The following is a 72,089-nucleotide window of genomic DNA, read 5'->3' as shown; positions in this document are numbered from 1 at the left end:
TTTTAAATATTAAATTACTGACTTCTAATAAAATTAGTTTTAATTAGTTAATTAATAGAAAAGAAAGTTTTCTCTTATTGTAATTTCCATCTTTAATTAACAGCATTGTTATTTAAAATTGATCAAATAAGATAACATCAGTTAGATTAATAACTAAGTTAACGGTGATAACAAAATTTGAACACCTTAAAAATATATCCATCAAAAATATATTTCATTACTTTCCAAAATAATTGCATAATACTTCATCAGACAGATATCTCCAAATTGACCACAAATATCGAAGAAAATTTAATCTACCAGTTTACAGCAATCATATATAACAGAGACATTTTCTTTAACTTGCATTTTTTTCCTTTCTTTTTTTTTCCAAGATGTTTAATCAAACTAATCAGATTAATTAATGTCTTAAAAGAAAGTAAAGAAGCGAGGAGGGGGAGAGGTGGCCGCCGCCGCCGGATGAGAGCTCACTGTTTCCTCTTCCTTAGCCAATTCCGCTTCCGGCATCGCCTCCTGGTTGAGGTCAATTAACAAGCCCATCGCCGTCGAGCACTCAGTCAGCGAGGACGATGGCCCAGCCATCGGCCTGTTCTCGGCTGCGGCTTGCCGTCTAATCCTCTCGTAGTGAGCCCTCATGTGCCCGCCTAGCGCTGGCCCCGTCGCGAACGACTTGGAGCAAAAAGAGCAAGCGTGAGGCTTGTTTTCGGCGGGGAACTTATGATGGCTGGCTTTGTGGCCCCCCAAGGCCTGGTAGGAAGAGAACACCTTACCGCACTGGGAACATACATAACTCGCCTGGTTGCGCTGTGTCGGAGCCGGAGATACAGACGGAGACGGCTGTCGGATAGGCGGCTGCGGCGGAAGTGGCTTGTCCTGCTGCGACAGCGACGGCAGTGAAATTGGAGACAGCTCTTGCCGCTGTTTTGGTGGAGACGGGTATGGCGACGGAAGTGACTGGCTCCGTTTCTCCACCTCCGGCGGCGGAAGCGACTGGCTCAGTTGCTCCACCTCCGGCGTAGAAAGCGGGGACCTTTCGTCCTCTGCCGGAGTCATCTCGTCGTCGTGAACGGGCGGAGAAGAGATTAGAAGAGTCGGTGTGTGTGGATTAAGGAGATTTTCGTTGTGTTATATTTATAGCAAACGAATTAATCAACTGGATGTTGTTTTTGTTAACGAATCAATCAAATCAAATAATTCATTATATTTTCCTTAACAGCGCTCGACTCGAATTACTCCGTGTATATCTATCTTCTTTTTTTCGTCACGTATATTCAAATTTATTTTAAGAAATAATTTTATAAATGCACGAAATTTTGATTGAGGCGAAATTAAGAAGGTGCGCTAGTTATAGTTTGCATTATTTTAATCTTATCCAAATTACTAGTATGGTAACGGTAAGCTTTATATTACTAATAATGATCTAATTAAAATAATTGGGACGAAGTTAATATAAAATATATAGCAATTTTAATAAATTAAATTAAAAAATATTAAGTTGATTTACTTTAATACGTTATAATAAAGATTTATAGATACACTTGTCACGTGCTTCCATAATATATGATGATTTAAAATAGAATTATATATATATATATATATATATATATAAGTGGATTACTTTTTACCATCACCATCGTATGTTATATATATTTTAATATACTAAATTAACTTTAAAATTAAAAATATATATATTTTTACTACGCGGATGAAAAAGCAAACAGCTAGAGGCTCCAAGAACATGACATTGATCGTGGGGCCAATCTTCTGGCTCATTGGTTCCGTCCACAACATAAGTCAACTGATTTACGAGACGACAAATGTCCATGTTCAGATCCTGAATAAGTGCGTTCAGCTTCCTTTGCTTCTTCCTCTGCTAGTGGGAAGCTTGCTCTTCTTGGTCGCCGGAGTTCTCATGTAACTCCCCGGCTCGGGCGGCCTCCATCTGGATCGAATTAGGAACGTCATCAGAATTGTCTATCAGGTTGATGACTAACTCCACAGACTACCGGAGGTCCTTTCAATGTACTTTGTCCTCACTCGCATGCACTCTGGAAAACTTTCTAGGAGATCACTCATCCTCAGATTTCTCCAAATTCAGCATGCTTAACTTTGAAATTCTTAAGTTTGGACTTCCGAAAAGAAAGGTACATCTTGGTGATATGGATAGTAACCTCTAACCTTTTAAGTCATACTTAACCAGAATCTCAAAACTGGGATATTACAATCACCCCCACTTAAAGACACAACGTCCTCGTTGTGTAACCACGAATCACACCACAAAAAAAATCCCAGAATCACCCTCGCTAAGTGGTGCCCTGGGTGCTCCTGCCACAGGCGCACTCACGGTCGCAAGATCGCTCTGATACCATCTGTAACTCTCCGGCCCGAGCGGGTCCCACCCAGACCGAACTGGAACGCCACCAGAATTGCCCATCAGGTTGATGAGTAGCTCCACAGACCACCGAAGGTCCTTTCAACGTGCTTTATTTTCACTCGCACACACCCTGAAACCTCCCAGGAGATCACCCATCCTTAGATTTCTCCAAGTCAAGCACGCTTAACATTGGAATTCTTAAGTTTGAGCTTCCAAAAAGAAAAGTGCACCATGATGACATAGATAGTACCCTCTAACCTTTTAAATCATACTTAATCAGAATCTCAAAACTGCAGTATTACATCTCAACGATCATGGCGTGTTTTATTCAATCCATTTAATGGTAATAAGTTGTTTATCAGCGGTCACAAACCTACTTTTGCTTATCCTGTTTCCTTGGGCTTGGCATGCTTGGATTTGGCTGTGCTTATCCGGTAGTGTTCCGTTCTTCGCTAGGGGATTGATGAACGCTGTTAGAGTGATCGCGATGCAAAGAATGGAGAGAGTGACCATTGATAAGCTTTGAGGATCTGCATGATCTGTTGGAGAAGAAAAGACAGGGTCAGCTACCATTATTGATACATGAAAGCACCCAGAAGAAAAACCTGCATTCCCTAAGGAACGACGCACCACCAAGCCAAGCATTTGAGACGTTTATCAGTAGCATATGTCATGCATAGAGTACTTCAAAATATCCACCATTCATAAGTTACATAAATGTTGCACCAAAATGAAAACGGCCAGATGATAACTACATTAGATTTAAAAGTGTCTCATACACGTCCCTCTTCTTCGGGGATAGACTTGCTGACAAATTCAGCCATTGCTTTCAGAGCTCCTTGTTCAGCTTCATCTTAACCCACCCCAGTTGACTGTTGTTGCTTCTTTCCAATTCTGAACGAATGATCACCTCCATCAATTACATACAGCACACTGGGACACTTCATTTTCTTTCGAGTGTTTTCCAGCTTATCCAGTGGGCATAAACCATCCTTGCTTCCCTGTATTGATGTCCATTTTTGGGGCAGTAGATAACATAGCAGAACAAACGAATAAGGCCCGAGCTAGCATCTTCTGAATAAAAAACAATACACTGTCCATGAATCAGACCTGCACGAACATAGTTGGAGTTTCTAGCTGCAACAAAGTCTCATCACAGATTGCTCCATTGATTCCCTAAAACACATGATAATAAGCTGAATACATCATAATGCCCAACTTGTTCGACTACATGTTCCATTCAACTGGAGAGTTAGTTGGGATGTGTAAGAGAAGCACAATCAAACTGATGGATGTATGCAACCTTTTGAGTTACAAAAGATCATTTCTGGTTGAAATGAATGCAGGATTAAGTAGTGAAGACTTCATCAATTATTACATCATCAAAGTAAAGAGTGGATGACGGGGTTTAGTGCAATCAAAATTGAGTTTATAACTCTAAACAATTTTGAGAGATCAAAAGACTACCAAGTAGAGGAGCATATTCATCATGGATCTTACTTTTCAAATGCTTATTCAATTACTTTGTTGTTTTTGTAATACAAGGCATTCAACTTGAGACCTAAGAACTAAGAAGCCAAACTCAAACAGTAGCCAGTTGAAGCCTTCAAAGGAACCAAGAGAGGGAGAAAATCAATCGATCAAGATCTTCTCAGTCACACAATAACTCTTATTGCTTTTTCATCAAGAATAGACTCACATAGCTTTCAGAACTTATTTAATCGATGCTATAAGGAAAATATAGGCACCTTTAGAGGATAGCCCAAGCAAACAATTGCTGCGACAGGGATATCTTCTTTTGTAGTCACCATGCAGCTCACTCTATCAGAACGACAAGTGTATAGTAAAGATTAACATGAACAAAAAAAAAAAAAAAAAAGAACACAGAATTAGCTGATTGTCCCGATAAAGGTTCGTTACCTTGATCCCATGGACTTTCCTACCAAAACAAGAGGATGCCCAGGATGTTTGCTAACTGCATCTTTTACAACATCCAAGTGATGATCGACTAACTTTTCTGCTTTGGGAGGAGCCTTGCGTTTTCCACCAGATATATCTGCAAACCAAGTAAGCCATGTGCAGGATCACCTTTTTCCATATTGAGGAGCATATCTTCCTCATCAAGTTCAAAGAAAAACATAGAGATTTCTTTTACAAACAATTTGCTAATAGCCAGAGTAAGTATTGTTTGTCCAATGAGCAAAGGAGTTTATATCTTTAGAGCTGATTGCCTGATTCCAACACAGTCAATTCCATAAAGAAACATTTAATGAATCATTCCAGGGTGGGAAAACTCACAGGGATAGTCAAAAGTGACAACAATGGCATTCAATTCTTCCTCAATCTTTTTCTTCCATCTGAAAGGAGAACCAGTAGGATCTTAAGTCAGTAAAGGAACTCCTAAAGGTGTAAGCATCACTCGATCTCAACAAGATCACTTGAAAACGACTCAGAATAATGCTTAAGTCTGTTATAACCGAAGGAAAGCGGAATTTTTTTTCCCCCTTTGATTAAGAATTTCATATGACGATTCGGACAGAAACAAAGAGAAGAAAATAGATATATTCACCGATAAAAACTGCAGCATCAGTAACCCTTCTGATTTTCGTCAACCAAGAAGCAGACTCGATTTGGTGCAAATAGGAAGAGGAATCGGCGTGTCACCTGAGCATCCACTCGGAAGTGGACGGGGCTCCGGCGCCATGTGCGAAGACCACCAGAGGCGTGTTCCCCTTCGTTGCGGAGGTCTCGCTGATTGCCTTATCGTGCTGGTCCTGCCGACGGCGCTTCGACGGTGGAGGTGCGGCGGTAGCCATCGAGGGGCGTTCCTCGGCCAAACCCTTCGAGGCCTAAATGAAAGTAGTTATAAAATAAAGAAAAACAACAAAACAAATTCCTCAAAAAGCGTTTCTTTATTTTTGAGCGCGGATCGGTCCTGTGTCACCCGCCGGATACTGCATTACTCTAAAAAAACAAACTTTGGAAGAATTTTTCATTTGTCAAAATCAGGTTGAACAAGAGAGTGCGAATGGATTCTTAAGATAATTCTTCAAAATATTCGGAGGGTATATTTGTTTCGGGGAGTATTTTTAATAATCTTGATTAGTCATCAAAGTTTATCAACGAAAATCTTATTAGATTTAAGTAATCGATAATTTTCGAGTAATATTTCATGTCTGACACGTTAGCAAAAGGGACATACAATTCAGAATCGGAAAACTGAAATTTTTCTTAATTCAGTGGTTAACGAAATTTTTTTACTCAAAATATACTCGAATAAGAAAAAAATGTGATAAAAAAATATAAAGAAAAAATAAAAAACTTTTAAAAAAATAAAAAAATTTAAAAATTTTTAAAAAAAATAGAAAAGACATTTTAAAAAATAAAAAAAATAGGAAAAAACCTAAAAAATGTAAAAAAATTTAAAAAAAAATATAAATATATATAAATATATATATATATATATAAATATATATATATATATAAATATAGAAAAAATATAAAAAAAATTAAAAAACATAAAAATAGAAGAAATAAAAAAAATAAAAAATAAAAAACTTTTAAAAAAATGAAAAATGAAAAGAAATAAAAAAATAAAAAACATAAAAATAAAGGAAAATATGAAAAAAAAAATAAAAAAATGTAGAGTTTAAAATAATAATAATAATAATATTTGGTTAGTTTTGTAACCAAGGGTAATATAATAAAATGTTAAACTAGGTTATTCATTAAAATCTTCAAACAAACAAGTTTTTGTTGTATTACCTAGGTTGAACCAAACAACATTTGGTTATGTTTTATTCCCTATAACTTTAGTTATGTGATTACTTGGTTGATGTGGATATGGTTTAGGGTAAGGGAGGAATTAGGGGAAAAGGGAGGGGCAATTTGGGAAAGTCATGAGGTAGGGTTTTAAGGGGGGTGTTTTCTTCTCTGCCGCTGCCAACAGGAAGGAAGAGGAGGTCTTTCTTCCTCCCTCCCAGGATCCTCGCCGGTGCCAACGCCAACTGCGCTCCTCCCTCTCCTTACCGCGCCGCCACCACTGCTCCCTTTTTCGCCGCCACCCTCTAGCTACGGCCGCCGGCAACGACCTCCGTCTTCTTCTTCCTCCTTCTCTCGACGCCGGCGAAACAACCTTTCTCTCCTTCTCTTTCTCGCGACGCCACCACTGGATGGACTCAGCGCTGCCCTCCTCACACAGCGCAACCTCCTCCCCTTTCTCTTCTCCACGTTGCTGTGAGCACTGTTTCTCACTCGATGACGCCGTCGACCATGAGCGGCCCTGACCGTCGCACGCCCCCGCTCTCCCCCCTTCCCCGCTTCACTCCAGGCACTCACCGTGGCTCTGGCGACAACCCCAGTGTAGTTTCACAGCCCTCGACACCGATTTAGCCTCTATCACCGATACAACTGTCTCCACTTCCATTGTGTTTCGGCCTTTGTGCCGAATTAGCATGCATTCTGTCTTTTGACCTTTGCACTGAGCTGGTTTGTGTGTCATGTTTTGATCTTTGTGTCGCTATTATTATTCGGTCTATGTGCCAGTGTCATATCTCAGCTTGCGTGCCAAAATCATATCTTGGTCTGCGTGTCGACGTCTTATCCCGACCTGCGTGTGGTGTCTTATCTCGACTTGCGTGCTGATGTCATAGTCCGGCCTGCGTGTCGAGGTCACATATAGTTTCGTGCCATTGCGTTCGTCTCCTCACTGTCAGATCCATCCTGCTCATAGTCATCTGTTCTTCCGAGTCACAACAACTCGAGCAGTGTCCCATCTGAGGGCGTCCCCCTGGGCCAGGGTATGTTATCATAGTCACTCTTTATTCGTTTCATTATTTTACTGTTAGCCTATTACTTATATATTCGTTGGATCCGCCTCGAGCATCAGGGTACCAGGGACTAAAGTTGCACTGGTTGCATGTAGCGTTGACCAGAGGACTTTTGATGACTCGGTCAACATAGAAGTCAATTCAGCATACCCCCCTTCGGGACATCGCGACTCGATCAACATTCTATCCACCTCACCCGGCGGTCCATCTGACTCAGATTCCGGACAGGATCATTGGTAATCACATAACCAAGGTTATACATGTTAACTTGAACCAAACACATCTATAAGGTTTGTAGTACAACACATAATTGGGATTATTATAGCACAAAGGTAGGGTGTAAATGAGTCAAGCCGCTCGTGAGCTATTCGAAACTCGTTTTGATAAAAGCTAGTTTGAGCTCATTTAATGAGGCTCGTTAAGATAAATAAACCAAGCTCAAGCTTCACAATATTCGGCTCGTTAGCTCGTGAACATGTTCGTTAAACTCATAAATCAACTTTTAAATAAAAATAATAATAGTTTTGATATTGAATTTATAGATTTTACACTCTACTTATGAAAAACATAGACAAATATATTAAATTTATTTATTAGAATAAAATTATAAATTTTAACAAGAATATTATAATTTTTTTAATATATAATTTAGTTTTTAATGAATATTTAAATTTATAATTTATATTTATTAAGCTCGTTTAGGCTCGATAAAAGTTCGAATAAGCTCGTGAGCCATGAATATATTCATTAAATAAAGCTCGAGCTCGGCTCGATTATAAACGAGCCAAACATCAAAGAGTTCGGCTCGGCTCGATTACACCCCTACACAAAGACGAATACGCTCGCCCCCAGCGCCCCCGCCAACCCGTCCCAGGGCCAACACAAAGGAGGTAAATCACGGCAGCTACTAGCCTTTAGAATAGTGACTAGCACATAATGGAAGTATTACCTCGTCTTTGCCGAGATTCAAACCCAGATCTCATTGTGGCAACACCTCATGCGCTAGCCACTAGACTCATCCGAGGGAACCATAATTTATGGGATTATGATCCTATAAAAATTGATTTAGGGTCAGAATTAGATCGGTAGAATGAGATTGAAGGTAAGATCATATTTTTAGGGTCTAGGGTCTCTAAAAAAAGACTACAAGATTATTAGTGTTAGGAAAAAAAACTAAAATATTTTTATAATAGTATATGATATTGTCCACTTAAAGTAAAAAAAATTAAATCTGAAACTTTAGTTCTTCTCAGAATTCATATTTTCTTTTAATATATATAAAGCATATAAGATTAGACTGTGGATCGTCCAATCAAATTATTTTTTCTAATCAGAATTTAAATAAAAAAATTAGTCAAAATAAAAGTGCCAAAGATTCTAATTTAATAAAATTAAAAAATAAAGAAAAAAAATGAAGAAGAGATAAATCTTGTGTCAAATTCAAGAAAACAAAAAAAAAACCTTCAAAAGGATTATGTGAGATGAACTAGATTTACCATAAAATCTCTCAATCTACCATATGGCTTGATTGAACCATGATTCTTTCGACGGTTAGTCCTTTTGTTATGACCAAAAGAATTAAAATATCTCTAGGTATCATATTGTCTATTTTTAGATCTAAGTCCTCGTGATTTTATTTTTGATTTATACTCAAAAAGCTTTATACTAATGGAGATATCTTTCTCTTATAAGTTCATGATCATTTCCATATATTTTGAATATGGAACTTTGTTTACAACCATTGCAACTTAACAATTATAAGATGGCCCGGTTGAAAGGTTAGTAAAAACTATTAATTCCATTGATTTAAACATGAATGTTGAAAATAATCTTTTAAAGACAGATTGATTCAATTGAATATTAGGAAATATGTGTCTATAATTCATAATATTAGGGAAAGAAACAAAAAATATTTATTTTTTTAATGATCAAAACTGCGAGGATTTACTGGGCGAATGTTTTAAATAGTCTTAAAGCATTAACTCCGTAAAAGATGAAAATAATCTCCAATATAAAGTATGAACTTGTGAAAAGATTTTATATGATATTTTTTATTGGTTACAAAGATAGATATATCAAGGAGCTTCAATTTTGTATACTATAGGTCTTGTGATTCAATCCAAGTCAAAAATTTTAACCTCCTAATATATAGATTCATGGTAACGTAGGATCGTATCAATTCTACGATTGCGACTGATTTCACCAATCTTGCTCTGACATCACTATAAAAAATGATTCTGAACATTCTTGGATCATTTTGGTACTTCTGAATCATATGATCGTATCATCCGACCAGATCGTACAATCCTACTCGTTATTTTACAAACCAATATGGTACAACACACAAATGACTTTAAATATTTTCTACTTCTCTTTGATGTTTCTTCTGGGAGAAGTCCGAAAGAGAAAACTCCTAACAAGTTGAAAATTTAATATGTCAAAGAGAATCAGACGATTGACATGAAATTCAAATAGAAAAGTTTCTAATGAAATTTAATATGTCACCAAGTGTTCATGACTAAGACTATGCTAAGTAGGATATGCTTTGCCTCCCATTTTAAAGTACAACTCTTCTCGAGCATGGTGTTTGCTTATCCGTTTTATATGATCAGACACACATGGTGTTTGTATCCTTTTTCTGCTCTCAAACATGTGTTTCATTCTTTGTTCGATCAAGGGCTTTCCTTGTTTTAAAATAGATCTAGCTCCTGCAAACATGAGATAATTTTAATTCACATTTTGATTTTAGCTTAGCCCGAGGGCACACAGAGAACACTGCTGCTAGTCTGACATCAAATGAAACATGACTTTCTGCTGCCGTATTTGCTTTATGATTATGAATGTGACATTATGATAATGCATTACTTAATACCTTTGTGGGACTAGGATTTATTGGGAATCTAATCTACCTATAAATTTGAAGAATTTGGGCTGTAAATTGTTTATTATTGCAATTAGAGCACCTAATTATTGCCAACTTGGTGTACCATAATGGAATACAGAGCATTTCTTGAATCCTGTTACTTTATAAAGGCATATTACTCAACTTGATCATAGTATAGTATAGTAGTAGAGTCAATTGTTTTACTTGAATGTATTTTGATTTTGTTCTATACCTGTACTTTAGGCAAACAAAACAGCCAGTGGAGAAAAGTCCAAGACCGTTTGGAGGATGACGGAAGTGCTATCGACTAGAAAAGTTTGATGGGTTGCAAATTTTTCAGGTTAGCTAGTCATTTTTGTTTGTAACTTAACCTTTACTTATACAAGAATATATTGATGATTTAGAGAAAGAGGAAGAGCAGAGGAAGATACAGAAGGTGCATCTGACATCGTATGGCGTCAATTTCATATAGATTTTTTACTAGATATATAGATATCTCACTTCATTCTTTCAATGTTTGCAGAAACAATTACGGCGTGTGGAAGAACGTAAGAACAGTGATGAGTTCCGTATGTCGATGGAAGAAGATATCGCTACTGGAATTCTTAACATTACAGAAACAAGAGGGTATTAATTTTATTTTCTTTTTTAATTATAATGTTAACTATAATCTTGTATATCAACTATAATCTTATGTTGGTAAATGCACGTAATTTACGTACATAGTTTCACATAATAAAATCATGTTTATTATAATTCATGTTTACGTACATAATTTCATTCTCCGTCTACATTTGAATACTTGTAGTTTCTTATAATTCAAAAAAAAAAAAAAATGATGTCTCTGTTCCAGAAGGAATAATCCCTTTCGTTATCACTTATTCACTGGTAGTGTTAGCTATTGCTTAACGTTGTGGATCCTTCACTTTTATAAAATGTTTTTAATGCTGTTGATCAGGAATTCACACCGGATGTATTGAGTATGTTCTCAAAAAAATTTAAAAATCTCCGAATATATAATCCAGACATGAGAGTTATAAATCAGAATTTGCCTAAGCAATAAAAACTAATTAGACGTTATTAAATGAGACCGTAAGTATTTTATATATTTTTCAACTGTGGCATTTTGAAAAACATATTATTTAATATGTATTATTATTGTATATAATATTTTTTTTCTATACTCACATAGATGAAGACGAAGGTCCGTCAAAATTAAGATTGCTCCTTCTTATTTTCATTTTAATGGTGGCGATATTCATATGTGGTGTTTATTTCTATCAATGTCAATGAGTTATGTATTTGCAATTTTGATTTTATTAAAGTTTTTCGTTATGAATGATAAATTTTAGAATGAAGTTTAATTGCAGGTTTAAAATATTGGTTCTACTTCCTTATTCTTTTTTATTTCATAAAATAGTAATACCTTTTTATAAGGATAAATTAACTGTATTATTTTTGAAGAAAAATTATCTTATAAGGAAATATCGGAAGTCTCCACGTAAGTTGAAAAAGTCAACATTCTCACATAGCTGGAGGTTAAAGTTAGAATACGTTCACTTGATTGATTCCTAAGCGGATCTTGTCGACTTCAGGGTCTCAGTTCTCCAGATTTCATCCCTCTCTACTTAGTCAGTGATGATCGCTCCTCCCCGTTCCAAGAGCTCTACTTCCTTGATTGTACTCCCCTTAGTTAGCTCAAAAACAGTAAAAACTAAGTCAGTACATATACATTTAGTCAATCAGCTCTTCCAACTCGATGCCTACTCAATCAAACCAAATGCCCCTAGACGATCGAGAGAGGGCTCTTCTCTCCCTTGCTCGAAAATGAACCAACATTGAATTAGATCAGCTTGTCGTCTCTACCAAGGCCCCTATCATTTGATGACTGTTAACTAGGTCAAGACTCGGAGGTTCAACATACTTTGTGTTTCATGAACAAACATCACAATAAATATTACACATGGAGTGTCAGAGTAAAGGGGCGGTATGATATATAGATATAGATGAAGAAGAAGGTCCGTCAAAATTAAGATTGCTCCATCTTAATCGGCATGTTATTGTGATTTTAATGGTGGCAATATTCGTATGTGGTGTTTATTTCTATGTCAATAAGTTATGTATTTGCAATTTTGATTTTATTAAAGTTTTTCGTTATGAATGATAAATTTTAGAATGAAGTTTAATTACAGGTTTAAAATATTAGTTCTACTTCCTTATTTTTTTTATTTCATAAAATAGCAATACCTTTTTATAAGGATAAATTAACTGTATTATTTTCGAAGAAAAATTATCTTATAAGGAAATATCAGAAATGGAAAAGTCAACATTCTCACTAGAATAGATTCACTTGATTGATTCCTAAATGAATTCTCTCGATTTCAGGATCTCAGTTTTTCATATTTCATCCCTCTCTACTTAGTCAATAATGATCACTTCTCCTTGCTCCAAGAGCTCTGCTCCCTTGATCGTACTCTCCTTAGTCAGCTCAAAAACATTAGAAACTCAGTCGGTACATATACATTTAGTCAGTCAACTTATCCTAATTCTAGGAGCTTAGCTCTTCTAACTCGATGCCCACTCAATTGAACCAATTGCCCTGAGCTGATCGAGGAGGGCTCTATTCTCCCTTGCTCGAAGATGAACCAACATTGAATTAGATTAGCTCGTCGTCTCTACCAAGACCCCTATCATTTAACGCCTATTAACTGGATCAAAGCCTCGGAGGTCCAGCATACTTTGTGTTTCATGAGCTAACATCAAAATAAATATTACATGTGGAGTGTAGAGCGGAAGGGACTGTATGATATATAGATATAGGAACTGGGCAATAGAACTAGTTGATACAACAAATATACAATGATATGATATTTCTTTTATTATGACGGGACATCTAATTAATGAAGAAAGACTATCATCTTGATTATATTATAAAAGAAACTTGCTCCCGTAGGCACATGTGTATTTTTCACATGTAAATATATGCCAATTTATTCTTAAACAGTTGTCATTTAAACAGGCCTAAAACAGGTTGGACTGCTTGTTGGGCTGCACTGATCTGAAGTCCAGTCCTGTCTACGTCATAAACAGGTTGAGATATAAAATTGATGAGCTGCTTGTTGGGCTGCACTGGGCTAGTACATTTAAAAAAAAAATGTAGGAATCTAAAAAAACAAATCTTACCTGAAATTAATTAATTAAAATTGATATCAACTAAAAGTATACTCATATGAACTTTGACCAAATCAAATCTAAATAATTCTAATTTGAATCAACACACTCTTTATCTTTGCATAAGATTTTATCTGATCCCAATCTAATTTTACACTTTGTGTTCCAAGATTCAATTTGTTTATTTATTTATTTTATTAAAAAAAATGATACTTAACCAAACTTATATTATTATAATAAAAAAATTTAGGAGCCATGGATTTGTAGAAGATTTGATGCCGAAGCATTTGTAGAGAGGAAGAAGTTCTGTTCTGTGAGGTTGTAGCTAGCCATGGATCTCGTGGAAGAGTTGCACCAATCTAATCATCCCTAAACGTTTACTCTTCAAGCTCCAATTGCAAATTGCAATTCCTTTATGGCCTGCAAGTTTAGGTGGGGCACGACGATCGATCTTCCTCTTCATTAAGACCTTTCAGCATTGGTAGTACGTCGTAGTTACTCAATCAGTGAATTTTGTGATACAGAAAAAGAAGGATCGGAAAAAATGGCAAAAATACTGGTTTGGAAAGAGTCACCTTGGACTGGCGTTCTAACCTGTTAAATAATGTCTTATAAATTTAGGGGGCGTTTGATTCTCTCCTAGGAATCAGAATGGGAATAGGTATCATATTATTATATGGAATGAGAATGAGTATGAACTTGGGTATCATTTTAAAAATGATGTTTAGTTAGTTAAATATTTTCAATCGGAATAAACTTAAATTTCCTTTTTTATCCTTGCAGGAAAATAAGAGAAAAAATTAGAGAGGAGAGAAAGTTGAATGTGAGAGAAACATATGATGAGAGAAAATGACGAGAGAAAAAGTGTGATGAGAGAGAAAGTACGTTGGGAAAAAATGAAAAGAGAGAAAGTATGATGAGAGAAAATGAGGAGAGAGTGCATGATAGGAGAGATTGAGAAGAGAAAAAGTATGATGAGAGAAAAATAGTGCTGAGAGAGAAAGAGTGATGGGGAAAAAATGAAGAGCGAGAAAGTATTATGAGAGAAAATGAAAGAGCGAGGAGAGAGAAAGTACGATAAGAAAGAAAGTGGGTTGAGAGAGAAAGAGTGATGGATAAAATGAAGAGAGAGAAAGTGTGATGAGAGAAAATGAGAGACTGAGAGAGAGAAAATATGATGAGAAAGAAAGAGTGATGAAAAAAATGAAGAAAGAGAGAGAAAGTATTATGAGAGAAAATGAAAAAGTAAGGAGAGAGAAAGTATGATGAGAGAGCAAGTGAGGTGAGAGAGAAAGAGTGATGGGAAAAAATGAAGAGAGAGAAAGTATGATGAGAAAAAAATGAGAGACTGAGAGAGAAAGTGTGATTAGAGAAAATAAAGAGATAGAGTGTGATGAGAGAGAATGAAAAGAGAGAAAGTGCGATGAGAGGGAAAGTGTGATGAGAGAGAAAGTATAATGAACAAATAAGGAGAAAGTGTGTAATGAGAGAGAGAGTGTGTGTGTAATGAGAGAGAAAGTGTAATGAAAGAGAATAAAGAGAAAGAAAATGCGGAGAAAGAGTGTATGATGGAAGAGAATATAAAGAGAAAATGGTAGAGAATGTGTGATGAGAAAAAATGAGGAGAGAGAAAGTGTGATGATAAAATAAAGAGTGAAAGTGTGATGATAAAATAAAGAGAGAAAAAATATTATGAGAGAGAACAAGGAGAGAGAGTGTGAAATTTTAAAAAAAAAAAGTGAACAAATATACTAAGGATATTTTTGTCTAAAATTTAATTCACATTCCTATTCCATCAAAATCGAAGGGAGGGGATGAGTTTCATCCATACTCAAGTTTTTGAGTTTCATTCCAAAATCTTGATTCCATTTCTATCAATCAAACACAAAGTTTGGGAATGAATTTATTTCTTCATTCCCAAACCCATAAACCAAACGCTACCTTACTTGAAGTGTCTAATTAGGTCATGTGTCAAATTATGGGGAACAAGCTTAGATATATAATGTTCAAAAAAATAATCCAACCTGCAAACAAGAAGTTCAATTGAAGCCAACTAATGGTTTCCGACCTGGAATTCACTCGCATGCACAGAACAATGGTGGATCTTTCAATAACAAACAAAGGTATGGTACGTTAGTATTGATTCATCCTTAAAAAAAACTAATTTTAAATCAGTAATTACTTTAGCAGCACGACCGACGACACAATTTTAGGTCTCTATTCAGAATTTTATCTATTATATTTTTATAGTAATTTCATTAACCATTTAGATACGATGTACTGAAAATGTCTCAGAACTAGTGATAAACTTCGATAGGACTTGTGGATGACCATGACTCTATTTAATAATTTTCTTGTTTACTGAAATTTTTAATCTCAGTCAATTTCTAAAAATATAGTGTTTTCAACCTATGAGAAAGCATAGGAAAATAAAAGTAAACTTTATGTGTTGTTCAACTTGATGAAATAATGTGTAAATGTATGATCACACAACAATAATAATAACTAAATCTTTTCTCATTAGATGGGGTCGGCTGTATGAATCCTTTTACGCTATTGAGCTCTATCTCCTATTATATCATAATATATATTTAAATAAATTTTTTCTTGTTTTATTGTTGCTAACCAAGTTTTTTTTGGTCTTCCTCTTCCTCGTTTGATATGCATGTTTATTATAGTTTCACATCGCCTAACTGGAGCATTTATTAGTCGTCTAAGTACATGTCCGTACCATCTTATACGTGTCTCTCTGAGTTTGTCCTCCATAGATGTAACTCCGATTTTCTCTCTAATGCTCTCATTCCTTATTTTGTACATCTTCGTATGTCCACACGTCCACCTTAACATCTTCATCTCTGCAACTCTCATCTTATGCTCATGTGCTTGAGTCATAGCCCAACATTCACTCCATATAATATAGCAGGTCTAGCTGCGATTTTATAGAACTTACCTTTAAATTTAAGAGGTACTTTACGGTCACATAAAATACTCGACGCTCTCCTCCCTTTTACTCATCCTGCTTGTATTCTATGTAAGACGTCTCTCTCAATCCCTCCATCATTTTGTAAAAATGATCCTAAATATTTAAATCTCTCGGTTCCAGGCAACTCGTCCTCTCCTATCTTAACAATTGTTTTATTACTTCTAATATTGCTAAATTTAAATTCCATATATTATATCTTTAATCTACTAAGCTTAAAACATTTCCCTTCTAGTGTTTCCCTCCAAGATTCTAGCTTAGCATTTACTCCTTCACGTGTCTCATCTACCAAAATAATATCATCTGCAAACAACATGCACCACGGTACTGTGTCTTGAATGTGCAATGAGTTCGTCCATAATTAGTGTAAAAAGATAGAGACTTAGGGTTGATCCTCGATGTAACCCTATCTTTATTGGAAATACTTCAATTACTCTGGTCGTTACATCCTCATACATATCCTTAATTAGTTCAATATATGTTACACTAACACCTCTCTTTTCTAAAATTCTCCATATAATTTCTCTTGAAACTCTATCATAAGCTTTTTCTAAGTCAATGAATACCATGTATGTAGATCTTGTTTTTGATCCCGATATTTTTCAATTAATTGTCTAAGGAGATGTATAGCTTCTATTGTCGACCTTCCAGGCATTAACCCAAATTGATTTTCTGTCACTGTGGTCTCCTTCCTTAATCTTTTATTTATTACTTTTTCCCAAAGTTTCATAGTATGACTCATTAGTTTAATACCCCTATAGTTTGCACAATTTTGTATGTCTCCCTTGTTCTTATATAAGGGAACTAGAGTACTTATCCTCCATTGATCAGACATTTTTTTCGTTTTCAATATCATGTTAAATAATTTTGTAAGTCATTCAATATCTTGTTTCCCTAAACACTTCCATACCTCTCGGAATATCATTTGGTCCAACGACTTTTCCCTTATGCATCTCATTTAAAGTTTATTTTACTTCTGAAGATTGAATTCTACGATAAAAATTAAAATTTCTATGCTCATTTGACCTACTTAAATTACGTAAGTTAAGTTGGTCACCTAAACCTTCATTAAAAAGTTGATGAAAATACCTCTTCCACCGCTCTTTTATTTCTCCATCGTTTACTAATACCCTATTACATTCATCTTTAATACATTTTATTTGGCTAAGATCTCTTGTTTTCCTTTCTCTCACTTTAGCTATTCTATAAATATCTCTTTCCCCTTCTTTTGTATCCAATTTTTGATATAACCGTTCAAAAATTTTATTTTTTGCTTCACTCACTACTTTCTTAGCTTCTTTCTTGGCTATTGTATATTTTTTTAAGTTTTTCTCGTTCTTACAAATATATAATTCCTTATAAGCTATTCGTTTTTCCTTCACTTTCTCTTGTACTTTCTCATTCCACCACCAAGATTCTTTACTTAGTGGTGCATGTCCCTTTGACTCACCAAGTACACTCTTAGCTACTATTTTCAACTTTGATACCATCTTATTTCATGTTATATTAGAGTTATCGTATATTTCACCTAATGCTTGTACTTCTACCTTCTCCTTAAATATATTTTGTTTCTCATCCTTTAACTTCCACCACTTAATTCTAGAAATTGTATATATTTTCTTTCTATTGATACTATGTTTGAGGCGTATATCCAACATTACTACCCTATGTTAGGTAGTTAAGTTTTCTCCTGGGATGACTTTGCAATCTTTACAAATCTTTCTATCCTTCTTCCTAACCATAAGAAAGTCAATTTGCGATTTATTATTCCCACTTTTGAATATGACTAATTAAGTGTTCTTCTCTTTTTTTAAAAAACGTATTCGCTAATATAAGGTCATATGTAAATACATGATCACAACTGATGTTAAAATTCTCGTTAAAGTTGTTCAAAGCCCAACCGATACATCATACAAGAGGTCGTCGCACATGAACCCAACTCCACAACTAATAAATCACTACTAGTTAAAATTCTTTTTTTTCTCTCCTATAGTTATATATAGCTAAAAATTCTACATTTATGAATGCCATGTCAGGATAAGTATATGGATACCTGTCTGAGAAAAATTAACGTTCTTAATATGACTTGATCTATATCTGACTTTTGTAGCATCGACAATATACCATAGAGCATGATTATTATAAATCCGTAGCGGTGTTCAGCCATGATCTCCTGTGAAAAGCAAATGTGGTTATCCACTTTCTAGAAAACTTTAGACCACATGATATCTATTTATTATGTTCTTCAACTATTTCTTCAAAAAAAAAAAAAAACTGTATGCAGATAATTATTGTTTGGTTTTGTCATCCAATGTAAGTGATAGGTCTATGAACTTCTAAGGAGAAGACAAAGCAGAAATTGGGAAAGAATATTCACAAAATTTTACTTCCTTGAACAAATTAGTTTTTATATGAAGCTGATCAGACTCTAGTCAATAGATACAAGAACAGTACTCACTAATAAACTATCAGGGGAGGGCTATCTGTACATTTTAGCTTTGAAGACTTAATGTCCATGCTTTACTCGTACTAATTATATATATTCATTATCAATCATTTAATTTCTCACTTATATAAATAAGATATTTATTAACATCCCATTTTGTATGTAGATAGATAGTTAATAATAATGTTGGAATTTTAGATAGATAGTAATTGTTGCCCTTGAATTTCTGCATCATTCATTCATTCATTCATGATACTGCCAGAATTTTAGATAACATTGATATCGTACATATATTTTCAGATCTTGTTGCTTTGGTTGCTAGATTCTTGGAACAATATAACAAGGAAATGATTTGGATGAAAGGAAAGCAGGAAAATTTCTAAGACACTGTAATAAAATAATGGTTCATCATTTGCCCTAGTATTGTTTTCAAATACACTTGTAGTATCAATCCAGGGAGGCCTTGTCTATAACAACTATATATTTATTCTTGAATCTCTACCAATGAGCGACCTTTTGTCTCAGGTTCCATCTTTGCCACAAATTAAACAGAAGATATAGTTGATGCACTAGACAGTTGAGTTCAGGAGCATTGTAGGAATATATCTACTCGTTGTTTTCGGGAAAATGTATATTCTACTTGTGTTTTTTAAGGATCCAACAGAACCACATCACAGGGATTTTCAACAATATAATACCCAAGAAAACTTAAATATCATATTTAGCAATTGTAAAAAATTTGTAATTAAATAGAATATACATTTTTCCCGTTGAATTCAAGTGATTTTACTTAAATATCATAAAATTTGTAATTAAAAATTTTTAAAATATACACATTTAAATAAAAAAAATAAAATAATCACATCAACAACAACAATGTCATATCCCATTAGATAGGATCGACTAAACAACACCAATTAAATTTTATCCCACTAGATAGGATCGACTAAATAACAAAAATCAAATTTTATCCTACTAGATAGGGTCGGCTAAACATCAACAACCAAATCTTAAAATAAAACAATCACATCACATAGCATAAATACTAGCATATTGGGGAAAATTTATATGCAGTCCTCATTGACAAACAAAATTTTGCATGCAGTCACCATTGACAAAAAATTTTGTTTCCACTTCCTAGTAAACAATATTTACGAAATTGCTCCTGATATTTTTAGGTATAAAAAGTTAAAAAATGGACATAATTCCTCTTAAATTCAGTACATTAAACTAAAATCTAATATATTTTCTAGTAAATTGAGTCTGATCCTTTTTTCACCTCAATTGGATGGAAAATATACTAAATTTCTTTAAATGGTACTCAATTGGATGAAAAATATACTATATTTTCTTTAAATAATGCTGAATTTATGAGGAATTATATTAAGCAGGAAAAAAAACTCTATTCAATTTAATAAAAATATACTCGATTTTAATTTAAAGTGCTGAATTTAATAGAAATTATACTCATTTTTAGACTATTTATACCTAAAAAATATAAGGAGTAATTTTGATAGAAAATATATTTGATTCTAGTATAAAGTGCTGATTTTAAAAGGAATTATACTTATTTTATTTTTTATCAAATTAAATACGATTCTTTTTTCACCTCAATTGAAAAAATATACTAGATTTTCTGTAAATGATATTCATTTGGACACCTCTAGTATACGAGAAGTATGATTTTGTAAAAATAATGATTTTATATTTGGCTTAACTCTTGATTTTTTTGGACGACGTTTGGGTGGACACCTCTCTGGTATATGAGAAGTATGATTTTGTAAAATAAACATTTGGATGGCCAACTTTGATATACAAGAAGTACATTCTCTAAAATAATAATTATATATTTCATTCCACCCTTGATTCTATTGGACATTGTTGTCAACCTACTACGGGTGAACGAAATATAAAATAATGATTCTGTATTTGACGCCTGAAAGAGGTGATGGTGGAAAAAAAGTATTTATTTGACCACGACACTGATGTTACCAAATGACTAAGTGTGTAATGAGAGAGAAAGTGTAATGAAAGAGAATAAAGAGAAAGAAAATGAGGAGAGAGTGTATGATGGAAGAGAATATAAAGAGAAAATGGTAGAGAATGTGTGATGAGAAAAAATGAGGAGAGAGAAAGTGTGATGATAAAATAAAGAGTGAAAGTGTGATGATAAAATAAAGAGAGAAAAAATATTATGAGAGAGAACAAGGAGAGAGAGTGTGAAATTTTAAAAAAAAAAAGTGAACAAATATACTAAGGATATTTTTGTCTAAAATTTAATTCACATTCCTATTCCATCAAAATCGAAGGGAGGGGATGAGTTTCATCCATACTCAAGTTTTTGAGTTTCATTCCAAAATCTTGATTCCATTTCTATCAATCAAACACAAAGTTTGGGAATGAATTTATTTCTTCATTCCCAAACCCATAAACCAAACGCTACCTTACTTGAAGTGTCTAATTAGGTCATGTGTCAAATTATGGGGAACAAGCTTAGATATATAATGTTCAAAAAAATAATCCAACCTGCAAACAAGAAGTTCAATTGAAGCCAACTAATGGTTTCCGACCTGGAATTCACTCGCATGCACAGAACAATGGTGGATCTTTCAATAACAAACAAAGGTATGGTACGTTAGTATTGATTCATCCTTAAAAAAAACTAATTTTAAATCAGTAATTACTTTAGCAGCACGACCGACGACACAATTTTAGGTCTCTATTCAGAATTTTATCTATTATATTTTTATAGTAATTTCATTAACCATTTAGATACGATGTACTGAAAATGTCTCAGAACTAGTGATAAACTTCGATAGGACTTGTGGATGACCATGACTCTATTTAATAATTTTCTTGTTTACTGAAATTTTTAATCTCAGTCAATTTCTAAAAATATAGTGTTTTCAACCTATGAGAAAGCATAGGAAAATAAAAGTAAACTTTATGTGTTGTTCAACTTGATGAAATAATGTGTAAATGTATGATCACACAACAATAATAATAACTAAATCTTTTCTCATTAGATGGGGTCGGCTGTATGAATCCTTTTACGCTATTGAGCTCTATCTCCTATTATATCATAATATATATTTAAATAAATTTTATCTTGTTTTATTGTTGCTAACCAAGTTTTTTTTTGTCTTCCTCTTCCTCGTTTGATATGCATGTTTATTATAGTTTCACATCGCCTAACTGGAGCATTTATTAGTCGTCTAAGTACATGTCCGTACCATCTTAAACGTGTCTCTCGGAGTTTGTCCTCAATAGATGTAACTCCGATTTTCTCTCTAATGCTCTCATTCCTTATTTTGTACATCTTCGTATGTCCACACGTCCACCTTAACATCTTCATCTCTGCAACTCTCATCTTATGCTCATGTGCTTGAGTCATAGCCCAACATTCAGCTCCATATAATATAGCAGGTCTAACTGCGATTTTATAGAACTTACCTTTAAATTTAAGAGGTACTTTACGGTCACATAAAATACTCGACGCTCTCCTCCATTTTACTCATCCTGCTTGTATTCTATGTAAGACGTCTCTCTCAATCCCTCCATCATTTTGTAAAAATGATCCTAAATATTTAAATCTCTCGGTTCCAGGCAACTCGTCCTCTCCTATCTTAACAATTGTTTTATTACTTCTAATATTGCTAAATTTAAATTCCATATATTATATCTTTAATCTACTAAGCTTAAAACATTTCCCTTCTAGTGTTTCCCTCCAAGATTCTAGCTTAGCATTTACTCCTTCACGTGTCTCATCTACCAAAATAATATCATCTGCAAACAACATGCACCACGGTACTGTGTCTTGAATGTGCGCAGTGAGTTCGTCCATAATTAGTGTAAAAAGATAGAGACTTAGGGTTGATCCCTGATGTAACCCTATCTTTATTGGAAATACTTCAGTTACTCCGCCTGAAGTCTTTACTCTGGTCGTTACATTCTCATACATATCCTTAATTAGGTCAATATATGTTACGCTAACACCTCTCTTTTCTAAAATTCTCCATATAATTTTTCTTGAAACTCTATCATAAGCTTTTTCTAAGTTAATGAATACCATGTGTAGATCTTGTTTTTGCTCCCGATATTTTTCAATTAATTGTCTAAGGAGATGTATAGCTTCTATTGTCGACCTTCCAGGCATTAACCCAAATTGATTTTCTGTCACAGTGGTCTCCTTCCTTAATCTTTTTTTTATTACTTTTTCCCAAAGTTTCATAGTATGACTCATTAGTTTAATACCCCTATAGTTTGCACAATTTTGTATGTCTCCCTTGTTCTTATATAAGGGAACTAGAGTACTTATCCTCCATTGATCAAGTATTTTTTTCGTTTTCAATATCATATTAAATAATTTTGTAAGTCATTCAATACCTTGTTTGCCTAAGCACTTCCATACCTCTATCGGAATATCATCTGGTCCAACGGCTTTTCCATTATGCATCTCATTTAAAGTTTATTTTACTTCTGAAGTTTGAATTCTACGATAAAAATTAAAATTTCTATACTCATTTGACCTAATTAAATTACCTAAGTTAAGTTGGTCACCTAAACCTTCATTAAAAAGTTGATGAAAATACCTCTTCCACCGCTCTTTTATTTCTCCATCATTTACTAATACCCTATTACATTCATCTTTAATACATTTTATTTGGCTAAGATCTCTTGTTTTCCTTTCTCTCACTTTAGCTATTCTATAAATATCTCTTTCCCCTTCTTTTGTATCCAATTTTTGATATAACCGTTCAAAAATTTTATTTTTTGCTTCACTCACTACTTTCTTAGCTTCTTTCTTGGCTATTGTATATTTTTTTAAGTTTTTCTCGTTCTTACAAATATATAATTCCTTATAAGCTATTCGTTTTTCCTTCACTTTCTCTTGTACTTTCTCATTCCACCACCAAGATTCTTTACTTAGTGGTGCATGTCCCTTTGACTCACCAAGTACACTCTTAGCTACTATTTTCAACTTTGATACCATCTTATTTCATGTTATATTAGAGTTATCGTATATTTCACCTAATGCTTGTACTTCTACCTTCTCCTTAAATATATTTTGTTTCTCATCCTTTAACTTCCACCACTTAATTCTAGAAATTGTATATATTTTCTTTCTATTGATACTATGTTTGAGGCGTATATCCAACATTACTACCCTATGTTAGGTAGTTAAGTTTTCTCCTGGGATGACTTTGCAATCTTTACAAATCTTTCTATCCTTCTTCCTAACCATAAGAAAGTCAATTTGCGATTTATTATTCCCACTTTTGAATATGACTAATTAAGTGTTCTTCTCTTTGTTTAAAAAACGTATTAGCTAATATAAGATCATATGTAAATGCATGATCATAACTGATGTTAAAATTCTCGTTAAAGTTCTTCAAAGCCCAACCGATACATCATACAAGAGGTCGTCACACATGAACCCAGCTCCACAACTAATAAATCACTACTAGTTAAAATTCTTTTTTTTCTCTCCTATAGTTATATATAGCTAAAAATTCTACATTTATGAATGTCATGTCAGGATAAGTATATGGATATCTGTCTGAGAAAAATTAACGTTCTTAATATGACTTGATCTATATCTGACTTTTGTAGCATCGACAATATACCATAGAGCATGATTATTATAAATCCGTAGCGGTGTTCAGCCATGATCTCCTGTGAAAAGCAAATGTGGTTATCCACTTTCTAGAAAACTTTAGACCACATGATATCTATTTATTATGTTCTTCAACTATTTCTTCAAAAAAAAAAAAAAAAAAAAAAAAAACTGTATGCAGATAATTATTGTTTGGTTTTGTCATCCAATGTAAGTGATAGGTCTATGAACTTCTAAGGAGAAGACAAAGCAGAAATTGGGAAAGAATATTCACAAAATTTTACTTCCTTGAACAAATTAGTTCTTATATGAAGCTGATCAGACTCTAGTCAATAGATACAAGAACAGTACTCACTAATAAACTATCAGGGGAGGGCTATCTGTACATTTTAGCTTTGAAGACTTAATGTCCATGCTTTACTCGTACTAATTATATATTCATCATCAATCATTTAATTTCTCACTTATATAAATAAGATATTTATTAACATCCCATTTTGTATGTAGATAGATAGTTAATAATAATGTTGGAATTTTAGATAGATAGTAATTGTTGCCCTTGAATTTCTGCATCATTCATTCATTCATTCATGATACTGCCAGAATTTTAGATAACATTGATATTGTACATATATTTTCAGATCTTGTTGCTTTGGTTGCTAGATTCTTGGAACAATATAACAAGGAAATGATTTGGATGAAAGGAAAGCAGGAAAATTTCTAAGACACTGTAATAAAATGGTTCATCATTTGCCCTAGTATTGTTTTCAAATACACTTGCAGTATCAATCCAGGGAGGCCTTGTCTATAACAACTATATATCGTCCACGATTGAAGTTCACTTTATTCTTGAATCTCTACCAATGAGCGACCTTTTGTCTCAGGTTCCATCTTTGCCACAAATTAAACAGAAGATATAGTTGATGCACTAGACAGTTGAATTCAGGAGCATTGTAGGAATATATCTACTCGTTGTTTTCGGGAAAATGTATATTCTACTTGTGTTTTTTAAGGATCCAACAGAACCACATCACAGGGATTTTCAACAATACCCAAGAAAACTTAAATATCATATTTAGCAATTGTAAAAAATTTGTAATTAAATAGAATATACATTTTTACCGTTGAATTCAAGTGATTTTACTTAAATATCATAAAATTTGTAATTAAAAAATTTTAAAATATACACATTTAAATAAATAAAATAAAATAATCACATCAACAACAACAACGAAGTCATATCCCATTAGATGAGATCGACTAAACAACAATAATTAAGTTTTATCCCATTAGATAGGATTGACTAAATAACAAAAATCAAGTTTTATCCTATTAGATAGGGTCGGCTAAACATCACCAATCAAATTTTAAAATAAAACAATCACATCACATAACATAAATACTAGCATATTGGGGAAAATTTATATGCAGTTCTCGTTGAGGAACAAAACTTTGTATGCAATCCCCATTGACAAAAATTTTTATTTCCACCCCCTAGTAAACAATATTTACCAAATTATTCTTGATATTTTAGATATAAAAAGTTCAAAAATGAATATATTTCCTCTTAAATTCAGTACATTAAATTAAAATCTAATACATTTTCTATTAAATTAAGTCTGATCCTTTTTTCACCTCAATTGGATGGAAAATATACTAAATTTCTTTAAATGGTACTCAATTGGATGAAAAATATACTATATTTTCTTTAAATAATTGAATTTATGAGGAATTATATTAAGAAAAAAACTCTATTCAATTTAATAAAAATATACTCGATTTTAATTTAAAGTCTGAATTTAATAGAAATTATACTCATTTTAGACTATTTATACCTAAAAAATATAAGGAGTAATTTTGATAGAAAATATATTTGATTCTAGTATAAAGTGCTGATTTTAAAAGGAATTATACTTATTTTATTTTTTATCAAATTAAATACGATTCTTTTTTCACCTCAATTGAAAAAATATACTAGATTTTCTGTAAATGATATTCATTTGGACACCTCTAGTATACGAGAAGTATGATTTTGTAAAAATAATGATTTTATATTTGGCTTAACTCTTGATTTTTTTGGACGACGTTTGGGTGGACACCTCTCTGGTATATGAGAAGTATGATTTTGTAAAATAAACATTTGGATGGCCAACTTTGATATACAAGAAGTACATTCTCTAAAATAATAATTATATATTTCATTCCACCCTTGATTCTATTGGACATTGTTGTCAACCTACTACGGGTGAACGAAATATAAAATAATGATTCTGTATTTGACGCCTGAAAGAGGTGATGGTGGAAAAAAAGTATTTATTTGACCACGACACTGATGTTACCAAATGACTAATGGTCTCATCATAAGTTGATTTACTTCTAACACGCTCTGCTTGGAGAGACTCTGATGAAGCCTTCTCATGGCCACAGGAAGGCATGGTTTCGGCTCGAAAGGCATATTCTTGAGGATTGATTGAATGATAGCTGGTTGTGTAAAAGAATGTTATGTTGCCCGAGGATCCTAATGCAACACTTATTGAAATCCGATTTCCAAACAACCAAAGTATCCATTTGGCCATGTAGATGTTACTTAGTTTCTGAGCTACAAACTGATTCAAACAGCCAAAGTATAATTGGGAGCGCTCAGCCCCAAGCTTCTTTGCTATCTACAATTTGAGGTCACCCGAGATTGATCCGGTCGTGCCATGTGAAGACTGTGATGTAACCGGAATCTCTCGACGCATGACATATGCATGTTTATCTCATTCTTTAGAATATGATGGAACTACTGACCTATTTGCTTTATTCTCAGTTTGCTAAGGTTAAATCGTGAAATTCCGGCAACTATCATCCATATCGTAATGCTCAGGCCAAAGTAGGTCAACTCAAATTAGCTCGTCCAACTCGACTTGGTTGGGCCTTTGGGTTTAGAGCATGTGGTGCTAGCATAAAGGAGTCGTATAAGCCTAGCCAAGGATGGTCATATAGTGACTGTCCTAGGCTCTAATTTAGAAGAAGTACAATTAAAGAAGAAAATTGGCTACATTTAGGATTACACTAAAGTCCACTTCTTATTTAGCCCACCCCGGCCCTTTCGCACCCAAAAGTCCAGTCCATTTCTAATTCTTGAATCTATCCTTGAACATTGCCTAGTGACCCTAGTGACATACAAATATCACTAGTTCCCTTGCATATTGAGTCGAATGTTGAGGTGCACAAGAATAAGTTAGAGCGCTTAATTAAGCAGTCGAATGTTGAGATAAACTCGTAATATTTAGGTGTAATTGAAAGTTCAAATTGAGGTATACAGAGAGCTTGATGTGGTAGATCAGGTGAGAGTATACACGATATAAAAAAGCATCCTTAAGCACATGACGTAGTTGAAAGTATTCAAAGCCGAGTAATAATCACAACATAGACTTTTATGAGTTTGAATTTTTAGGCTTCTAAATTTTATAATGTATAATAATATGCTAATAAGAAATGTACATTGAAAAAAGCCATATTATATTAACTTAGCCCAGAGAATTTGACCCCAAAAATTTGTGCTAAATGCAAAGGGTAGCTTATTCCCTAGGTATAAAAGAGATATCTACAAGTTGACTTTTCCCTTAGCAGCTCTCGCTACTACCAACAACCCTTGTTTTAAGTTAATGAAAAACTCAATTCTATTAATTTTAGGCGAACATTAATTTAAGGTTAGTGTGAACCTTGTTTTAAAATAAAATAAAATAAAATTTTATATATATATATATATTACTAACTTTCTATTACTAAATTTTGTAAAAATCTAAATTATAATCGTCTTTTTACTTTCATTGTTGTCAATATTTTACAATAAGTAATTGAAACATAACCAATTGAAATATTTATATTAGGATTTTTTATTTTTTTCCTAAATTATTTTGTAATCCACCATAATAATAATAATTATTATATATATATAAAGTTAGTTTAGAGACTTAAAATATATATAAAAGATGATGGCTTTGATTTTTTAAATAAATTTGGAATAATCTTCTTTTTAAAATATTTAATTTGGAAACAGATTTCCTTACAAAAATAATAAACATTACTAGTTATGCTGCATACCCTAGGGTGATGATTCGTTAATTCAATTCATAAATTAAATAAATTAATAAAAAATTAATTTAATATTGATTAACTGAATCGAATAGAAGTTTTATTAAAATTAAATTAATCAAATCAAATTAAAATTAATTATTTCGGTTAATACCGACTTAATCGAATTTATTTAAAAAAATTAAAAAAAATATACAAAACTAATACTAAATTAACCAAATGTTCACACCCATGCATATATCCACAAAATATTTATATTTGTAAGATGACTTTTATTCTACGTACCATCAATACTAATATATTGATAACGAGTGAAATAAAGTTTCATTACAGCATATTTAATCCTAAATGAAGCTACGTTATCTAATTCCTCAATCCTAAATGAATCTAATGCATCTTAATTATACATTAAAAAAAAAAAGACATAAAACACAAAGAAACGTAGATAGCATCTCTAACAACACCGAGTACTTTAAGGTTAGGGTTTATATAAAAGATAATTATAATTTAGATTTTTACAAAATTTAAATAATTTATATATATATATATATATATATATATATATATATATATATATATATATATATATATATATATATATAGTATTAACTTTCTGTTACTAAAATTAACATGGATTTTTTATTTTTTCCTAAATTATTTTGTAATCCACTATAATAATAATAATTATTATTATTATATATATATATGTATAGCTTTGATTTTTTAAATAAATTTGGAATAGACTTTTTTTTTAAATATTTAATTTGGAAACAGATCTCCTTATACATAATTAAAGAAATTATTAATTATCATCATGTAGGCGTGAGCATTCATAAATTAAATGAATTAATCAAAAATTAATTTAATATTGGTTAACCAAATAAAATCAAAGTTTTATTAAAATCGAATTAATCGAATCAAATTAAAATTAGTTATTTGAGTTAACACCGAATTAACCGAATTTATTTTAAAAATAATAAAAAAAATTATAAAAATTAATACTAAATTAACTGAATTCTCACACTTATGCATATATCTATAAAATATTTATATCGGTAAGAGGGCTGATTAATCCTACTATTAAAGCAATATTAACATATTGATAATGAGTGAAATAAAGTTTTCATACATCACTTAGGATTCGGTATAAAAAAACAAAAGTTTGTCACTAAACTCTTTGATCATGAAAAGAGAAAAAGTAATATTTAATTCATCCACAATTATTAATGAAAAATGATGAGTAATTTATACAAAATTTAAGAAGTATAGATTATATCTATTGAATTTTTTTTCTGTACTTATCTTATGTATGTACATGAAGATTTGGTAATGTTTTCATTTCTACGATACCTACCACAACTATGAGGAAATGAAAGCTGGTGAATCTTATTATCTTATTCCTCCAATCTAAATGAATCTAATGCATCTTAATTATACATTAAAAAAGGTCATAAAACCCAAAGCAACGTAGATAGCATCTCAACGTAGATAGCATCTCCAACAACACCGAAATATTCATTATGATGCGTTGTCGATAGAACAGATATAGCGATACCAAAAATATATATCATAAGAGCAACGATCAGATGAATTATTTTATCAGCATAGTTGTACATAAAAAAATATTAGAAATATATAATCCAAAAATTTGTCGATGTGGGAAGTTCGTGTGTCGATATTGGTCTGTCAACACCGACATGAATATTACTAACACGATGATAAGAAGAAATTCTTTTTGTACATCACTGTACATAAAATCAAATTATATTTCAAAAATATTAATTATAATAATATTTATAATAAAATAGTACTTATGTTATTTTTGGCGGTGACATGCTTTCGGACAGGTTGCATTGGTGCAAGAGGTTGTATTGGAGTAGGTTGCATTAGCATGGGAGACTGCATTAGTGTGGGAGGTTGTATGGGGTGGGGTACATTAGTGCGAGATGATGCATTCGGGCGGGCACCTCACTCGGATTTGATTCCTCCTACGTTTGGGTGCTTACCTCTGGTATACGAATATGATTCTGTATTCCGTTTAACCCTTCAGTAGCTTAATAACAACAACAAAATAATAATTATAAATGTTTATTTAAGTAAAATGAAGAAAAATAATATATTTTTATTTAGAATTTTATTACAAATCACACAAACATCTTCCGCAACTTCCAAGGTCTTTCCTTTATCTATCAAATTTCCTATATCTCTTTTTTCACTATGCGCCCCTATTTATTATCTTTGCAAAGACTATCTTTCTGTAATGTGATGAGATTAAAAACTTCAATACAACCCATAGTTGAGGCCCTTAGTTGCTCAATAGTCTAAAAGTTTTGTTTATCTTAAAAGTTGAGAATTTGTTAGAAAAATTATTTTTCCCATTTAATATATTATCCGTCAAAACTTTAACAAAATTAATTTTATCAATCCTGTCAATAAATATCAAAAATCAATAATTAATATTAATGATCATGTTGCAAGTAGTCCTATCTAGTTAGGTTTACGTATTACTATTTCTTAACAATTAATTTTCAATGCACCATGTCTAAATAGTTAATAGAATTCTAAATAATATCTTGTCTTAACAGTGTCGTCGGCCATTGTGTAAGTGAAATACCTCCAGATGCCTTAACAGCATCTCACATAGCCCACCCCAATACAACCTCCCGCACCAATGTAACCTCCCACACCATGCATCCCGCCACCAATACAACCTCACGCACCAATGCAACCTCCCGTACCAATGCAGCCCGCCCCAATGCATGCGCTACTACCAAGAATAACGTAAATACTATTTTTTTATAAGTATTATTATAATTAATATTTTTGAAATATACTTTGTTTTCGGAACAGTGATGTTCCGAAAGGGTTTTTTCTTATCATGTTGTTAGTAATATTCATGTCGGTGCTAAACACTGATACACGATCTTCCCACATCAACACATTTTTGGATTATATATTTCTAATATTTTTTGGTATCGTTATGTCTATTCTATCCGTAGCACATCATAATGGAGATTTCGGTGTTGTTAGAGATGCTATCTAAGTTGCTTTGGGTTTTATGCCCTTTTTTATGTATAATTAAGAAGCATTAGCTTCATTTAGGATTGAGTAGTTAGATAACTTAGCTTCATTTAGGATTAAGTATGCTGTTTTATTTCACTGTGATGTATGAATTTTATTTCACTAGTTATCAATATGTTAGTATAGTTTTAATAGTAGAATCAATAAGCCCAAATATAAATGTTTTGTGGTATATCGGTATGAGTATTTGATTAATTTTATATTAATTTTGTATAATTTTTTTTTATTATTTTTTAAAATAAATTTGATTAATTCGGTGTTAACTGAAATAATCAATTTATAATTTAATTCAGTTAATTTGATTTTAATAAAATTTTAATTTGATTTTGTTAAAAATATTAAATGGATTTTTAATTAATTCTGTTAATTTATAAACTGAACTAATGCTCAACCTATTCAGACATGATAATGACTGGTAAATTTTTTTTTATTGATGAGCATTCCAAATTTATTTAAAAAATAAAAAACATATATTAAGGCTAATTGACTGTTTCAATTACTTGGAGCCATCATATTTTATATATATTTTAAGTTACTAAACTGACTTTATATATATTTTATTTCACTAGTTATCAATATGTTAGTATAGTTTTAATAGTAGAATCAATAAGCCCAAATATAAATGTTTTGTGGTATATCGGTATGAGTATTTGATTAATTTTATATTAATTTTGTATAATTTTTTTTATTATTTTTTAAAATAAATTTGATTAATTCGGTGTTAACTGAAATAATCAATTTATAATTTAATTCAGTTAATTTGATTTTAATAAAATTTTAATTTGATTTTGTTAAAAATATTAAATGGATTTTTAATTAATTCTGTTAATTTATAAACTGAACTAATGCTCAACCTATTCAGACATGATAATGACTGGTAAATTTTTTTTTATTGATGTGCATTCCAAATTTATTTAAAAAATAAAAAACATATATTAAGGCTAATTGACTGTTTCAATTACTTGGAGCCATCATATTTTATATATATTTTAAGTTACTAAACTGACTTTATATATATATATATCTATCTATATATATATATATATATATATATATATATATATTAGTCGATCCCAAAATAATTTAGGAAAAAAATAAAAATTCCATTATCAGATAATATAAATATATATTATATTTAGTAGTAAATTTCTATTACTAAATTTTTTAATTGTTTAAATTTTGTAAAAATCTAAATTATAATTATTTTTTAAATCACACTAACCTTAAATGTTCCCTTGAGGTTAATGGAATATTGAGCTTTTCATCATAACTTAAAACTAGGGTTATTGGTAGTCGACTCGCAAGAGCTCTTCCTCTTAACCTAAGGGATTCTCCTAAGGGTATACGAATATGATTCGGTATTCCGTTTAACCCTTCAGTAGCTTAATAACAACAACAAAATAATAATTACAAATGTTTATTTAAGTAAAATGAAGAAAAATAATATATTTTTATTTAGAATTTTATTACAAATCACACGAACATCTTCCGCAACTTCCAAGATCTTCCCTTTATCTATCAAATTTCCTATATCTCTTTTTTTGCTATGCGCCTCTATTTATTACCTTTGCAAAGACTATCTTTCTATAAATGTGATGAGATTAAAAACCTCAATACAACGCATAGTTGAGGCCCTTAGTTGCTTCAGAGTCTAAAAGTTTTGTTTATTTTAAAAGTTGAGAATTTGTTAGAAAAATTATTTTTCCCATTTAATATATTATCCGTCGAAATTTTAACAAAATTAATTTTATCAATTCGGTCAATAAATATCAAAAATCAATAATTAATATTAATGATCATGTTGCAAGTAGTCCTATCTAGTTAGTTTTACGTATTACTATTTCTTAGCAATTAAGTTTCAATGCACCATGTCTAAATAGTTAATAGAATTCTAAATAATACCTTGTCTTAACAGTGTCGTCGGCCATTGTATAAGTGAAATACCTCCAGATGCCTTAACAGCATCTCACATAGCCCACCCCAATACAACCTCCCGCACCAATGTAACCTCCCACACCAATGCATCCCGCCCCCAATACAACCTCACGCACCAATGCAACCTCCCGTACCAATGCAGCCCGCCCCAATGCATGCACTACTACCAAGAATAACGTAAGTACTATTTTTTTATAAATATTATTATAATTAATATTTTTGAAATATACTTTGTTTTCGGAATAGTGATGTTCCAAAAGGATTTTTTCTTATCATGTTATTAGTAATATTCACGTTGGTGCTAAACACTGATACACGATCTTCCCACATCAACACATTTTTGGATTATATATTTCTAATTTTTTTCATGTATAGTTATCCTGATAGAATAATTTATCTGATCATTGCTCTTATAATATTTATTTTTGGTATCGTTAGTCTATTCTATCGGTAGCACGCCATGATGGATATTTCGATGTTGTTAGAGATGCTATCTAAGTTTCTTTGGGTTTTATGCCCTTTTTTATGTATAATTAAGAAGCATTAGCTTCATTTAGGATTGAGTAGTTAGATAACTTAGCTTCATTTAGGATTAAGTATGCTGTTTTATTTCACTGTGATGTATGAATTTTATTTCACTAGTTATCAATATGTTAGTATAGTTTTAATAGTAGAATCAATCAACCCAAATATAAATGTTTTGTGGTATATCAGTATGAGTATTCGATTAATTTTATATTAATTTTGTTTAAATTTGTTTTATTATTTTTTAAAATAAATTTGATTAATTCGATGTTAACCGAAATAATTAATTTATAATTTAATTCAGTAATTCGATTTTAATAAAATTTTAATTTGATTTTGTTAACAATATTAAATCGATTTTTAATTAATTCTGTTAATTTATAAACTGAACTAATGCTCAACCAATGCATACATGATAATGACTGGTAAATTTTTTTTTATTGATGAGCTATTCCAAATTTATTTAAAAAATAAAAAACATATATTAAGGCTAATTGACTGTTTCAATTACTTGGAGCCATCATAATTTATATATATTTTAAGTTACTAAACTAACTAACTAACTATATATATATATATATATATATATATATATATATATATATATATATATATATATATATATATTAGTCGATCCCAAAATAATTTAGGAAAAAAAAATCCATTATCAGATAATATAAATATATATTATATTTAGTAGTAACTTTCTATTACTAAATTTTTTAATTGTTTATATTTTGTAAAAATATAAATTATAATTATCTTTTAAATCACACTAACCTTAAATGTTCCCCTGAGGTTAATGGAATTGAGTTTTTCATCATGACTTAAAACTAGGGTTATTAGTAGTCGACTCGCAAGAGCTCTTCCTCTCAACCTAAGGAATTCTCCTAAGGCAAAAGTCAACTTGTAGATATCTCTTTCACACCATGGGAATAAGCTACCCTTTCCATTTAGCACAAAGTTTAAGGTCAAATTCTCTGGATTAAGTTAATATAATATGATTTTTTCAATGTCCATTTCTTATTGATATATAGCATATTATACATTATAAAATTTACTTAGCATAGAAGCCTAAAAAATCAGACTTATAAAAGTCTATGTTGTGGTTATTACTCGGTTTTGAATACTTCCAATTAGATCATGGGCTTAAGGATGTTTTTTTATGTCGTCTATACTCTTTGACCTGATCTACCACATCAAGAATTAGAAATGGACTGGACTTTTGGGTGCAAAAGGGCGAGGTGGGCTAAATAAGAAGAGTTGCATAATCTAATCATTTAAACCTCAGAAAGTTACTCTTCAAGCTCCAATTGCAATCCCTTTAATTTATGCCCTGCAAGTTTAGGTGGGCACGACTATCTTCCTATTCAGTAAGACCTTTCAGCGTTGGTAGTCGTAGCAACAGTGAATTGTGGGATACAGAAGCACTACGGAAAAGGATGGAAAAAATTGACAGAAAGACTTGCTTGGAAAGAGTCAACTTGGACTGCTCTAACCTGCTAAATAATGCCTTAGAAGCTTACTTCAAGTACGTGTCTAATCAGGTCATGTGTTGAATTATCGGGAACAAGGTTAGGCAATGCTCAAAAAAACAATCCAACCTTAAACTGCAGGAAGTTCAATTGAAACCAGCTAATGGTTTCCCACCTGGAATTCACTTGCTCTAAAGAACAATGGTAGATCTTGTGCATGAGAATATGAGATTCATTAGTTTTGCTATTAGAAATTAATCTGATTAGACAATCTCTTTAGTTGGATTCACACGCCAACGACATCAAAAAATTCAAAAAGAAAACAACAAGAAGCTTACACAAACAATCTGCTCCCGGAGTTGGCAAGGCAGTTTCCGGGTTGGCAATGGCATGACAAACAGTGTTTTTTATCTTTGTGCAGGGGCGGAGCTTCGAATTAGTAATGACAGTTTCCGTGACGGGAGTTGGGAGCAGGCTTATCACACCGACAAGACCTCTTTCTCTCTTTGCACAGAAGTAAGTGTACAACATTAATTATGTGTGTAGTAAGTGTACAACATTAATTATGTGCGTACGGTGACTCCATGTTTGGTGGGGCACGAGTCGCACGACGATCTTCCCTCTATGCCCTACAAGTTTTGGTGGGGCAATACTACCGATCTACCTTTTTAATAAGCTTCAATGTAAAATTTGTGGGAGGTTTAAAAATTTAAAAATTGAATAAAAGGTTAAATCATTGTATTGGGTGAAATTTAGATTAATTTAAGTTTATTTGTACAGTATTATCATATAGGATAGTGATTATCCTGTGAAGTGATATGAAAAAAAAAAAAAAGGAAAAGACAAGAAAAGTAATTAATCTTTTAGAAGTAAATTTTTTATTAAAACTTGAAGGGTTATTCCTCAATATCTAAATATAACTATAGACCATAACCTAAGACTCAACTAAGGAAAGAAATTATAATAATTACAATTAACAGATCTTAATTTCAATTTTATAAAGAAATAAATAAAATTTTACCCGAAATAAATAAAGACGTATATCAAGACAAATTCTCTCTAAAAAATACCAAAAATATAAAAATTACTCTAAATACAAAAAAAATAAATTGCCAAAAATAGCAAAATAGCCTAAAATGGATTTAAATGTTGGAATTTGGCGCGGAAAATTGACAGTTACAATTATACCGGTAATAAATGTAGATTTTCGAATTCTGCACCGCTGCACGTGTGATGACAGACAAAGACTGATTCTAAGTCTCGAGTCAAAAATTATGCTCGTTTGAAGTTTAAAAACTCATATTGGACTTCAACATGGGTTGGGCCTGTATCATATAGGCAGTGTCATTCAATAAACTTTCATATTATTGATGTGATAAATTAGGAGTATAAAAAATGCTCATTTAGAGGTCTGATAATTAGAACTGCCCTAAGACCTTTCAGCATTGGTAGTCATAGCAACCGTTACTCAATCAGTAAATTATGTGATACATAAGCACTACATAAAAGGATGGAAAATGGTAGAAAGACTTGGCTTGTAATGAGTCACCATGAATTGTTCTAACCTACTAAATAATGTCGTATATGGTAAAAAGTGAAGCGCTCATTTCTAGCACCCCATCAATCTATCTTAGAATTAATATGGAGAAAATAAATTATGATAATTGACAGAGGATGGGGAGTGTGAATTATTTCGGGGTGCAAGGATTTACATTATGCCAGTCCCGATGTTTGATCCCGTAACCTTATGTGGTAAACTACCAACCACCACTAAATAATGCCTTAGAAGCTTATTTGAAGTGTCTAATTAGGCCATGTGTTTAATTATTGGGAACAAGGTTAGATATATAATGTTGAAAAAAAATAATCCAACCTGCAAACACGAAGTTCAATTGAAGCCAACTAATCGACCTAGAATTCACTTGCATGTACAGAACAATGGTGGATCTTTCAATAACAAACAAAGGCTATCAAAACATAGTGTAGTCATCAACTTTATCTGTTGATGTGGGTGGATTTTACAGTAGCAATCTCTTATTCATTAAAATTTTTGCCATGTCCCAATACAAGTTAATTACATTATCTGTTGGTAAGTGCTGTTTAATTACTTCTGTTTTCCTTGCAAATTTAATCTAATTATCCTCTTGATGTCATATTAAGTTGATGATACTCTTTCGTTTTCTTTTGTTGTAATTTTGTCCTAACTTCACATATTTATAGACCATGTCCTAACTGTTTTATAGACAATGTCATTTGGTTGACTCCTTTAACGATAACTACATAATTTGAATATACATATATATTTAAAATATCTTTTTCTCAGCATGGTCTTCTTGGTTGTATTATTTGTGCAAATGGTACAATCTCTAACCTAACATTACGTATATAGTAATTTCTAGTGGAACTCTAACGTATGAGGTTGGTGATTTAATAATATTTTTTTGTATGTTTTTTTTTAATCGCATTTTCATCTGATCATTATTTTGGTCATCCTAATAATTTATTTTTTTGCTGCTATAAATAATTTGTTTATATGCATAAATAAACTAATTTTTTATTTTCATAATATGTATTGATCATATAATTCATACGGATGATACCTTTGTCATTGGGCTATGGTACAATCGTAAAATATTCTAACAATTAATCAGAAATTTAAGGTTTGATTTCTAGCTACGAGGTTGATACGAGTTGTAGCAAGTATACCCAGAAGATGATGTGGTAATCAAAATTAAGGTGACGTAGCGGTCAAGGTTAAGGTGACGTGACGATCAAAGTCAAATTAATGTGGCGGTCAAAGTCAATGGAGGAGTGCATCTCTCACCTGGCTATAAAAACAGATTGGTCGTCCAGCGCTAAGGCTATTAGGTCCAACCTGACCGGATTGCAAGCCAGTCGGTGAGGGTCGGTTGGCCCTTAAGCCTTCCATATATACCCAGGGCATTATATTATTCTCTTAGCGAGTTCCTAATAGCCTTCCATACATAACAAAACAACATGGTGCGAAGACGTGCAGAAAGGCGGCCGGCCTATAGGGCTAGCCAGAATATAGTTGGCCGATAGCATAAGCAGAGAATCCCAACAACCTGTCAGAATAACAATTATATGTCAGCAAATATTCTTCTAAAACATTTTTTTAATGATTATAGTGTCTTCCATTAGCCGACCATTTAGAACATTATATTCCTTTAATGGCCTTAACAACGACCTAGCTATAAAGGACAAAAGAGGTATGGATATGGGTTAACGGAAGATTTTTCGGATAATTATTGCGCATTGCCTAGGTTGTAAACTCTCTTTTATCTAACAATCTCTGACACACTTTGTCACATTATGATCACAGAGGTTATGAGAGGTGATATATAAAGGGAATCTCTCCGTTTGCAAGAGACGCTCTCTGAACACCTAAACTCTACTCTCGTGCACACGTTCTCCATTGTTCTTCATTCACCCATTTGGACTTGTACTGACTTGAGCGTGGAGGGTCTTTGCCAGGGACTTCCCCATGATTTCTAGGCGCTAACATTTTTTTGATCGTCTTTGTGTGCACAGGATCGGAAAAAAGCTTCTTTTTGAAGTAAAAGGTCTTCTACCAATCTACCATCAAGCTACCGTGCCCAACGTGTCATCTCTGTAACTTTTAGACAGGGTTAGGCATACTGCAGGAGTGATTTTCTTTTAGTTGAATGATAGACCTAAGAACACTAGCCGTTGGATGTCGTACCATGAGCATTTCCCGATTTATAAAGATGAGTGTGCAAGGTATCAAACCTTTTATTTATAGTAGTTACATGCAAATTGTTTGTTATAGAAATGGTCTTTGATAGTTTAGTCGAGACATCTAAAATTGATCCAGGTGCCTAGATTCTTATTCTTCTTCTTCTTATTATTATTATTTAGTTGAGGCGCCTAGAATTAATCAAGACATCTCGATTCTTTTTTTTTATTTATAAAAATTAAAAATAATATAGGACCAAAAGGAATTTAGATATTTCCATAATGACATAATATTATCCACTTTGAGCCTAAGCCCTCATGGATTTGTTTGAGTCTTCATGCCTCTCGGTCCATCCAACCTACAAGGACTTCTTATCCGGTGTCTGGTGCTCTTGATTTAGTCACGGGAGCTCTCACTTTCTTTATTTGAGGTTAATATTCTACTCACATGCCTCAATTAGACTATAACTCTTGTACACAGTCGGTAGACCTGCAGTTAAACCTTCTAGCAGTTCGGACTATAATACCAATTGTAGGGTCAAAAGGAATTTAGATATTTCCACAATGACATGATATTGTCCACTTTGGCCCTAAGCCCTCATGATTTTATTTTTAGGCTTTATCCAAAAGATCTAATACCAATAGAGATATATTTCCCTTATAAATATATGATCTTTCTCATGTAATTTTAATGTAGGACTTTATTTACACCTTACAATCCAACAAAAAATTCCTTAAATTTTAAACCCTAAACATCCTAAATACATATATTATACCCTGTAAGCATATAAAATTTTTTTATTTTATGATTTTAGCTTAAATGTTATAACTCAATCCCTAAACCATAAAGGTAAAATTTAATTAGCTTTACCTCGAAACTAAAAAAAATAAACAAAAAAATTGTGTATTTCATTTGAGAAGCTTGGATCAATTTCAGATGTCTCGAGTTAGGTCCATATGAGTCCATAGTAGAGAAAAATCTCTAATCATAATTATAACTTTGCATGCAATCCCCAATCACAAAAAAATTTGTTTGCACTCTCTACATGCAAAGTATTACTTGTTTCAACTCTCTCATGCAAATATCGTTACCTAAATTGCCCTTCGGATTTTTTAGGTATAAAAAAATCTAAAAATTAGTATATTTCCGGTTAAATTAAGCACTTTATACTAGAATTCAGTACTTTATGCTAGAATCGAATATATTTTCTATCAAAATTAATTCTCATATTTTTTCGGTACAAATAGTCTAAAAATGAGTATAATTTCTATTAAATTCAGCACATTAAACTAGAATTGGGTATATTTTCTATTAAATTGAGCACGACTTTTTTCCTGCTTAATATAATTCCTTATAAATTTTGTATCATTTATTATTTAAAAAAAAGCTAGTATATTTTTCATCCAATTAAGTACCATTTAAAGAAAATCTAGTATATTTTCCATCCAATTGAGTATCATTTAAAGGAAATCTAGTATATTTTCCATCCAATTGAGGTGAAAAAAGAATCATACTCAATTTGATAGAAAATATACTATATTTTAATTTAATGTACTGAATTTAAGAGGAATTATATTGATTTTTGGACTTTTTATACCTAAAAGTATCATGAGCAATTAGGTAAATATGTTTGACTAGGGAGTAGAAATAAAGATTTTTATGGATGAAGACTATATGCAAAGATTTTTTTACCAATATGGACTGCATGTAAATTTTTCCAAAAAGTATCTATTTGACCACGACACTGATGTTACCAAATGACTAGTGTTCTCATCATAAGCTGATTTACTTCTAACAGGCTCAGCTTGGAGAGACTTTGATGATGAAGCCTTCTCATGGCCACCGGAAGGCATGGTTTTGGCTCGAAGGCATATACTTGGTCAACTTTAGGAAAGAGAAAAGATAAAAGAATTTGCAATCGATTGAATCCATTTTCATTATAATTTTTTTTAACAATTTTCATAACTTAATTCTATCTTTTTCCATTTAAAAAATAATAGTAAAAAAAATTAGGGAAAACATCTATCTGAACACCATTGCTCTAAATAACATATTACTATTTGGAAAGATACGCTAGCTAGTGTGATGCATGCCCTCCAGTCCTACCGTACGCACTAGCTAATACTATAGCGAGACCATGCCAAAACTCCTCCGGAAAAGGTAGAATGTCAAGTAACGCTAATGCACGGCTACTGGTATTTCTAACCCTAAAGCAGTCTAATGTGTCTGGGCACCTGCTTGCGTCACATGCATGGATGCCCTATTTAAAATGGTTGCCAGAGACATAACATTGCTTGTAGCAAGATGCATGAAATGAGCTTGTTATATATGCCATGTAATCTAACACTGTAATTATAACCTAATATTAATTACTTCGATACTTTTGTGATGTGCGTGTTTAATAAGGGTGTGACGAGGAGATCGATGTGTGTACAAGCAATGGCATGGCAGGGGGCCAAGATAGGCCAAAGTAGCTCTCATCGTCGATTCCTGACACATGGAGGGGAGGGGTGGGAGTAACAGGAAACTGTTTTGTTCTGTACCGGGAATGATGACAAGCTTCCGAAGTGTACCAAGGGCAGAGGCGAAGACGTTTTATCCGACATGGGTGAGACAGATGACATAATGTTATTGGAAAGGGTTTATATAAATATTATATCGTGCTCCTTTTCCATTTCAGTTTCGCTTCTACTCGCTCTTCACTCCCTCAACTCCCTCAATGTCTGAATGACGAGCTCCCAGATATCTCTCTTTCAACTATTTTACTTGTGGACTAGGTCATCCTCGAACTCCGTCGTAGGCTCCGCGTACTCCGTCGCAGGCTCCGCATACTCTGCTGCAGGCTCAACAGCATGCGCAGCTACAGGCTCCACCGCATGCATGCAGATAGAAACAGAGGAGGCGGAGGTTGAGCAACCTGCGTCTGAGGCAAAAGCAGCGGAAATGTTTGTTGCGGAGGCATCAGCCTTGAAGGAGGCAAAAGAAGTGGAAGTGTTTGCTGCGGAGGCATAAACATAGGCGGAGCCTGCTGCGGAGGCAAAAACGACGGCAACGAAGCCTACGGCTGCGTTTGTGGCGGAGTACGCGGAGCCTGCGCTAGAGTACGAGGACAACCTAGTCCACAAGTAAAACAGTTGAAAGAGAGACATTTGGAAGCTTGTCGTTCAGACATTGAGGGAGCTGAGGGAGTGAAGAGTGAGTAGAAGCGAAATTGAAATGGAGAAGGAGCACGGTATAATATTTATATAAACCCTTTCCAATAACATTATGTCATCCGTCTCACCCATGTCGGACAAAACGCCTTCACCTCTGCTCTTGGTACACGTCGGAACTTACCATCATTCCCGGTACAGAACTAAGCAATTTCCCGTCGCTTCCACCCCTCCCCTCCATGTGTCAAGAATCAGCGGCGAGAGTTGCTTCGGCCTATCCTGGTCTCCTGCCATGCCACAATCTCCTCTGCAGGCTCCGCTGCATGCTCCACCGCAAGCTCCGAATGTTGGAGACAGGAGAAGAAGGAAAGAAAATTAACAGAAGAGGTAAATCTGCTTACTAACTTTTGATCTTTCCCATTTCATTCATGGATATGCAGTACATGAATTTATAGAGAAATGCTTTAGAATTACGTTGATTGCATGAAAAATATAAACTGCAGCTAAGCATTAGCCTAGGAAATAAACTTTGACTACCTAGGAAAGGAAAAGATACTTAATACTCAACTTGACTCCTAAGAACCATAAACATAATTAATGCTTAATGCTAATCAATTACAAATTACTATTTAACACCCCCCTTAATTTGTAATCTTCATCATATCCTTGAACTGTTGAAGCTTTTCAATAGATACTGCCTTGGTAAGAACATCTGTTGGTTGATCTGTGATCTTGATAAAATCCAAATGAATTCCCTTCTTTTGAACCATATCACGAATGTAATTATGCCGCAATTCTATATGCTTTGATCTTGCATGAAAGACTGGATTCTTTGTCATTGAAATTGCAGATTGGTTATCACAAGTAAATTTGAGTAGGATCTGTTCCTTTTTGCTGTAAATCAACCAAATTCTTCTTAACCAGATTGCTTCACGTACAGCTTCATTTGCTGCAATATATTCAGCTTCTACAAATGATAATGCAACTGAACTTTGTTTTTTGAACTCCAAGAAATGATTTTAGATCCCAAACAAAATACATATGTTGAAGTGCTTCTTCTATCATCAAGACTTCCGCCCAATCACTATCGTAAAAGCCAACTAACTTGTTGTCCACTTCTTTCAAATATTTGATTCCCAATGTTTTAGTCCCTTGAAGGTAACGAAGTATCCTCTTTGCTGCTACAAAATGAAGCTTACTTGGAGCATTCATAAATCTAGATATTAAGGCAACTGGATAAACAATATCAGGTCTTGTATTGGCCAAATAAACCAATGAGCCAACAAGGTTTCTATAAATATTTGGATCACACTTTTCTACTCCATCATTCAGCTGTAATTTTTCATTGAAGGTCATAGGAGTTGTTGTTGGTTTGCAATTTTCCATTTGAAATCTTTTGAGCAAATCTGCTACATATTTTGTTTGAGAAATGAAAATCTCTCCTTTTGTTTGCTTTACTTGAATTCCAAGAAAATATTTCATCAATCCAAGATCTCATTTCATATTCTTTCATCATTGTCTCTTTGAATGATTGCACCATTCTAGCATTAGTTCCTGCATAAATCAGATCATCCACGTAGAGACAAACTATTAAAAAATCACCTTCATATTTCTTCACATAAAGCGATGGTTCAGATGGACTTTTCACAAATCCATTTTGTAGGAAATGAACATCGATTTTGCTATTCCATGCTCTTGGAGCTTGTTTAAGCCCATAAAGTGCTTTTTGTAGCTTATAAACTTTCTCTTCCTTCTCTTTTATTTCATATCCTTGAGGTTGTTTCACATAAACCTCTTCTTCTAACTCTCCATTCAGAAAAGTTGATTTAACATCAAGTTGAAATACTTGTAATTCTAATTGAGCTGTCAAGGCAAGAATAATTTTAATAGTCTCCATTCGTACTACGGGAGCAAAAGTTTCATTGAAATCCACACTAGGTTGTTGAAAATACCCTTTTGCCACTAGCCTTGCCTTATGTTTTTGCACACTACCATCTTCATTATACTTGGTCTTATAGACCCATTTTAAGCCAATTGTTTTTTTTTTCTTCTGGAAGATCTATTAACTGCCAAGTATGATTCTTTTCAATGCTCCTTACTTCTTCATTCATGGCTTTTCTCCAAACTTCTTCTTTTACAACATCCTCAAAATATTGTGGTTCACAAGTAAAAAATGCAACATTACAGGATTCATAAATATCTGCCAAGGAACGATACCTTCTTGGAGGAGTTCCTGAATCTGAATTAGCTTCGTAATTACTTCTTAACGAACCAACAATATCTTTAACTGATTCCTTTGGTTCAAGAAATAAGTCTTCCATATGTACTTCAGGAACTTCTTGAGTTTCCCATTTCCATGATGCTGTTTCATCAAAAATCACATCCCTTGAAAGCACTAATTGATTAGTTAATGGATTGAAAAGTCGATAACCTTTGGATTCATCGGCATAAACAATGAAAATAAGTTTTTCTCCCTTTTCATCAAACTTTTCTCTATTTTTAACAAGAGCATAAGCAACACACCCAAAAACCTTAAATTGACTTACAATTGGTTGTCTGTCATGTCATGCTTCAAAAGGAGTTTTATTTTGAACTGCTTTGGTAGGAGAACGATTGAGAATATGCACAGTAGTATTTACAACTTCAGCCCAAAACTTATTGGGAAGTCCTTTGCCTTTTAACATGCTTCTGATCATTTCTACAATTGTTCTATTTTTTCTTTCGGCGACACCATTCTATTGTGGTGTATGTCTGATTGTAAGTTGTCTTTGAATACCCTGTTCTTTGCAATAATTGAGAAAAGGTTTGTAAATGAACTCTCCTCCACGATCTGTTCTTAAGGTCTTTATAAGACAACCACTTTGCTTTTCAACTAGTGCTTTAAAGTGTAGAAACTTGGTGAAGGCTTCAGATTTCTTCTCAAGAATATAAACCCAAATCATTCTAGTGAAATCATCAATAAAGAGCAGAAAATACCTTTTGTTGCTAAGAGAAGGAGTTCTAGTTGGACCACAAATATCTGTATGTACTAGCTCAAGAGGGAAATGAACTCTCCAGGTTGTTTTTGGAAATGGAAACCGATGTATTTTCCCATAAATGCAACCTTCACAAACCTCATGTTGCTGCTTTAGTTCTGGAAGTCCAACAACCATATTCTTTTGTTTCAATAACTGTAGGCCTTTAAGATTCAAATGACCATATCTCAAATGTCAAAGATAAGATTTATCAACACTTTCACTTCTAAAAGCTGTACTTTGAAATGATTTCATATGAAAAGGAAAAAGGTTATTGAAAGTCAACATCACGATAGCTATTTTTTCTTCAGATTTAATACTTAACTCAACTTGACTCCTAAGAATCATAAACATAATTAATGCTTCATACTAATCAATTACAAATTACTATTTAACACCGAAGGCCGGATGGCTGCCGAGTGCAGTTGAACAAAAGCAACACTGCCTCTTAAAGTGGCCCTCGCGGTTGCGCTGTGGTCGTCCATCAAGCGCTTCGAGATCGAGGCGACAGAGGCAAAGTCGAAGGCCGGAGCAGAGGCACTCCGAGGGCTGGAGGCGAGCTCCGGCGTACCCGCGAGACTGATTGTGACCGCCGAGTGGAGGATCGCCTGGCGAGTTCGAGTCGCGGACGCGGAGGAGGGCTGGGCTGAGTGCGCGTAGAACGATTACAGCCACATGTTTTGTACTTTTTTATAATTTAACCGTCAATTTCGAATAATAGTAGACTTGTGATGGTTTTTCAAAAGAGAAGTCTCTCAAGTTTGTGGTTAAACTTTAATAAATAAAAGAAAAATGGTTGTCAACTGAAACAAGCAAGTTTATCAAATTAGATTTGTATATTTCACAGTATCATAAAAAAAAATCATAATTGCTTGGTCCAAAAAAATTACATTTTATTCAGGGGAGAGTAAAATAAAATACACTGATAATAAAATTTGGATAACAGAATCTTAAAATGCCTTAATTATTATTGTTTGTGGCATTAAATTTGGTTAATTTTGGTAAAAATGGGCCGGTTCGAACCAGGCCGGAGAGTCCGACCAGGATTGAGGCGGGCTTCGTCATCTATCTAAAACCCAACACCCAAACCTAAACCTAGTGATTCGCATCTGGGTGGGTTTGCTAATCTCGGCAGCCCAAAACCCTGCCCTCTTCCTTCTTCCCCCTCTCGCCCCATTCTCGTTGCAGCCCTGCGAAGAAGAGCGAGGAGAAGAGCTACGAGACGAATCCATCCTCTACCTCACGATTTCTTTGGGCAAAAACAGGTATTTTTTTTCTTTGAATTGCTTGCTCGTGATCCTTGAAAACCCTATGTCGTTCTCACACGGTAGTATAGCATGGTAGCGATGGCCGCGGAGGCTCCCTAATGGAAAGCGTTTTCCCTCGTCCACTTGTCTTATCAAGCTCATGTATTTCCATTTCTCATACTCAATTAAAACGGTTGAAAATTTGACGGCTAGAATAGATTTTTTAGGACATTTTCGTTTTTTCAGTGGCATGGGCATGTCTGGACTAATTATGGCAATTTTGATCTCCTGTTATCTTGATCATTTTAGGATAGATAATTGTGATATTATCGAATAATTTGACACATCTAGATGTTGATGTTTGTGGTTTTTATGGAGAATTAGTTCTTTTCATTTTAGGCCTTAATACTGTTTACTTGCTTCATTACCTAATCTTAATCCTATAAGCACGTACCTTCGTGTTCAGTACATGGATTGGATGACAACAACTTGATCTGTTGAAAGATCATGTATGTTAAACACTTGTAGCATATTGTGATTAATGTCCAGTTAATTGTACAATGAGGTCAAAGGAGAATTTTTCTCCCTTTTATTATTATATTGTTGACCCACGGGAAAACTTGTATTCACAATTTTTTGTTCTAGATCTACCCATCACACTGACAGTGCTTAAAAATATTTGGTGATAAAGCTCTTTTATTCTTTGTGAAACAATTTCATGTAGGGAGGTACTGCTAAACTGGGAACAATTATTTAACACTAGTATCAATATCAAAGTGATGTGCTTAGCTTCTGCAGTTTCATAGTTATCTATTAAAGAAAAGGCCAATCATTTGGTTTGAAGAATGAATTCTTCTTATGTACCGAGAGGCCAGAAATTGAATTAAACCAAACATATTAGTAATGGGCTCATCCTTTGTAAGGACGTGCAAAGAGATAAAGGCATGTTACCAGGTTTTTAAGGAGTTGGATCTGAATTATCCATATATAGTGATACAATACCAAAATGTGGCAATAAACATTGGTTTTCTGTCATCATGCTCACTCAACAAAATCCCTAGCATCTGAGTTGAAGTAAGTGGGAAATAATTCACTTTTTGAGTGTTTCTTTTCATCATTATGTTTGTTGATTCCATACTTCTGAAGTTGAGCTTAGTTAGCTGCCTATCCATATTTACTCTATGATTTTTGGAAAGTGGATGCTTGTTGTACATGGTCAACTTGATTTGGGCCTTAGGTTATATTTCTGAGTTATCCTTTTTTGGGGTGACAATCATGGATTTTTTAATTCACATTACTCTCATTGCAATACCTTGTGTTAACTTGTAAAATCAGCTGGTTCTTGGAACTTAATGGGTGTAACAGGTTAGTAGATTTGGTAGGATCCTTTTGGTCTTCTCGTGTCATTTTTTCAAACACAGTAGATTTTGATGTTTTTATTTTGATATTCAGCTTTTGTTCAAGGATAATTGCCACTCAAATCAGGAATCACAGAAGAGAATGATTAGCAATCCACAATCTTCAGGGGCACAGGTACATGTTCCACATGTCTTTGCTTTTATTTTGCATTTTTTACCTGTTTCGTTTTTCACTTCCTTGGTGGTAGGCCTATTGTGTGCCTTGATGTCTCTCTAGTTATTTTATTTTGTTTCTTTTTTCTCAATATTGCATCATGATAATTATGCCACATGCCATTTTAGCCCCTTAGACCTCCAGTAGTGGGTTCTGCTGGTCCACCACCAAATTTTGGTGCCTCCATGCCTGTACAAGTAAGTCTGCTTCATTTTTTTTTTTGCATTTTTGCATTTTTTTTTTTTGCCTTTATTTGTTTATTTTTACTGTGATCAAATTGTCATATGAATATTGCAGTATAGGACAATGGTTCCAGCCCCTCAATTTGTCCCAGCTGCCTCTCAGCAATTTAGGCCTGTCCCCCAAGGAATGCCAGCGCCAAATATTGCCATGCCTACTGGCCAAACTCAAATGCCTCATTTTTCTCAATCAACACAGCAATTGCCTCCAATATCAGGCCAACCGGGTCAAGTGCCACCATCATCCCAAGCAATTCCAATGTCATATGTTCAAGCAAGTAGACCTATCTCATCTGGGCCGTTGCCACCTCAACAAAATGCTCAAGTGCCAAACAATGTGCCTAATCTTCCAGGTGCAGCAATGCCCCTTTCTTCATCATACACGGTAAGGCCCCAAAGCTACAAAGAAAAGCTAGCATACCTTCATGTTGATCGGTTGTTTGATGTTACAGTATTGGATTGCAGTTTGCAACATCTTATGTTCAGGCACCAAATACCATAAATGCTCCGGTTCAGTATCAACCAGCAACACAGGTGACCCCTTCGAGGACACAAACCTGGGCAACACCTGGAACTCAGAGTGTACCTCTTGGTGCACCTTTGCATCAGACTTCCCAACAACCTTTGGCTACTGTTCCAGTAAGTTTTGTTTTAATTTTTTTTTTTTGCATTTGTTAATTCTGCTTAGATGAAAATTTTGTAGTCTCCTAGCTTAAACTTTTACGTCTGATGAAAAAAGGCACAAACTGTACAATCAAATTCTACAGAACAGAGCTCTTCTGACTGGCAAGAGCACACTGCTGCTGATGGAAAAAGGCGTGGATTGAGTAATTATGCTTATTTTATGTTTTCTTTTCATGAAGTTACTATTTGTATTTATGATTGCTATTGCTACTTAAATTAAAGTTATTCAGAGTTAAAGTTACTTTCATCAATGTATGTCAATGTTCCACTAAAATGCCAGTGGTGTGTTATGTGTCATATTAGTACATGGTATTCTTTGTCCTTTCATTAGTTTTGTACATTATTCCTTTTTGTTATGATTCATCATTTTTTTTTTCTTTTCAGATACTATTATAATAAGAAGACTAGGCAATCAGCGGAGCCGGCAGCGGAGCCTGCGGCGTAGCAAGGGGCCAGGACAGGCCGAAGTAGCTCTCGCCGTTGATTCCTGACACATGGAGGGGAGGTGTGGGAGTGACGGGAAACTGCTTAATTCTGTACCGGGAATGATGACAAGCTTCCGAAGTGTACCAAGGGCAGAGGCGAAGACGTTTTGTCCGACATGGGTGAGACAGATGACATAATGTTATTGGAAAGGGTTTATATAAATATTATACTGTGGTCCTTCTCCATTTCAATTTCGCTTCTACTCGCTCCACTCCCTCAGCTCCCTCAATATCTGAACGACGAGCTCTCAGATGTCTCTCTTTCAACTATTTTACTTGTGGACTAGGTCATCCTCGTACTTCGGCGCAGGCTCCGCGTACTCCGCCGCAAGCGCAGCCGCAAGCTCCGCTGTCGTCGTTTTTGCTTCCGCAGCAGGCTCCGCCTATGCTTATGCCTCCGCAGCAAACACTTCCGCTTCTTTTGCCTCCTTCGAGGCTTATGCCTCCGCAACAAACATTTCTGCTACTTTTGCCTCAGACGCAGGCTCCTCAGCCTCCGCCTCCACCTCCTCTGTTTCTATCTGCATGCATGTGGCGGAGCCTGCAGCGGCGCATGCGGCTGAGCTTACGACGGCGCTTGCAGCGGAGTATGCGGAGCTTACGGTGGAGTACGAGGACGACCTAGTCTACAAGTAAAACAGTTGAAAGAGAGGCATATGGGAACTCGTCGTTCAGACATTGAGGGAGTTGAAGGAGTGAAGAGCGAGTAGAAGCGAAATTGAAATGGAGAAGGACCACGGTATAATATTTATATAAATCCTTTCCAATAACATTATGCCATCTGTCTCATCCATGTCGGACAAAACGTATTCGCCTCTGTCCTTAGTACACTTCGGAAGCTTGTCATCATTTCCGGTACAGAACTAAGCAGTTTCCCGTCGCTCTCACCCCTCCCCTTCATTTGTCAGGAAACAGCGGCAAGAGCTGCTTCGGCCTATCCTGACCCCCTGCCATGCCGGCTCCGCTGCCGGCTCTGCCGCAGGCTCCGCTGCCGGCTCTGCCGCAGGCTCCGCTACATGCTCCGCCGTCGTTTTTGCCTCCGCAGCAGGCTCCACCTATGCTTATGCCTCCGCAACAAACACTTCCAATGTTCCATCGACGTCCGTCAATGTTTGACTAATTAAATTACTCTCATCGACGTCCGTCAATGTTCCACTAATTAAAATGTTAGTGGTGTGTTATGTCTCATATTAGTACATGGTATATATTCTTTATCGTCCTTTCATTGGTTTTGTATATTATTCCTTTTTGTTATGATTCATCATTTTTTTTCTTTTTTTCAGATACTATTATAATAAGAAGACTGGGCAATCTGTCTGGGAGAAACCCTTTGAATTGATGACGCCAGTTTGGGTATAAGTCATTTTAGGAAACATTGATATTCTTGTTATTTTTGGTACGGACTTCATATCACACCAATTCTTTTTCTGATCGTGGTTAATTTGGTTAGTCTGGTTCATGTTTGACTTATGCGACACCTTTTCGGTGTGCTATAAGTATGTATCATCTAGTTGTTGTGACCAACGAGAAATATTTATTTATACAAAAGATCTATTATATTGCTAATTAAGGTGGTCTTTAATTATATCTGCGAGGTTTGCTAAACACAACATCCTCACTTTAACTCTTTTGTATTGTATTTGGTTTAACTCTTTAGGTTCATGTTTGCCTTGTTATAAAAAGTTTAGCATAGTCATATCGGTAAAAGTTACTTGATTAATTTTAAAGTTTATCACATTTGTACTTTTCAAAATTCTCACACAAAGGTATATATCTTCTCTACATGGTTATTTTCTACAGTATTTAATTTGTCGGTACGTATCTTGTCATACATCTGCGGCCAATAACACGTTGATTGTACTATAATTAATTAGCCAAGTTGTCACTAAGTGTTCTTGACTAAGACGTACTATGCTTGTAAGTAGGATATATATTCTTTGCCTCCTATTTTAAAGTACAACTCTTCTCAAGCATGGTGTTTGCTTACCCGTTTTATAGACATGCATGGTGTTTCTATCCTTCTTCTTCTGCCCTCAAACATTTGTTGATTTCATTCGTGACTTGTATATCTTGAATTTGAGATGTGATTGTGCCAAATTTCATCTTGCTTTCTTTACTTAAATATAAATATATCTGGTTGAACTTACTCTTTAAATAATTTTTTATTGGTCTTTATTTATTGCTCCTCACTTATTCTTTTATTGGAAATCTCAGTAGTCTTTGCAGTAACATTATTTTTTATTTTTTATTTTTATCAGAGGGTAGATGCATCCACTGACTGGAGGGAGTTAACTACCTCAGATGGTCAAAAGTATGCATTGATTTCTCGCTCTAACTATTTCTTTTAGTCTTCTAAGCTCCTCCATCAATCGAGAACTGCTGTTTTTGTTCCAGTGGTAAAATAATTTTTATTTGTTGTAGATACTACTATAACAAGGCCACAAAGCAATCCCAATGGACAATTCCTGATGATCTTAAGGTTTTAGCTAGCTTTTTCATTTTTATTTCATCTGTTATATATTTTTATCCTGTTATACTTTTACGCCAATATATCGCTAAACATGGCTTTATATAAGAAGATAAGATAATTTTAACTCGCATTTTGATTTTAGCTAGCCCGAGAGCAGGCAGAGAACAGTAGTGTTGCTAATCAAATGAGACTGAAACGACTGCAACTGTTATTTCAACAGTTGATTCTGTTTGTCTTTCTTATTCCTCCAATCCTGCGGCTGCTGCTGTTCCTTGGTCTCATCTAGCAATCCAGAATTCCTCAACCTGCTCCTGTGAGGGGTGATCAATTTTCTAATATACCAGCGGGTGTTTATTTCTATCGTCTCTTTGCAATTTTGATTTTATTAAAGTTTTTCGTTATGAATGATAAATTTTAGAATGGAGTTTATAATTACAGGCCTGTTTAAAATATTAGTTTTACTTCCTTATTATTTTTTGTTTCAGAAAATAACAATACCTTTTTAAAGGATAAATTAACTATGTTATTGTATATATTGTTTCCCAAAAAAAACTATCACAAAGAATCACACTTATCTATATAATATATATTGTTACGTTTCTCTCTTTTCAACAAATTAAATCTTTTGTTTGCTGCAAAACACTAAATTTTTATAGGATAAATTAACATTTACCTGTCATCCCAAATGTCTATAACATAAGTACTTCTAACTCATTTTCGCTTAACTATCCTTTGATCTTTCAAAACAACTATGCTTCGAGCTTAAGTTTTTTATTTTATCAGGCTTAATAGTCTTTTTGCTCTTAAAAATTAGATTAAATTTATATTATTCTTTTATTTTTAATATATTATTGATAATTTTAAATTATAAAATTATAATTTTATATTTCTTTTATTTTAAAATCATTTTTAGATTTTAAAATGTTTATTTTTTAAAAAATAAGTATCCTGGGAGCCGAGTCAAGTGGTTAATACAATGTGACAATTAATATTGACGCTCCCGACAATTTCATACAATTGGTCCATGACTATTTGTGAGGAGATAAATAAAAAATCTATAGTTAATTATTATGGGATGAATATTTGTAGCGTAAGTAGAAAGTTGGTTTGACAGGCCGGAATGAGCAACGTAATTAAAAAAGCATTGAATGCAATGGTGACAATTAGATTGTTTAAGCGATTAATCAGACATCTAAGGATCAAATCCTAGTTATGTTATACTACTGGAATTTTTTTTTTAGTGAGATGACAACTCTAATAATGCTGCCACCTGGATGGATCTCTGCAAACACTTCTCAATTTACTCATCGATGGAAAATTACGAGAGATATCAAAACTGAATACATGAATTATTCTAAAAGAAATAGATAAAAAAAAATGTACTTTTAATCATTAGAGTAAAAGATGATATTATTGATTATACTGACATTCTAATATAGAGATAAAGAGTAAAAGATGATATCAGTGTAAGATTACACTGACACTAAAATATAAAGACAGATAAAATACGAAAGATATGGTCCTTTGTATCGACAAAAATTAGACACCTAATATAATATTTTATACAATTTAAAAATTAACTCCAAATTTTATTGAATTAAATATTCATGCACATACCAAGGACATCAAATATTGAGCTGCCAATTATATATAACCGGAATGAAGCCCATGCTTATAGCGAAGCCATTTGATCCTTTACTAATAACCGTGAAGAATTTTTCAAGGTACCATATAGTCTTCTTTTAGTTAGATAGCAGAAATCCTTAGTATTCAATACTCTTTTTTTAATATTTTGTTTGAATTGTAAAATTATAAAGCCCATGCTTAAGAGTTTCACTTAATTATTTGTCCATTAATTCTATACCAAAAGAGAGTAATTTTACATTTGATAATGCATTAATATTGTATGTAGTCCATCTAAAATGGTTGTCATGAACATTATACTTTTCACAATTAATGTGCGTGTTCAATGCTTATTAATGAATTTTATATCAATTTTTTTATTATAATGTTAAATTCTATAATTTCCTTGTCCTTACTAGCTTCTCCACTTAGTACATCCAAATACTTAAATAACTAAAATCAATTTTCCATTTAGATTTTAATCTACTCCATGTTAATCCAATAACACCATCAACTTTTTTTTTAATATATATATATAACACCATCAACTTTTTTTTTAATATATATATGTATATATAACCCCTACTTAATTGTTATCACCAATAAAAGAAATGTTAAGGCTGTGATTAACATTTTTTACACCAATCTACTCTAATAAATATAGAATTGTTATGTTCCATTTTTATTCTATATTTTATTTGTAAATCATAAAATAAAAATTACAAAAAAATTTGAAGCAAATAATAAATAAAATGTCAATAGTTATATAAGAGACAACTAGTTCGGTGCCACCAAAGGATAATTTTGAAGTATTTCTACTTGGAGAAAAAAAATTGAGTCGTAATATTTAGAGACTATATAAATATTTTATCGTGAATGTTTGGAGATTATATGAACATGCTACTGTTGTATGGTCAATAAAATGTACTTAACATACTTACATGATACGATTTATATAATTTCATTTAGTTTTTGCAATTAGAAAATAAAAGAGCTCATAAGTTTAACCATCATTTTATAGTGGTATGTTTCTTGATCAATAACAATACTAAAGGATTAATATAAATAGCAAGAAAAAATTAATCATTATACAAGATTAATGTGTAGTGTTTTTTTACATACTTCTCTTCTCACTTTTGCTTTTCTTTTTAATTTCCATTTATTTCTTTATTTTATTTTATTTTATTTCAGGGGCCAACGATCGCAGAAGTCGTCAGGTGAAGTGATAGTGGAAGTGGAGGAGGAGGAGAAAGGAAAAGGAAGAGGAAGAGGAAGAGGAAGAGGAGAAAGAGTGTTGGGATTTATTTTATATTGGAAAGATTTAGAAAAAATTATGAGGTTAAAATAATGTAGGATATTTTTATTGGTATGAAGTATTTTATAAAGAGATCAACAGTAAAGTCATGAGGGTTTATGTCCAAAGTGAATAATATTATGTCATTGTGAAGATATGTGGATATCTTTTGTGCACAACAACTAGTATCAAAGGCATGCTCTAGACTAGATATAATGTGGGATATATGGCCTTGAACGAAGTTAAGGATAGGCTTGGAGCAGATTAGGGTAATCGAATACTCGCAGGGATGACTTGGAGTGAGTCAAGATGATCAGATTCTCGCGAGGAAGGTCCGAAGTATGTCAAAGTGACTGGATACTCATAGTAAGGCCTGGAGCGGGTCAGGGTAACCAGATGTTCACAGGGAGGTCCAAAGTAGGTCAAAAGTGACCGATGCTTACAGAGAGACCTAGAGTAGGTCAGGGTAATCAGATATTCGCAGGGAGATTCGAAATTGGTCAAAAGTGATTAGATGCTCATAGAAAAACCTAGACCAGGAGAATAATGGTGGTCTTTCGTTTGATGGGAGGATTGTTGAGATTCAATCAAAATCTCAGATTGGAAAGATTTGAAAAAGTTCATAGAATTAAAAGGACATAAGGTATCTCTATTGACATGAAATCTTCTAGAGATAACCCAAAAGTAAAACTTTGATTTTATTTATTTATTTGTTTATCATTTATGTTTGATTCAAATGCCAATTAAGTCCTGACGTGCTGAACAATTAATTAGATATTTAAGATTTAAAAAGATTTTCTTATATTGGATGAAAATTGATTATTCAGAAGTGCAGTTTTTTTTATTGATGTATCATTATATTTATTAGTTGATGGGATGGATTTCTCATCAACTAATCAACTTATATGATGTATCTTCTCATAAATTACGGTCTAGAAGATTTAATTTTGACTGATTATTTAGGTGGACCTACGTAAATATTTTCATACAATCGGATCGGATGCTAAGCTTAGGTTGCATTTTCAATTCTTGATAGTTTATATTTTTTAAGGAGTAATCAAAATTGCCATAATTTAAAAAATAATGAAAGGGAAAGAAACAATCAATTATAGCATGTATGCTCTATTCAATCTTTTCTCTTCAAATTTAATAAAACTTGCTCGATGAAAAATAATATACTATGTTTCTCTAATTGGTAAAAATTTCAAATTAATTGGATCAAATCGAATTGATTTTTTTTTTCCAGACAAATCGAACCGAATCAATTTTTGATAAAAATCGAATCAAACCTAATCAAATTTTCAATAAAACCAAATAAACCAAACCGAACAAATCGAATAAGTCAATTTTTTCTAAAAATTTAATTTGACTTAATAAAAATTTGGTTCAATTTAAAATTTATGGTGTAAAAAATCGATTTGGATAAAAAAAATTAATCTATTTGGTCAATTTGATTTAACCGAATAAAAAAAATTCAAAATCGAACCCGAACTGAATTAACCAAATTAATCAATTTTTTGAAGAAAAAAAATCAAATTTCCAAATAAACTGAACCAAATTTTTAAATTCCATCGATTTATTCTATTTAACCGAATTTTTGCTCACCCCAACATGCCAAGCGTAGTTTGCATCTCAATTCTTGATAGTTATTTTTTTTTTTAGAAAAAAATATTGGAGTAATCAAAATTAACATAATTAAAAAATTAGTAAAAAGGAAAGAGACAATGGAGTATGCTCTTATCTTTTTTTTTCCAATCCCTCTTACGCAAGTGTCCTCCATTTAAGCTAATGATTTCATACCTTCAATGAAATGCTTGAGTTTGGTGATTATAACTTTTAAAAAAAACCCTTAAAATCCTCTGTTGAAATTAATCGATATATGCAAGTGAAAATTATGCATGATGTTGGTCATTGTGTGTCGAAGAAGTCGGTCTAATAAAGTTTATAACTGGCAATCATTGAAAGCTTGCCTTATAAATCCAACATAAGAAAATTTGTCAATGGTCGATTCAAACGAAATATATTCCTTATAATAGATATAATCATCTCATGTACCACAGTAAGACATCTATATTATCACTGAATTATCATTTTTTTTCCTTATAACAAATATAATTCCCCTCCTTTGGATATATTATTAGTGAAATTACGTAAGTTGAAATTATTATTAAGAATAACCTTGACCCCAAAGAAAAGCATTTAATATTCTCTAATGGAAAAATCATATATTCTACATTAAACTCTTCCATTACAATAATAAATAAATGGAGAACCGTCCATGAGATTTTCATTTCATATGGCTCCTCCCTTTTTTCTGTGTATGGTACTAAGAAAAATAATTCATAAAATTTAAATTTGATTATTCTCATTATGAACTGAAAAGAGCTAGTTTTTTTACAAGAATACAAGAAATATCTAGCTAATCTTTCTATAAGAGATTTTTTATTAACACCAACTGTATTAGTATTCAGATGTATTTCCTTTAATAAATATATTGATTCATCTAACACAGATGGCTTTTGTACACGTACAAGAATCTTGCATGCATGCTCTATTCACTCTTTTCTCTCCAAATTTGATAAAACTTGCTCGATGAAAAATCATATACTATGTTTTTCGGATGAATATTCGATTAAAATTGAATCGAACCGAATTAATTGAATCGAATCGAATTGATTTTTTTTTTCAAACAAATTCAAACCGAATCGATTTTTGATAAAATCAAATCGAACCGAACCAAACCGAATTTTCAATAAAATCGAATAAACCAAATCGAACAAACCGAATAAATCGATTTTTTCTAAAAATTTAATTTGGCTTAATAAAAATTTGGTTCGGTCTAAAATTTATGATCTAAAAAATTGATTTGGTTAAAAAAATTCAATCTATTCGGTCAATTCGATTTAATCGAATAAAAAGTTTAAAATCGAACCCAAACCGAATTAACCAAATTAATCGTTTTTTTAGAGAAAAAATCGAATTTCGACTAAATCGAATTGAATTTTTAAAATTAATCGATCTAGTCAAACTTTTGCTCACCACTACATGCAACATGCTAAGCTTAGATTGCATTCTCAATTTTTGATAGTTATTGATTTTAGAAAAAAATATTAGAGTAATCAAAATTGTTATAATTAAAAAATTAGTGAAAACGAAAGAGAAAGGAAATCAATAGGCTTACATTAATAGCTAAGAAATCAATCATGATTTCATATACCATGTTTTTATGGAAAACATGCTAAGTTTACCTTGCATTGATATTTATTTTTTTTAGAAAAAAATATTGGAGTAATAAAAATTGCCATAATTTAAAAATTAGTGAAAAGGAAAGAGATCAACAAGGGAAATAAATGGGTTTATTTTAATAGCTAAATCTCATTGTAAGATATGCTCTTATCGTTTTGATTTCATACCTTCATCGTCGTCTCCTGCCTTGTCCCTCTCTCATTATATAAATCGTCGTCCCATATCTGTTTCTCCACCAATCTGGAACGACAAGGCTCAGGAGGAGAAGATGAATGCCAACCGCGGAAAGAACATCTTGGGTTTGAGCATGACCGGGGTCAAGGACGCCGGCGATAGGGTGTACCCGAAGTCGTCGGTCCTCGAGCTCGACCTTCTAAGCAAGGTCGGAGCGATCAAGGCCGAGCCCGCTTACCCAGAACCCGCGCCGAGAGTGTTCTCGTGCAACTACTGCCCGAAGACGTACCCCAACCCTCAGGCTCTAGGTGGGCATCAGAATGCTCACAGGCGCGAGCGAAACCTCGCCATGCGAGGCGCCGCCGCGGAATTTCTGCAGTACGCTGGCCGGAGGCGCGACGTACCAGTGCGCTCCGTGATCCACATGCCGTACCTCGGTGCTCCGGCCGCATCCGCCGCTGCAGGTGGGCTGTTGTACAGTCGCCACAACGGATATTTGCAGTCCTACCCTGCAGCGTGGAGAGAAGTGCCGGCACTTCCGGCGCCGGCTGTTAAGCTCGAAGTGGAGTCGATCGGGAGGCAATGTATAGGAGGGGAAGGCGGAGGATCATATTCGAACGCAACGCCAGGAGACTCGTCCAACTTTATTGACTTGACACTTAGACTTTAGACTCGTCGTTACGTTGGTTGGCTCCACAATTATGCATGTCTGCTTGTCTATTGGTTCTGTTCTAATTTCTAGCTATTTTTACTGAAATAAATCTGATATATATATATGATTTAAGAACAGTAGAAAAATTTATATAAACTTATCATTTTCTATTGATCGCATGACTAAAACTGCAAATCAAATTTCAGTTCTCGGCCATCATAAACTGTAATTCAAATTAATTAAATAGGTCTGGAAACATGCAATATATAATAATGCAAATCAAAAAGCAAAGGAACTCAAAAATATTTAAATATTTAATTAATTTTTCTCGTAAATGAAGAAAAATGCTTTGAGGAACAAACTCAGGATTTGTTGATTGACTTAATAATACTCGATCAAATAAAGGTAAAATTTGTTACCTTCAAATTTATTTGAAACAATTGAATTTGGAATATGTTAATAGGAAACTACACTACTAATAGGGATAGCTATATATGTCTCTTTTTAAGATATTTCTATTTATTATTTTAAAATTTTATAATTCTTCCATTTGATGTAAATCTAGCAATATTTAAGATGTTTCATTTCGATATATATGATGGAGCATATGATTGTAGATTTGTACATAAATTAAACATGCAATACTAATGTAATGCAAATTAGGAAGCGAAGAAACTCAAAAATACGAAGAAAAATGGTTTGAGGAATAAACCGAGGGGTTTGTGGATTGACTTAATAATACTCAATCAAATAAAGGTAAAATTTGTTTCCTTCAAATTTAGTAGTCTAGTATTACTATGGTGGGAGTATAAACGATGCTCACGAGATCGATAAGGTAAAGTCAATATTATAGGATCGGTGCACGTGAAAGGGAAATGAATCACATGTCTTTAAAAATCTTTAACTTTTTTAATTAAAGTGCAGTGAAAAAATAGACTAAGTAAGAAAGAACAAAAGAAAAAGAACATCAGTAATTTTTTTACTTAATTCGGAATCTCTGTCGACTCCTATTCCAAGATTCACGATCTCTTGGACCGTATCGATCGGTAATTTACCAAAAAACTCTTCTGGAATTGCCGGAAGAGTGAAACAAGTACAGAAATAAAGAATAGTGTAACAATCTACATGGTCTTTTGAATAATAACAATGTAACTAACTTTAATTAAAATTTACCAACACTGGATTGTCGAAATTTAGAGCTCGTGTGTTGATGTCGATCTGTCGACAGCGGTTGGATATCTTAATCAGTAGCGCAATGGCAGTACAGCGTGCTCGGAGTAGCAGAAGAGTCGTAGTAACTTGAAAATGAATTGTATTGTTCTACTGGTCGAACAACCCTTTTAAGGAGTGTTGAGGACGCCTCCAGCCTTTCCAGAGGCGTCTTTAGCTACAAAAATTATCCCACAAGTTTCCAGGTACTCCGAGGTGCCTCTAATGCAGTTCGAGGTTCCTCCAACGCACTCCAAGGCGCCTCCCCACCGTGAGATCTTTATCCTCAAAGTTCATCCATGCAAGGGTGCCTCCGCTGGATCCAGGGCACCTCCACGCCACTCCGAGGCGCCTCCTTGACCTTTCGAGGAGCCGCAGATATTGTTCATTCAAGGCTAATTTTTGCACACTTACTCCTACAATGTATGTTAGCCCAAATAACAAAAAATAACCTATAAAATACAGTTATCACAATAAAAAAAAATGACTATTAATTAGATTCTATCTTCCTGAGACTAGGATCCAGTTATGATCTCAGCTTAGACTTCTAAAATGGATCTAAGCCGGACCAACACCTAAAGTCCTTAATTGGTACTCGTCCGCACTAGATCACTTTCCTTCAGAGACTCACCTCACTTATCATGGGGAATACCTATGGACTAAAAAGGAGCAAACAGATTTCGTAGCAAATGGCAAAACAAAATTCTATCTGCTAACTGTTCTTCCTCCCCAAGAAGTAAATAGAATCGGTAGCTATGACTTGGCTAAAGAACTCTAGAAAAAATATCTAGAATTACAAGAAGGAACCTCGGAGGTGAAACTAGCAAAATGAGACTTGCTCCGTAACTAAATAAACAATCTTTGACTTGAAGAAGCAAAAACAGTTGCTCATCTACACGGAAGAATCAAGGAACTAATCACTATTAACGATTCTCAGAGAAACGGTAACTAATCGAGACTCATAAAGGTATGCTTGAAATGTGTTCCCGAGAACACCGGAATAGACGTCTATAGTAGATTCCTATTATATCTCCAAGAACCTTAAAGTAAGTTCACTAGAAAATCTTTTTTTTTACTTTCAAATTACACGAGTCTCGGTGTATAGGATAAATAAATGGACTACTAAATTAGAACCTACCATACAAGCCCAAAAGAGCGGACCAGATTCAGACTCATCGATTGATGAAGACGAAGCAGCTTTCATGGCAAGAAAATTTTCTAAGTTTTTTAATCTAATAAATTTAACAAATTGCAGGCTAAGAAGCTTGTTCCAAGAAAAGGAAAAATAAGATGTTATAACTGTCAAGAAGAAGGGCACATCAAGGATGACTACCCGAAACCGAAAAAAAAGGAAAAAAAATAAAGGGCCAAGTAAACCAAAGCACACAAAAATCTAAAGACAATGTGAAATGAGTAATCATCAGAGTCTGAACTGGAGGAGTATGCCGGACTAGCATGGCGAGTCACCAAGAGGAGAGTATCGATGAAGGGAAAGCAGCAGCGAAAGGGGGAGCATACTGTTAGACACAAACAATCTACCGGAGATTTTAGGAGTATTAGCTGAATTCAAATAACACTGATTTAAATTCAACTTACAGTAGAGATGACCTGAGCGAATAATCTCAGGCTACCAGCAGGGGCTGGTTTGGCGGGTCGGTCGGGTCGGCGGGTCGGTCGGGTCGGTCGGTTGGCTAGGTCGGCGTGCAACAGAACAGGTCTTGACAGAAAGGAAGACCAGGTCTGTTTAGAGTAGAATGAGAATGACCAGGTCTGTTCAGAGCAGATCTGCAGAACATAAGACCAGGTCTGCAGAGCAGTCTCGACAGAGCAGTAAGGTCGGGCAAAATCTCGATCGGGCAAGTAGCAGTTTCCTTGAAACAGATTCGCCCCCACCTCCGGCTGTGCTTCGAGGCTTATTTGGGAGGTCTGTTTCCCAGGATACAACGGTCTGACAGCGAACTCCACCAAGCACCGGTGGTCACGGCGAATTGAGTGGTATTCGAAAGCTACCGCGGGCAATCTGAGGGGAATGAGGAGGAGAGCTTTTTCTTGCTTTTGCTGTGTTATCTGCGTAACCTTTTGTCGGCATTCGTGTGCGCAGGTCACGCTCGCGCACGAGTCAACTTGGTTCAATATAATCCGGGCCCTGGATTTGCACCCCCCTACTCACCCACACGTGAGAGAGAGCTTCACCCCATGAATTTGTTCACATCCTCAGTGCATGTAAATCAATATAAACCAACAAACTTGCCTTGAAACTTCCAATGTGGGACTAAAGTCTCATTCACAATGGAGCTTCTTCTCTTCCACCTCTTCTCCATTCTTACTTATTCAACACATACAACTTCGAGTTTGATATAGTAAGTGAGATATACCTTCTACCTCTTAATCAATTCTATTGTAGAAAAATATTAATCTCTAAATCTTTATATAAGCTAAAATTTAAGAATAATAAATTAAAAAGGAAAATATTGATTTGAAAGTAAAATTAGCTAATGTATGCCCAATACAATTATTTGATAAAATCAAAAATAAAAATGAAAAATTAAAAGAAGAAATAGAATTACTCAAACAAAATTCTGCATGCTCAAATACCTCTCTAAATTCAAATGTTAGATATAGTATTAGGCTTAATTAGTATTTACGATTTCACAAAAACCAAATTGCACAAATAGCTAGAACTTATATTCCTAAAAATTATTTGATAAATCTAATAGGTAAAATTCTATATTGGATTTCCAAATCATACTTAATATAATTTAAATTAATCTTATGCATGCTTTAAAATTTAATGTGTTTTATCTTACACATTGTTTAAATAAATTAATTATTTATCATTCTTACTATTAGTATTTCGAGTTGAATTTTTTTACCATGCTATCTTATGATTTGATCTATTAACAGAGAATTATTTCAAAATATTTAACTGTTATATGATTTGTTTTGAATTTTTTTAATGAAATTCATCCTATTAAAATTAAAAAAATGTTTCACAGATCTATTTTTAAAAAATATATTTTTCTATGATAAACATTATATTATCTGTAAACATAAAACTTTTTGAAATTTTATAATGGTTATATTATTTCTTTATGAATTTTTCAATGAAAAGCATAATTTTAAATTAAAAAATGTTCTCAGATTTATTTTTGAAAATTTTATTTTCCTGTGATATGTTCCCTATCACAAGAAATTTTTTCGAGATTTTTCAATCATTATATCTGAATTATTTTAAATATTTTATAGAAAATAATATTTTTATTATTAAAACTTATTAAGACTTTATTTATGTAAAATTTAATATATTTTTAAGATAAACATCATATCTTAGATGCTCACAAAAATTAAAATGACTTTTCAAAGTCAAAAACCACATTTTAATCAAAATATATATTTCTGTCTCAAAATAGTTATTTTTATACTCGAAATTTTTAATTTATTCATGAAAATTTTTCCACCGATCAGAAACCCATCTTTGACCGCGATAAAATTTTTCATGATTTTTTGAAAAGTTAAAATAATTTTTAAAATTAATTTTACAAAATCTATGACTTAATACTTCAAAATTTCTCTATAAAATAATTTTAATGACAATACAAAAATATAGAAATTTTGGTATAGAACACCCATGAAAGCTTTTCTGATATTTTTTTCATTTATTTTTTTCCAATTTTGTTTTTTATATGATCAAAGGGGGAAAATATATGGATGCTAAGTTTAAGGGGAGATATTATTGCTTTTCATTGTATTAATTTTAGTACATTTCATATTTGCAATAACATGATATATTTGCTGCAATTTTAATTAGCATATTTTATTTTAACCCTAACTTAACTCGGGTTGATGCACAGTAAAAAATGAGAGATTCTAAATACCCCAAGTTGATTTTGATGTGATCCACTTGTTGGATCGAGACGCTTTGTAAAAACTTGTCTTTTTTGTTTTAAAAACCAGAGTATGCAACGGAAAAAGAAATAGATAGAAACGGAAAAGACACGAATACAAGGATTTACTTGGTTCAGAGTCTTCGGCGACTTCTACACCAAAACCCATGTCTCACGGATATATCAATGAGCAATCTACTAAATGCCTCTTCCAGAACAGCTGGAAGAGGTAATCAAATACAAGCGATTGGGACAGTGTAACAGCCTATACTTCTCCTTTTTAAAGCAGTAATAAAAATTACAACACTTTAATAAAATATTACCAATACATAAGAGCTCTCGTGTGTTGCTGTCAATCTACTGGAGATGATCGGATGACTCAGAAGAGTAGCTTGGTGGCAGAGATACTTCTATGAAGCAGTAGTAGGAAGTCGGAGTAGTTGGAAAGCTGATTCGGCACATAGGAGCTTATGTAGTAGTTGTGTTTGATAGCATGGGTGAAACACCATTATAAAGGGTGTGGAAGGCACCTTCTAGAGCCTTGAAGGCGCCTCCAACCTGCAAAGTTTAATCTCGAAGTTCATTCTCCTTATCTGTGATGAAGTCTGATTTTTTATCTTGCAAAAGGCGTCTTCCATGGCACTGAAGGCGACTTCCATACCATGGAAGACGCCTCAGACACTATTTTCCCGAGGCCTTTTGTGCTTATTTTGCCTTATAAAAAGTGTTAGTCCAATAACCTAAAAGGCAATGTTAGCATAATAATAATAAAAAATAGTAATTAGATCCTATCTCCCTGAGACTAGGATCTAGTCAGAGTCTCAATTTAAGTTTTCGAAATTGACCTAAATTGGACCGACGCCTACTGTCCCTTTGAACGGGGGTGCGTTCTCACTTAGTCACTTTCCTCCAGTGACTTACCTCTACTTACCAGGTATAGAGATACCTTCCAGAATCACACGTCTAGACTTCGAGAATCAAACATCCCGACCTAGCAGAATTGTACATCCGATCTTCTTCAATCTAGAATAGCACATCCCGACCTACCAGAATCGGACATCCGGTCTTCAAAAATCATACATCCTGACCCTTACCAAAATCCCACATTTGGACTTCTACTTGTCGGGAATCAAACATCTCAACTTACCGGAATCACACATTCAGTCTTCAACCAATTAGGAATCAAACATCCTGACTGGGGTTAGTCAACTCTGCACACTCGATAACAAGGTTAGACCACGATAACACCTAACTTAACTCACTTGTCATTCATCAAAACCTTGAGTTAGATTGTTAGTGTAAATTGCACCAACACAACCAAGTTAAGTTATGTCTTATTGTATTTAATTCTTGTGTATAAGTGTGCAAGAACTTAGAAACACAAGAAGTCAAGCGGAAGATACAGCTAGTGAAAAAGATGACACGAGAAAAGAACTGACGGGATCGGTGCACCTGAAGGACGAGGCGTTGCGGAAGAGTACACCGGTAGGCAAGAAGGATGTGCACGATGTTCGAGGGACAAAAAGCTAGAAAGGAAGCCTACTCGAGGAGAAGGTCGGAGTTGAGTTTGCGTGAGCTCAACTCCGGTTAATCGGAGCATCACCCACGCGAAAAGATTAGCTAAGGAGCCGTTTTGCCTCAAGGATGGCGCCTACAATGACTTGAAAGACGTCTTCCAGCCTGTTAGAGGTGCCTTTAGTAGTTGTTGGCCGAAGATAAACTTTTATCTTCGGCGGATAAAAGTTATCACGTTGGAGGCGCCTTGGACCTTATTGAAGGCGCCTTCATGCCGCGGATAATATTTTTCAGGAGCTATAAAAAGACCTCTGGACTTAGGAATTCCACAACAACTTCAGTAATCATTTCCTAGCTAATACTTGAGCTATTCAAAGAGTGTAAAAACCTTCTTCGCGTTTAACAAAGGAGATATTTTTAGTGGAGCTTTGCGACCACCTTGGATTAACAATCATCTAGGTTGTAACCAAGTAAAAATCCTAGTCTCTTATTTATTTCTTTTTAAGTTGTTATTTATTTTAATGTTATATTTCTCTGCTAAAATAACTAGATTCATTGAGCTTGCAGGAAAGTCCTAAGTTGTCTTAGGCAAAAGTTCTAATGGATTATAGGCAGGTGGAAAACCCTAGGGGGTGGTAGCCCTAGGTCCTAGGGGGCGGTAACCTTAGGTGGTGGAAAGTCCTAGTTGTAGTTAGGCAGGTGGAAAATCTTATGGGATGGCAACCCTAGGTCTTAGGGGGTGGAAAACCTAGGCTGAAGAAAACCCTAAGGGATAGTAACCCTAGGTCCTAGGGGACGGTAACCCTAGGTCCTAGAGGGCGGTAACCCTAGGCTGAGGAAAACCTTAGGGGATGGTAACCCTAGGTCCTAGTGGGTGGTAACCCTAGGCAGAAAGTCCAGTCGGTCTGGCGGATCGATTTGGCAATAGACAAACTCTTTTGAGAGGAGTAGGTGAGGATGTGTTCCCCGGCGAGGGAACAGTAGGTGTTGGTTCAACCTAGAGTTTCATCGAAACTCAAAGTCAAAACCGAACAGTCAGAGGCTGTCGAATTTCAGTTTATATATATTATCTTATGCCTACACTAACTTTATTTTGCAGAAAATAAAGGAGCTGAAAAAAGCTAGTCCGGGCGCTCGGAAGGGGTTCGGATGCTTGGAACTGTTCCGAGCACCCCGAGCTGGTCCGGGCACCCAGAGTCGGTCCAGGTGCCGAGAACCCAAAAGTTATCGCTAAGTTGATGTGGCGTATGCAGAGTGGTCGAGCCACGTGGTGCGAGCGCCCGAAATGGCCTATAAAGGCAGCTTCGACCAAGAGCTTCGGTACAACATTCAGAATGACTTTCTTCTCTTGCATGTTGTCGAGAAAACACTTCGACGACGCCCTAAAGCTCCGACGACAGCCAAGAACAAGAATATTCAGATCTGTAGTCGTCGGTATTCTTTACTTTGGAGTTGTTTTTAATATTATAATTGCTTACTTATACTTTTTTGGAATTGATAGTAGATTGCCCAGTGAAAGCACTCTTACATGCGAGCCTTGGAGCAGGAGTCGACACAGGCTCCAAACCAAGTAACTAAAAGTGTTAGTGATTGCTTTTAAATTATTTCTATATTCCGCTACGTATTTACTTTGAGTTTTTCGAAACGAATAAAATAGGCACGGGCACTATTCCCCCCCCCCCCCCCCTAGCGCTTTTCGATGCTACACCCTCTTGTCAGCCTACCTACTCTTACAAGGTTAAGCTCAGGCGAAGTAAAAGAGTTCGACTGGAAAAAACCTACGTAATGAATTTCATTACTTTCATTTTGGAAAGTAAGTCCCAAAGCTACTCAGAAGAAGCACGATCTTCTGATGTGCCTCACTGAAAAGAGACAATTACATATGAGATAGACTTTATCTTGTAAATTACACTTGAGAATTTATAAATTTTCCTTATGGAAGTAAATCATGTTGCAAGTGAATTTTCAAGGATAACATAAAATTAGATGTCACAATTAATAAGTACAAGGATAAATTGATAATCAAAGAATACTGATAACGAGAAGACCTTGATTACTTTGATATATATTCTTCGGTGTCGAGAATAACCTTCATTTGAGTATTATTGTCTATCACACTCTATGAAAATGGAAATACATCATATGGATATAAAAATAACATTTTTAAATAGAGATTAAGAAGAGAAAATTTATATGGAGCAACCTGAAGGGTTTTGGGCTAGGACAAAAAATAAGATTTATAGATTGGTGAAGTCATTATACGACTTGAAACGTGTACCAAAACAGTGACATAAGAAATTTGATAATACCATGAAGGAATATGAATTTAATATCAATGAATATGATAAATATGTTTACATGAAAACCACAGAAAATGATTATGTTTTCTTGTGTCTATATATAAATGACATATTTATCATTGAAACAATGATAAGATAATCAAATCCACTAAATATATGTTAAACACAAGATATTGTTGGAACCCCATGATTGTTTTTGGTGTGATCAACCAAGTTAGGTTTGGTTCTGTTATGTTTTGATCCTTGTGTCTAAGTGCGCAGGAACTTAGGAGCACAGGAAGTCGAGCGGAAGACGTAGTTAGCGAGAAGGATGACACAGGAGAGAGTCGACGGACTCGGTGCATCTGAGGGACGACGTGCTGCGGAAAAGCTTCGGCCAAAAGCTTCGGTACAACATTCAGAACGACTTCTTCTCTTGCATGTTGCCGAGAAAACACTTCGACGACGCCCTGAAGCTCTGACGACAACCAAGAACAAGAATATTCAGATATGTAGTCGTCGGTATTCTTTACTTTGGAGTTGTTTTTAATATTATAATTGCTTACTTATACTTATTTGGAATTGATAGTAGATTGTCCAGTAAAAGCACTCTTACGTGCGGGCCTTGGAGTAGGAGTCGACACAGGCTTCGAACCAAGTAACTAAAAGTGTTAGTATTGCTTTTAAATTATTTCTATATTCCGCTACGTATTTACATTGAGTTTTTCGAAACGAATAAAATAGGCAAGAGCACTATTCATCCCCCCCCCCCCCCCTCTAGCGTTTTTTGATGGGACACCCTCTTGTCGGCCTACCTGCTCTTACAAGGTTAAGCTCAGACGAAGTAAAAGAGTTCGACTGGAAAAAAACCTACGTAATGAGTTTCATTACTTTCATTTTGGAAAGTAAATCCCAAAGCTACTCAGGAGAAGTGCGATCTTCTGATGTGCCTCACTGAAAAGAGACAATTACATCTGAGATAGACTTTATCTTGTAAATTACACTTGAGAATGTATAAATCTTCCTTATGGAATTAAACCACTAGGTTGCAAGTGAATTTTCAATAATAACATAAAATCAAATGTCACAATTAATAAGTACAAGGATAAATTGATAATCAAAGAATACTGATAACAAGAAGACCTTGATTACTTTGATATATATTCTCCGGTGTCGAGAATAACCTTCATTTGAGTATTATTGGCTATCACACTCTATGAAAATGGAAATACATCAGATGGATAACCTCTTTAAATAGAGATTAAGAAGAGAAAATTTATATGGAGCAATCTGAAGGGTTTTAGGCTAGGACAAAAAATAAGATTTATAGATTGGTGAAGTCATTATACGACTTGAAACGTGTACCAGAGCAGTGACATAAGAAATTTGATAATACCATGAAGGAATATGAATTTAATATAAATGAATATGATAAATATGTTTACATGAAAACCACCGAAAATGATTATGTTTTCTTGTGTCTATATATAAATGACATACTTATCATTGAAACAATGATAAGATAATCAAATCCACTAAATATATGTTAAACACAAGATATTGTTGGAACCCCATGGTTATTTTTGGTGTGATCAACCAAGTTAGGTTAGGTTCTGTTATGTTTTGATCTCTGTGTTTAAGTGTGTAGGATCTTAGGAACACAGAAAGTTGAGCGGAAGACGTAACTTGCGAGAAGGATGACACAGGAGAGAGTCGACGGACTCGGTGCGTCTGAGGGACGACGTGCTGCGGAAGAGTACATCGGTGGATGAGAAGGACGCATGCGGCGATCCGAGGGACGAGAAGCCGGGGAGGAAGACTGCTCGAGGAGAAGGTCAAAATTAGATTCGGGTGAGCCTTATTTCAATTGTCCGAAATCACCCATGTGAAAGAGCAAGAGGAAGAGGAAGAGGAAAAGAAGTTGAAGCCTTCTGCTAGAAGGTGCCTTCACTAAGCATGGAAGGCGCCTTCAAGCCTTCATGGAAGGCGCCTTTCATGGCTATGGAAGGTGCCTTCGACTAGACTGGTTCGAGCCATTGTAGTGGATAAAATTTTATCCAGCGGTGCCTCACTAGAGGCGCCTTAAGCCCTATGGAAGGCGCCTTAAGCCTGCGGATAAATTTTCAAGGACTATAAAAAGACCACTGGACCTAGGAAAGACGTAACAACTTGAGTATTTATTTCTTAGCAATAGTCTGAGCTTTCACTGTGCGTAAGAGGCATCTCTGCCTTCGCCGAAGGAGATTCTTAGTGAGCTTTCATCTGTCTTGAATTAACAACCACCCGGTTGTAACCAAGTAAATTCCGAGTCTCTTTCTTTTAGTTTCGTATTGTTTATTTTTATATTATTGTTGCTAATCTAAGTTGAAAGTCGAGAAAGGTGTTTTGTTTTAGTGTTTCAAGTAACTCAACCCTCTCCAGCCGGCCTACCCGATCCTTCAAGTGGTATCAAAGTCTAACAGTTTCAGGAGGACTAACCGCCGGACGAAACACACGAGATGGTCGGATCAAGCATTCACCCACCAAAGTTTGAGGGGGAGTTCGCCAACTGGAAAAAGAAGATGGAGGTATTTTTTCAAAACTGTTTTCGATTTATTTTTTAATAATGGAGTTTGGTTTTGTAGCAACCAAAGGTAAAGAAAAATACCACTGGACCCAAAAACAGTGTGACGATTTTACGTCAAATGGTAAAGCTGAATTTCATCTTTTAAGCGTACTATCGGTTGAAGATCTCGACAAAATCGGCGACTACCAAAGTGCAAAAGAACTTTGGGAAAGGTTCTTGGAGCTCCATGAAGAACAAAAAGAAGTCGAATCCAACTCCTCGATGAACACCAAGTCATCATTAGAAGAATCTAAAACCGAGGAAATCGTCGAAACAACTATAATTGCTGAGTACCTACCAGAAGATGAAGCAAGCTTGTCTGAAATGAGCATCGATGAAGGGAGAGCGTCAACAAAAAGAAAACAGCAGTTCAGGGGAGCTAGGGACAACGAGATTGACAAGGTAAGTCAGATACGATTTCTTCTACCTGATAAGTTGCTTAAATTTGTTAAATTATTAACTAAAGACTATTATAAACTTAAAAAAGAAAACAAATAATTAAAAATAATTTTAGTCAAATCTTGTCTGTTAGAAGATTTTGAAAAATTAAAAATTGAAAATGATAAATTGAGGACACAAGTAGAAAACTTAGAAAATCATACATGTTTAACTATTAAAGCTCAAAATTTAAAAGACTAAGCTGATATCTTAGATTTCACAGGGGTCAAATTAGAAAAATTCTCAAAAGTTATGTGCCCCCAAAATTCTTGATTAATCCTATAGGAAGGAATCTATATTGGATTCCAAAAACTTGCATAAATTAAAGTAAAATTGGACTTAGAGCTTTCAGAAAAGTTAAATTTTTAGGCTTTGTCTAGAAGTGGTTGATGATCCAATAACCAAGAAGGTCTAGTGTCTCGACACAGTTTAGAAATCAATTACTGAATTGAATATTTAATTGACAAACTGTAAGATTGTGAAATTAAGATAATACTTTTAATCTTTGTCAATTGTTTAAAAATTTCATTACTTAGATTTTTTTGCAAAAAATTTAAAGTTTCTAAAAACACTGATGTTGTTATTTTTTTAACAAAATTATTTTTAAAGTTTGTCAAAAATTTTAAAATTATTTTCAAAATTATGTTAAAAACTTGATAAGTTCTTTCAATTTTTTTTTTCTGAAAAATTTACCCTTAGATTTTTTTTGGTACCCCAATTTTTTATGTGATCAAAGGGGAGAAGGAAAGATTAAGTCTAGGGGAAGGTAGTTCAATTTAATTTTTAAATTAAAATTGAAAATATTTTTACATTTTATTGCATAATTACAATTTTATTATCTTTACTTGGTATTGCAATTTTATTATTTTTACTTTATGGTTAGTTTACCCTAACTTAACTTAGGTTGCTCACATCAAAAAAGAGGGAGATTGTTGGAACCTCAAGGTTGTTTTTGGTGTGATCAACCAATTTAGGTTAGGTTCTGTTATATTTTGATCCTTGCGTCTAAGTGTGCAGGAGCTTAGGAGCACAAGAAGTCGAACGGAAGATGCAGTTAGCGAGAAGGACGACACGGGAGAGAGATAACAAGCTCAATGCATCTGAGGGGCGAGGTGCTGCAGAAGAGTACACGGGTGGACGAGAAGGAGGCGCGCAGCGGCTTGAGGGACGAGAAGCCGGGGAGGAAGGCTAC

At 33.9% G+C, this 72,089-nt stretch overlaps 3 protein-coding genes across 4 annotated transcripts; 1 reads left to right on the top strand and 2 right to left on the bottom strand.

The window, feature by feature from the left end:
* Window positions 1–408: 408 nt before the first annotated feature.
* Window positions 409–1,053, bottom strand: LOC122050901 (zinc finger protein AZF2-like). Its single transcript, XM_042611769.1, has one exon. The coding sequence runs from the start codon at window positions 1,051–1,053 to the stop codon at window positions 409–411; it is 645 nt and encodes a 214-aa protein (XP_042467703.1).
* A 1,974-nt stretch (window positions 1,054–3,027) lies between these two features.
* Window positions 3,028–5,281, bottom strand: LOC122053423 (KAT8 regulatory NSL complex subunit 3-like). Of its 2 annotated transcripts, XM_042615473.1 has the most exons (6): window positions 5,039–5,277; window positions 4,673–4,731; window positions 4,295–4,430; window positions 4,123–4,195; window positions 3,485–3,550; window positions 3,028–3,375 (listed from the first exon to the last, which is right to left on the bottom strand). In XM_042615473.1, the coding sequence occupies exons 1-6, from the start codon at window positions 5,188–5,190 to the stop codon at window positions 3,229–3,231; spliced, it is 633 nt and encodes a 210-aa protein (XP_042471407.1). In that variant the 5' UTR covers window positions 5,191–5,277; the 3' UTR covers window positions 3,028–3,228. The 2 variants fall into 2 exon arrangements, with proteins under 2 accessions (XP_042471407.1, XP_042471408.1); XM_042615474.1 differs by lacking the exon at window positions 3,485–3,550 and having other exon boundaries at window positions 3,323–3,448; window positions 5,039–5,281.
* Window positions 5,282–46,384: 41,103 nt separating this feature from the next.
* Window positions 46,385–52,433, top strand: LOC122053422 (pre-mRNA-processing protein 40A-like). The gene is made up of 11 exons (XM_042615472.1): window positions 46,385–46,546; window positions 47,981–48,061; window positions 48,229–48,297; window positions 48,398–48,724; window positions 48,805–48,978; window positions 49,079–49,166; window positions 49,408–50,708; window positions 50,792–50,861; window positions 51,767–51,819; window positions 51,930–51,987; window positions 52,121–52,433. The coding sequence occupies exons 2-7, from the start codon at window positions 48,029–48,031 to the stop codon at window positions 49,512–49,514; spliced, it is 798 nt and encodes a 265-aa protein (XP_042471406.1). The 5' UTR covers window positions 46,385–46,546; window positions 47,981–48,028; the 3' UTR covers window positions 49,515–50,708; window positions 50,792–50,861; window positions 51,767–51,819; window positions 51,930–51,987; window positions 52,121–52,433.
* The last annotated feature ends 19,656 nt before the right edge of the window (window positions 52,434–72,089 follow it).

Source organism: Zingiber officinale, chromosome 3A, assembly GCF_018446385.1.
Source record: "Zingiber officinale cultivar Zhangliang chromosome 3A, Zo_v1.1, whole genome shotgun sequence".
Taxonomy (NCBI): Eukaryota; Viridiplantae; Streptophyta; class Magnoliopsida; order Zingiberales; family Zingiberaceae; genus Zingiber; species Zingiber officinale.
The sequence above is the reverse complement of the archived record's forward strand: the minus strand, read 5'-3'. Positions and strand labels throughout refer to the sequence as shown.

What these genes read in the sequence shown, in the direction of transcription:
- LOC122050901 (XM_042611769.1), bottom strand. Translation starts at nt 1,053, where the DNA reads ATGACTCCGGCAGAGGACGAAAGGTCCCCGCTTTCTACGCCGGAGGTG.
- LOC122053423 (XM_042615473.1), bottom strand. Translation starts at nt 5,190, where the DNA reads ATGGCTACCGCCGCACCTCCACCGTCGAAGCGCCGTCGGCAGGACCAG. An exon ending in GGAAAGTCCATGGGATCAAG is followed by an intron (nt 4,196 to 4,294) that starts GTAACGAACCTT and finishes TCGTTCTGATAG; the next exon opens with AGTGAGCTGCATGGTGACTA. An exon ending in CTCCAACTATGTTCGTGCAG is followed by an intron (nt 3,376 to 3,484) that starts GTCTGATTCATG and finishes ACATCAATACAG; the next exon opens with GGAAGCAAGGATGGTTTATG.
- LOC122053422 (XM_042615472.1), top strand. Translation starts at nt 48,029, where the DNA reads ATGATTAGCAATCCACAATCTTCAGGGGCACAG. An exon ending in GTGCCTCCATGCCTGTACAA is followed by an intron (nt 48,298 to 48,397) that starts GTAAGTCTGCTT and finishes TGAATATTGCAG; the next exon opens with TATAGGACAATGGTTCCAGC. An exon ending in CCCTTTCTTCATCATACACG is followed by an intron (nt 48,725 to 48,804) that starts GTAAGGCCCCAA and finishes ATTGGATTGCAG; the next exon opens with TTTGCAACATCTTATGTTCA.